Source organism: Phascolarctos cinereus, unplaced genomic scaffold, assembly GCF_003287225.1.
Source record: "Phascolarctos cinereus isolate Bilbo 61053 unplaced genomic scaffold, phaCin_HiC Scaffold_4;HRSCAF=312, whole genome shotgun sequence".
Lineage (NCBI taxonomy): Eukaryota > Metazoa > Chordata > Mammalia > Diprotodontia > Phascolarctidae > Phascolarctos > Phascolarctos cinereus.
The window spans coordinates 342729965-342802053 of NW_027555847.1; the positions used below are offsets into that span (position 1 = coordinate 342729965).

General features: G+C 36.0%; 1 pseudogene; it reads left to right on the forward strand.

Annotated features, from left to right (window-relative positions):
* Window positions 1–33979: 33979 nt before the first annotated feature.
* LOC110213543 (small ribosomal subunit protein eS1 pseudogene) lies at window positions 33980–34788 on the forward strand (annotated as a pseudogene).
* Window positions 34789–72089: the final 37301 nt, after the last annotated feature.

The following is a 72089-nucleotide window of genomic DNA, read 5'->3' on the forward strand; positions in this document are numbered from 1 at the left end:
TACAGATGAGGAAACTGAGGCTAAGTAAAGATAAATAATATGCCTGGAGTCATGTAGTCAGTACATTTCTGAGGCAGGATTCAAAACTTAGGTCTTCCTAACTCCAAGTCCAACATTCTATCCACTCTAACATTAAGCTACATCAGAGTTAAGGACTATGGGAATTACTATATATCAGACCTTTACAAGCAGTAGATATGGGCCAAAATTAAGTAGGCTAAAGTTCTTTGGGCCACAGATAGGTTTTTAGCAGCCCACTTCCAAGTAAAAGTATAATTAATAATTAAGCTATTTCACAAATAAACCATTTTAAAAGGGAAATTTCAACTAATATAAATTAATTAAATTTATTACTTTTTTGCCAAAGATTTTTATTTATCATGAAATCACATTAACGTTAAAAAATTACTTTGCTAAGCAGTACAAGTTTTAATACATTTTTCAGGTTTTCTTACTGTTTATATTTAGTCAATGGGATGTATTACACTTCCTGTCAGCAATCAGTTTATCAAGCTCCAGAATTATGTTTGGAATTGATTTCTTTAGAAATCTGAAAACTAACCTGAATAGCTGTCTCATTTTCTGAGTTTACTTTCTTGAAAATTCACTGTTCCCCACTGAGATTTTTCAACAATTTGGATGCTTTAATTTATTTTTCATTGGTGTCCAATTTGCTTAGGTCAGGATGTTTTGATTAGAAATGGCAACAAAGATTGTATTCCTTCAGAACGACTATTACTTCTTGGCAAATAAGGCACAATATTTTGTCTCTCATATAAATAAGCAAGTATTTGTCCACTCTGGATTAAACAATCTATAATCTGATTCAATCATCTGTTTCTTTTTATCACCTGTTTTACAAAGTCACCCCAAAAACTTCACTATTAGGACCAAAAAATCTCCACAGCAACTGCTTACAAAAGACTGCTTACAAAGAGATACTGAACTGAGTGTCTGACCTCGGGGAGAGCACCAGACACTCATAACTTGGAGGGCAGCTGCATAGCAAGAGAGGGGAAGAAGTCCTTGAGTTGTTGCCACTCATCGCAAAGCAGGCATTAGCTGTATTAGTGTGTGCCTACACTCTCTTTGTCCATGTTCAACACCACTCACGACTGAGAACGCAGGGCAAAGATATGACTAGCTCCTCTCAGACTAGAGACAGACTGATGATGGTTGGTTGCCATGGGTCAGGTGACAAACAGAAGAGAGTGCCCAGTGGCAACCCACCCACCAAGTTATATGACAGGCACTAATGACTAGTGGAAGGCAGGTTAAGTGGGGCATGCACAAGGCACTTGTTACATCTTTGCTTTTTTTTGTAACATCTACATTTTTCGCATGATGCCCAAAATCCTTTGGCAAGCCATATATTGTTCAGGCCTGTTATATATCTACAGATTCACTAAATCAATCCACTAGCTAGCTAATCAAATCTTATAGTCTAGACCAAGGGTGGGGAACCTGTGGCCTCGAGGCCACACGTGACTTTCTAGGGTCATTGGGTGAAGCCTTTTGACTGAGTCCAAGTTTTACAGAACAAATCTTTTTATTAAGGAGATTTGTTCTGTGAAGTTTGGATTCAGTCAAAGGGCTGCACTTGAGGTCATAGATGGCCATGAGTGGCCTTAAGGCCACAGGTTTACTACCCCTGCTCTAGGCAACACATTTTTCTTCCATTTAACTTTTTCTTTACTTATTTTCATTGATTATTGGAACTTGAATAACTGTAGCCAAAAATGTCTTCACCTAATGACCAACATTTCAGGGATGAATCTCTTGAAACTTAGGCTAGTCTTTGGCTAAAATGTCCTTTCCAGCTTGGAGACTTCCAAAAGCCTTCTAGAATATAAAGAATTAAGACAATAATTAGATAGGTTAGCATCTTTAAGTTGGTCTAAAATTACTTTTTGGTTAAGTTGAGGCAGCTAGATGGGTCAATGGATAAAACAGCAAACCTGGAGTTAGGAAGACCTGAGTTGGGCAAATGTTGGCAAATCACTTAACTTCTGCTTGCCTTAATCCACTGGAGAAAGAAATGGTGAACCATTCCAGTATTTCTGTAAAGAAAACCTCATGGACAGTATGGTCTGTGTGGGGTCATGATGAGTTGAACTGAACAAATGAACTGAACAACAACAAAGTTGATATCACCACTCACCCTAATGGCCTATTGTGTAGCTCTCTATTTTTAAATACTGATTTCCCAGGATAATTTCAATTGTGGCTATTCAAATATTGGGCAAGTATTCTATTTTCCCAAAGAACATAGTGTGCTCAGAAGCTGTTTAAATTAGTACCATAACATATGATTCGGGTTATTGAAATAGCAGTTTTTGGATTTTAGCCCACTGTCTATTTTGACAAGCAGAACAGAATTGGTGACTCTGATACCACAGAATGACAAACTGTGAAAAATTGGCAAAACATAAATGATACTAAGCTAAGATTTCTTGATCTTGGAATAGGTCTGGGTGAGGGCTAGTTGGAAACCAATAATTTTATAATCATGTAATTGAAACAGAATGACTATTATCTGAGGACTTGTATAAACCCCAATCACATTTGGGATGAAATCAGGTTTGTTTTCTTTGAATTTGATAGAGTCAACTAGCACATAAAGTATGTTTAACTTTGAAACTTAATGTAAAAAATTTCTTTTCTGACACCATTATTTAAAAAAAAATAAATGACACATTATGAGAGTACTACATTACAGTAGCCAAGGGAGAAAAAAAAAAGATATTCCTAATCTTTGAAGACAGCATTGTAGTGAGAATGATTTTGCATTTGTGCAAAGCATCCTTGTTGCCAATGTCATGTGCTGCCACTCCTCATCTCTTACCTGGCTGCATTGCTTTGTGACTTCTCTGACATTTCCATCTTGCTTAGATTCTGTCTCCATGGCTCACTCTGACAATCATTCAATCATTCACTCAATAAACATTTATTAAGTGTCAAATATGTCACAGGCACTGTGCTAAGAACTGGGAATACAAATAAGAAGTCCCTGCCTTCAAGAATCTTGCAATCTAAACAGAGATGACAACACAGTAAAGAAGCTGAAAAGCAAGGTGGGCAAAACAGGGTTGGCCATGGAAAAAGCAGATGTTCCAAAGTAGTAGAGCAGGGCAGCTAGGTTGCACAGTGGATAGAGCACAGGTCCTGAAGTCAGGAAGACCTGAGTTCAAATCTGACCTCAGAGGAAACACTTGACACTTACCAGCTGTGTGACCCTGGGCAAATCACTTTTTTGCCTAAAAAAAAAAATCCAAAGTAGTAGAGCATGTGAGCTCTGGGCTGGGTTCTTTCCATACATGGAGGTTTTGGAGTTTGTGGCTTCACTACCCAATCAGAGTGACAAAGCATTATAATAAGGTAGAGTACCAAGGCTGATGGGATCTTCCACCATTGCCCCCATGTGATATTTGTCTTTGGTCCTTTTCAGAATGAAGAAGTTCTCCTGACAACAATCTGCCTGAGACAAGGCATATAAAAGTCACAGAAGTCCCAGAGTAGTGCAACCAGGTAAATCATGATGAGTGGTAACACATGACATTGGCAACAAGGATGCTTTGCACAAATGCAAAATCATTCTCACTATGATGCTGTCTTCAGAGATTAGTGATATAGTTCCCTCCACTCCTGCCTTGGATGCTGTAACTAAACTAAATTTGTAACATAAACTAAGAGAATTCCTAAATGTAGACTTATTTCATTTGTTATTTGTAGATAATAAACTAATAACTAAAATACCCTAAATAGCTCTTCTATTAATTCATGGCTATCTATCTTATGTGGCATGTATCCTTCTCCCCCCCCACCAAAAAAAAAAAGGCCACCTGATGTTTTAAAGGATTTCCTTAGCTTTCTCTTGATATCATAATGGTCCTGGTGGAACATTTTGGTGAACTGCCAGTCTAGTCCATATTTTCTTCTATTCATACATTTCTGTGATGACATCCTGACTGCTGTTCTTTGAAGTTCCTTTTTGGTTATATGTTGTGACTGTCTAATAGCCCTCATGTACTTTTTAATCATCCCTATGTAATATTTGCTATTGGTTCTTTGAATGCAATAATGTTTCATGCCTCTCTGCTGAGTAGGAACACTGGTAAATATTAGTGTTGAAAAAATGTTAGATTGAAACGACTTTGATGAGAAGCTTGCAGTGAATAAAAGAGCTTTGCAATCTACACAAAGAAATCCAATCTACTTTCTTCCTCTACAATTCTAGAGCCAGATCATTGTCTGTCTGTATTATCTGTTTCATATACATACACACACAGGTGTGTAAATACATTTGCGTACATACACACCATTAGACAATGTCTCTGGGATGTCCATGCAAATGTGTGGTAAAATCTGGGTGATTAACATTCTCCATTCACTTGATTTTTCCTTTGTGGACAGAGAGGCCAAATAATTTTGAATGTTTATAATTTTCCCCCAGAAGTCTCTGCAATTATTATTTAAACTTTGTAAGGAAAAGGATTCTCTTTGTCCTTTTACTTTCTTGGCACACCTTCACAATTAGGACAGTGCCGAGTAAGCACTTAATTAGTGCTTATGTGGTAGACTTATTTAAATTTATTTCTATACAAATAGATTATTTTAAGTCTCCTAATTGGTCTTCCTGCTTGCAGTCCAAGGTACAGGTTTGATGGTGTTATTTTCTTGATTTAAAAATAAAACAAACAAAGAAAATATGTTCACTGGTGTCCTAAAATCTATAGCAAAAAATACAATTTCTTCAGTCTAGCATTTAAGCCATCTGTGATCTGTCTCCAAACCACTTTTCCAAACTTATTTCAAATTGCTTTCTTTGTCTAGCTAAACTGGACAACTACTTGTTTCTTAACTTGGCATTCTATTTCCTGTCTCTCTTAATTTATACAGGTTATCCTCTTTTCCTAGGATATACTTCAGAATCCTTTCACTTCATCTTGTTCAGAACCAACTTTCTGGTCATTTCCAAACCATGTTGCTGATCCCTTACCTATCACCCTTCTTTCCAGCTCCTTTTCATATTTTATCTTTCCCCCTAAGAATGCCAGCTTGTTGAGGTAAGGATCATCTTGCTTTCTTATCTTTGTATTACCAACCATTGTACAATGTCAGAAAAATAAGTGGTTAGTAAATTAGTTTTCATTCATTCCTTAGTGGTTGAGATCAGATATCAATTCTTCAATTGATTATATTCACTGATTTCCCCTACTTGCAAAAGCTCTCTCCTCAAATTATTGTTGTTCAGTCTTTTCAGTCATGTCCAACTCTTCATGACCCCATTTTTTTTTTGGCAAAGATACTGGAGAGGTTTGCCATTTCCTTCTCTAGTAAATACAGTGGACCCATTTTGTCAGGTAATCAGAGGTTAAATGACTTTCCAAAGGTCACACAGTTAAGAAGAATCTAAGGCTGGATTTGAACTCAGTTCTTCCTGACACCAGGCCCAATGCCCTATCCAAAGAGTCACCAGCTACCTCTTGTTCAAATTACTTTCCTGAATATTTCTTCCTTCAGCAAAATGTAAACACCTTAAAGAGAGGTACAATTTCCCCCCCCCCCCCCGTAGTATCCCTACACAGAGTATGGATGTTTTGCAAGTAATAAGTGATTAATAAAGATTTGTTGAGTTGAACTGATGTAATATTATTTAAATTTTTGGTTGTAGTCATGTCTATCAATTACTAAATGGAATTCACTAAAACAAGTTGATATGAAGGATAATATCTCTTTGAAAACTGACATTTGTGAGCTGCTATTTCTTCCACAAAGAGAAAAAAAAGAAGAGAAAAGAATAGTGGTTCAGTTTACAGGATGAAGTTTGTGAGTGTTTTTTCTGATTCTATTCTTTATTAGTTCAACCATCTGAGAAAATTCCTTAAATTCCAATAGACAACTCTTTTTTTGTAAACAATATATACATCAATGCCAGATTTAAATTAATATCATTATGTAAACACAAATTCAGATATAAATTATTCTTCTCCAATATGAAAGCTAGCTCCAATTAAACATTCATCTATGACTGAAATAGAAGAATGTTAATTTTGATCTGCATGAAAACATGTAACAACTTGATGAAGTAATGTTTAAAGACTTGACTGAAAGGAACACATATGTCTTTTTCCAATATGCTTTCAACAATGAAAATTGTCCAACAAACACATGTGAGATGAAGGAACTTTTTATTTGTTTCTTCTTTCTTTTGTTGTGTTTATTGTGAGAGTGGAGATAGGATTAGAGAGGATACAAACAGGACAAAAATTGACATGTAGAATATTAGAGTCACTCAGTCACTCTCAATTCAGAATTTGTGGATTCTTGGAAATCTATTTTTTGTTTGTTATTAAATTTTATTTTCCAATGAAAAATCTATTTTCTCTCCTTACCAAATCCCACCCTTGAGGAAAAAACCTTTTATAAAGATATGCATGGTTAAGCAAAACAATTTCCAAATCTATGTATATGGACACATATGTATACACATATATATTCCATATATTTTCCCATACATATGTATATACATATGTGATTTTCAGGTCATTCTGCTTTGTACTGGATGCCCTGCCTGCTTTCAACTCCATGGAACAAGATGCCTCACTTTTCTGCCTCCTTTTGTGTATTGTCTCCACTTTAGATTGCAAACACCTTGAGAGGGGAAGGATTTAATGTTTAATTAAATTAATTTTAATTTAATAAATTCAATTTAATTATATATTTAATTGAATGAGATAAAATTAATTATTTAGTAAATTTAAATATTAATTGAATTAATTTTCATTACCTGCATACATATGCATAAGCACACACATATTTGTATATGGATGTATAAATTTCCTGACAAAGCACTGATAAAACACACACACACACATGCATACATACACACACACAAACACACACACATGCACGCACACACACACAAATACATAACACCTGCTGTCACCTTTCTGTCAGGAAGTAGATAACATGTTTCTTAATTAGACTTCTGGAATCACGTTAGGACATTGCATTGATCAGCATTCTTAAGGCTTTCAAAATCTTTTTTTTTTTTAATAATGCCATTACTATAGTAAAGATCTTTCTTGTTTTGCTAACCTGGCTCTGAATCAGTTCATACAAGCCTTCGTTGGGAGTAAGTTTTAAATAATTAGGTTTTAATTGATTAATATTTTCATTATAGAATGTTGAACAGTTGAACTGAGAATAAGTTTAAAAGGTAGTCATGTCAAGCTTGGAATTTCCTTCTTATTTCTAACTTCTGTTATCTTTGCAAAAATCATAAACACCTGCCTAGAAGTTTTTAGCACATAGAATGTCTATAACATCATTCACCTCCAGAAGATGTAGTGAAGAATGCTTAATTCATATCTGCAAATTATTTTCAACATATTTAATTGTCTGAAGATTTAGTTATTTCATGCATTTTTTTTCCCAAATGGGCTAAAAATTTTAAATATTTCATTTTGTTAACTGCATTGATACTATTGAAATAGAAGGTAAATTTAAAAAGTGAAATACAAAATAGGAAAGCCTATGAGAATGAGTTCATTCTCCAAAATGATAAGGTCACCCATTTTTCAGTAAGCTGCTCAGAACAGTGCAAACTGTTCAGTGTTGCTAATAAGCATCAAAATTCCCTTTGAGTACATTGATCTTGGAGGATATCCCAAGCAAGTTTTGCCAGTGGCAGTGAAATGAGCAATCTAATTAGCCAACAGCTGACTCAGCTGAGATAACATATAAAAAAGACTCCCTTCTCTTCTTTGTCTCCCCTTAGTTGTCATACACATGAATCTCAGGGCCAGCCTTCTGTTCTGGTTTCCAGCACTGGTGCCCTTGCTATCTACCTCCAACAGTACCCCAGGCATTCACTTCTAATTTGGTATCTATACTGACTTCTCTTTTATTTAAGGTTTTCTCCAATGTCCTGCTGAGCCTACATCTCGACTTCTGACACCAGCTGCCACTTAGCTGTGAGCAAAGCCACCCTGAGCTAGCCTTTTAGTACTGTGCATAAAGAGGCCAAGACATCTGTCTACCAACAAAGCTCTGCAAAATCCTTGCCGTGTTGGCTAAGTTTAGAGACTGCCAAGTGTCAGCCTTGCCAGCAGATGGAAAATTTGTATCTTTTGCTTTGGGAACAATTTCTATGGGAATGGCCAAGCTAAAGTCTGCCAGACTCCAAACTAAATTCCCTAGTTCCCTCTTCTATAGCCAGAGAGACTCCACTGACCCAGTAAAGTTCTATGAAGATGTCCCCTGTGGTTAATTGCAGAGCAGAGAGCATAAATTCCTAAGCCAGCAGCTCTCCCAGCACTGAAAAAGGGCATTTGTCTGCTTACTTGCAACATTATCATTATTATTTATTAGGACTTTGCAAGGCATTGACCTTGATCTGGTAAGAGTGGTTCACTACATTGTATTGATCAATGTAAATGCTTAGCTATGTCATGGATGATAGAGGGCATCTCTCACCCACTTTTTTTCTCCCCAGGATGTGATGTAATTCAATGTCAGATTAAGTGTAAAATGCAAGGTACCTTTACACACAATTATTTAACTTGCCATCACTAATTGCCTTGGAGAGGTTATTGTCATTATAGGTAAAGATATATTGCTTTAGTAATCCACTCAGAAGAAATCAGAATTTACCTTTGTGGGGAACATTCATCATTAGTTTTTTTTTTTATGCAATCTTTTTTTTTAATTTTAAAGATAGTTTCCTTCAAAGTTGAAAGCTTCTTGGCATTCCAGGTGTGTTTTTTTTTTCCTTTGATCCTTCCTCTTAGGTTTTCACCTTGATTAAATACAAACATATAGGAAAATGATTTTCTAAATCAAGTGACAAAATCCAGAGAAACCTGCCTTGAATGCTTTGCTAACTAAGAAATATGTTTCTATTACAATGTGAGCAAAGAACTTAGTTCTAGGGTTTCACATAGTTCATGTGGGGTCTTCTGGGCCAGAGAGGATTGCTGAAAAGTGAGAAAGAACAGGTGGTTGTAGAAGTAATATTGAGGTCCTATAAGGAATATTCTTAGGGGACAGGAATGGGGTCAAAGAATTAATTGGTTTGAGAGCAGAAGTGAAAGAATGTTGCCTTTGAGATATTAAAGAAATAAAGACACATTAGCTTAATGATTGGGAGAACTGTATTGAAGAATGACTGAAACTCCAGCCAGGCTTATAGCTTACAGATTCTGATATTTAATGGGGAAAAATGAGTGACTTCCATCTACAAAGCTCTGTGCTAGGCAGTGCGGGAAATACTAGGGCGGCTAATAGGCTCTACATTCTCAAGGATCTTGAAGTCTGAAAAGAAAGGTAAGGCACATACATAAATTAATGTGTTAGGTGGGAAAGCATCAGACAATTACACAGTAATGGAAAAAATTCAGAAGAGAAAGGTATCAGTTTCAACTTTAAAAGATTTGAGATATCTGGAAATGGAAAAGGTGACATGTTAGCTGGTTTGGGTAGAAGGTGAATATTTTGTAGAGGACATTTTATTTATTAGTGACTGTTTGGCCTTGGTGGTCTCTTCCCACTCTAAGATTCCAGGTTTTCAATTAGCAGGGAAGTGGGGCAGACATTTAAGGCACAGGGACTGATGTGAGCAAAGATGCATAAACTGGGAAGTAAAGTATTTGTTTGGATTTATATTGAGCAGTCTGATTTGGCTGATATAAGGAAGACATGAAAGGACATTGTACAAAATGCTACAGGAGTTCAAGGCTCATGTCTGATTGTAGAAGGGCTTGAATGCCATGATAGGTTGTTTATTACATTTTTAGTATGTTATGGGGAACCACTGCAGTTTTACGAGCAGGGAGATGGTGTGATTAAGCATAGTAGGATTTGTGGAAGCAGTTTTGTGGAGGATATTAAGATTCTAGAAGAGACTGGTTAGAAAGCTATGATCTAGGGGCAGCTAGGTGGCACAATGAATACAGCACTGGTCCTGGAATCAGGAGGATGTGAGTTCAAATCTGGCCTCAGACACTTGACACTTACTAGTTGTGTGATCCTGGATAAATCACTTAACCACAATTACCTCAACACCTCCCCCCAAATCTGGTCTATTCTATCTCCACAATATTTCTTAAATCTGTGCACTCATCCATCTACCACTTTAGATCAGGTTCTCTTCATGTGTTACAGGGATTATTATACTACTACTACCATTACTACTACTACTACTACTACTACTACTATTACTACAACAATAATAATAATAATAATAATTAGGAGGCCCTAATTCATCTTTTGGCCTCAAGCCTCTTCCATCTCTAATTTATAATATAACCAGCTGTTAAACTGATTTTTCCTAACATCAAAGCTGGCCACATCACTGTCTTACTCAATAAATTCTGATGGCTACTTATACATTTTGAGATTAATATGTTTGCCATTTAAAACCTTGTACAACCTGGCCCCACTCTATTCTTTGTGTCTAATTATACATATTTCTCCCCTTCAGGGACACTGTGATGCAGTCAAATTGTCCTTCATAGTCTTCCTCATACATGACATTTTTTCAGCACCATGATGCAGTGGTAAGAGCACCAAACTCAAAGTCACGAGACCAGAGTTCAAATACCAACTCTACCATTCAGTTCATGTGATCCTCACTTTCCTCATATATAAAATAAAGGGATTGGACTAACAAACTTCTAAGGTCCCTTGAAGCTCTAATCTATCGTATTATACTTATGCCTTTGCATTGGCGTCCCCTTCTCACTTAAATTCCTCAAAATTCTTAGTTTCTTTCAGGACTTACCCCCAAGGTTTACTTTCTAAATGAGACTTTTCATAATCATTTGTAACCAATAAACATTTATTAAAAACTCACTGTGTGCCAGGAACTGTAGATTAGAGTTGATAATTGAATCCATGGGACCTGATGAAATCATAAATTGAAATAGTATGGTGCACTTGAACTGGTTCACCAAGGGGTCAGAATGGGGAACAGAGTGTAGGAGTGATGGTCTCTGAAAGAACTTAAGAGGCAAGGGATTAGCAGTCATAATGAAGTTGAAGGCTCTATACCCCAGGTAATACTGTCTTCTCAAAATTACCTTGTATCTATATTATCTTTGCCTATATATGAACACAAAACTTGTCTAACTAAACTTTAAATTCCTTGAGGACAGACCCTGCTTTCAATTGTGTCTTTGTAACCTAAGTACCTAGCACAATGCTTAAACAATTTAATGAAAAATGCACAGGACAGATATTAGTGGATATCACTTGGATGAAGATTTAGCAAAAGAGATAGAGAAGGATAAGTCAGATAAGTAGTAGGAAAACCAGAAGAAAGCAATGCAACAAAAATTGAAGAGATTAACAAGGAGAGGAGAGTGATTGACATTGTCAAAAGCTAAAGAGAGTTCAAAAAGGATAATGACTGAGAAAAGGCCACTAGATTTAGAAATCAATAGATCATTATTCACTTTGGAGATTGTAGTTTTGATTGAATAATGACATCAGAGTATTTTGAGAATGAGAGAGACAGACAGACAGACAGACAGACAGAGACAGAGATAGAGATGGAGAGAGAAGTGGAAGTACCTATGTAGATGGATGAATCAGGTCAGATTATATGTGTGTGTGTGTGTGTGTGTGTGTGTGTATGAGAGAGGGTGGGGGAGAGAAACAGAGAGACAGAGACAGAGAGAGATACAGAGAGACAGAGAGATAATGTGGGCATGTTTGTAGACAGTTGAGTGGCATCCAATAGACAAAGAAAGATAAAAGATAATTGAGAGAGTGGGAATGACAGAGGTGGTATTCTGCTGGATCACTTGTTCATATGGAGGTGGTTGGCTTAGCACAATAGAGACATCTCATCAGGTGAGAGACACGTGAAGGTAGATACAGTGGCAGAAGGCATCTGGGAGATGTGAGCTAAGGAGGAGAGGAGGAGAAAATGACCTTTTAGAAAATGCTCTCTTTTTTCAGTGAAGTATAGGGAGGAGAGGAAGGGAGGCCACAGGAAGTTTGAGGAGTAATAAAAAAGATTTGGAAAAGCCATTGTGGTAAGAGATAGTGAATCAATTAAGGAGGTGTAAAAGGATTACCTTGTTCCAGTAGAGGTTCAGCTGAGATTACATAACATAAACTTTAGTATATACAGTCAGGATGATTTCATGATTTTTCTCTAGCTTTGTTTAGCAGCATATGAATAAGAGTGAAGATAGTGGATTATAGATGACTGATATTGGCAAAACGATGAAAGAGTGATGGTTTCAAGAAAAGAGGACAGTGCAGTTAAACTGGTTCACCAAGGGGTCAGAATGGGAAACAGAGTGTAGGAGTGATGGTCCCTGAAAGAACTAAAGAGGCAAGGGATTAGCAGTCATAATGAAGTTGAAGGCCCCACATCCCAGGTAATACTGTCTTCTCAAAATTACCTTGTATCTATATTATCTTTGCCTATACATGAACACAAAACTTGTCTAACTAAACTTTAAGTTCCTTGAGGACAGACCCTGCTTTCAATTGTGTCTTTGTAACCTAAGTACCTAGCACAATGCTTAAAAATATAAAATGAATGATCATCATCATCATCATCATCATCATCATCATCATCATCATCATCTAGCATTTAAAGGTTTGTAAAATGCTTTACATATCTTGTCTCATTTAAGTCTAAAAGAAAAACTCTCAGAGACAGCTGTTATTATTGGACTTTTCACTATATCTCTCAAACAGAGAATTAGGTATCTTAGGAAAATGAAAAGGCCTTTAGGAAAATACGTTAGGCAATAGTGCTGGTGTCGTAACAATAATATTAAAAATACTAATTATGATAGATACTATTTGCTGATTACTTTGGCAGTTCAGTGAATCTGCAATTTCGTGAGTGGATACTCTCTTCATTGATGCAACATGGCTATGCTCTCCAAAATTTTCACTCAGTAGAACACATTCATAATTTCCCATGAATCTTCCATTAAAAAAATTATCTAATGGAGTAGGTAGATTTCACTATTTGGATGTCTTATGAGTAGCCAGACTCTATATGGGCTATTTTTCTATTGTCTTTCATTCTCCCTAGATGACTACTCCAAAATCTTTTGTTCATACAATCCCTTCATTACGTCTTTTATGCTGCTTTTCATATATAATTAGATATTGGTAATATCTAGTAATGCTGCTTTTATCCATCATATACCTTTCCATTTACATTTGGGATGATTTTGAATTTTAATTTTTTCTGAATCTATTTTTAAAAATAATTTGCAGAATATGTCTCTAAGAAAACCTTGGTTTTAAAGAAATGTGCTTTTGTAGTGGTTTGAAGTCTGGGATCAGTGAAAACATTGCAGTTTGCCATATAGCTAGATTTTCTGCTATTAATAGCATTTTATTTGTGGTCCAGATCTATATTTAGCATTTAGCCAAGATAGATGTATTGATGCATTATTTTGCTGCTGTGTCCATACATGCTCATATCATAATTTTAACCATATGAATTTTCCATGCACTTTATTTTTCCAGTGTGAATGAAAATCTTTTGCATTACCAAGAAGTTCATTCAGGTGCATTCATAGTTTTCTGGGGCTCACATCTAAGCTAACATTAAACATCTTGAGTCCCTTTTTATCCCCCAAACCCTAAAACTCTTCAGTTTACAATCAATGGAAAAAGTTATCAGATGGATCCTCATCTCTGAAAGGGGATAGGATATCAGAAAGCTGCAAAAATAAATTATCAGCTACTGAGCTTCTATTAATGCCTTAATGAGCATGCATCAGTAAAATAACAGAATGAACTTTCCAGTTTCTCTGTACGCCAGGGCAGGGATTTCCTATACTTATTTCATTTGGTATTAACAAAGTATTTTATTAGCTACAACAAGTTACACAGAGTTTATTTCAGGTAGCAAGCTCTTCAGCATTGCTTTATCTGTCTCATTTAGGTAGAAGGTCACACATTTCCCCTTTGTATTATATTAGGTGTTAGATTAAATGAAATTAGATGGGATTTTACTGTAAAAATATTGATAGATGATGATGATAATGATAGTGTCTATAATGCATGTATATGTGTTTATGTATATATTTATATGTATTATATATATGTGCACACACATATATGTATAAATATATACTTATGTATGTTGTGTATAGACATATACACATTATGCACTAAGTGGAGAGGACAGCTATATGGTAGCATACAGATTCATAATATTGTAAATTGTATTTACCATGAGATTATATGAATATTGTATAGTTAAATGTTAGAAGATGAAATACTCAAAATCGGTAGTTTATCATAAAATACAATCACAGAAAAATGGCTCATGAAGCAGAAAGTAGAGATGTATTCTTTCAAGCCCTCCAAGCATAGATTTTGAAAAACTTAAAATCTATACTTTATTCTACAATAAAACATTATCAAGATGGAGTCTGCCTACCTTCATAATAATAGAATCATGTAAATGATGAATAAATATGTAGAAATGAAGTCCTATCTACTGGTTAAGATGAATACTGTTTGCCTTTGATAGTATTTTGCTATTTTCCACCTGACATTTCTATCTGTAAGTAGCCAATCTGCCACACTTTGTCACATTTTTCTATGCATGTTTTCTTTTTATTACCATGTCTTCTCTATGGTTTTACTGGCACACCAACTTCTTTATTTTGCTTTATTTTCTCCACAAATTGTTCTCATGTATATGTATTGATTCTCCTACCCTGTGCCTACCCACATATACTACATCTACAAATGCAAGAAAAATAGTTTTAAATATGACATTTTTGTTTCTTTCTTTCAAATAAGTCTTTAGAAATGAGGCCTACATGTATGCCAAAGGAACATAGGCAGATGCAGCTGAAGTGATTTCCATAAAGATTGCTCATATAAAATCCAGGAGTTGAGACTTATGCATTTGCATAACATTATTCATGCTCAAAGAACTCTGTCAACACAAGCTAGAAAATGAGTTTGACAAGAATAAATAGATGAACAAAAAGAGTATGAGCATACCATATACTGAAATTTATAAAGAAAAGAATCATATATAGATTATTCCAAAACACAGAAAAAAATATGGTTTATGTGACACTTTCTATATCAAATACCTTTCAATATTCCTACTAATCATACTAAAAAAAAAAAAACACATCCCAACATGAAAGGACTTCCTTCCCCTATAACATAATGAACAACTAGTCATTCAGTCTCTCCTTAAAGATCTATGATGTGGGGGGAAGCCAGATCCCCCATCTAAGGCAGCCTGTATCTCTTTGGAATCTAATTATTTGGAAATTTGTTTTCTTGATATCAAGCCTTGATTTATATCTTTGAAATTTTCACCCATTTCTCTTGATTGTTTCATCTAGGGCCTGAAAGAAGAAGAAGAATCATTCCAACTCATGGTTCTTCAAATATTTGAAGACAGCTCTCATGTACCTCATGAGACTTCTCTTCTCCAAGCAAACAGTGCCTAGCTATTTCTATTGATCCTCATATTTTTGGACTTAAGGCTCTTTACCACAATGCTTGCCCTCCTGTTGGCTCTCTCCAGCTAATCCATGTTCTTAAACAATGACATTTAGGAACAGACCTGATTTTCCAGATTCAGTTTGACAAGGGCAATTTACAATGTAATTATTTCTTTCCTGTTGCAGGAAACTATGCCTCCTCCAATGTAGCCCAACATCCTAGCATTGTGGGCTGCCCCATCATAATGTTGCTTCATATTTAGTTTTTGGTCCTCTAAAACTCCTAAAGTTTTCAGGCAAATAAACCATATCTCCCCAATAATGTACTTGTGAAATCAATTTGCAAATAAGTCCAAGAATTTGCATTGATACCTCCTACTGAGGTAATTTACATGGATACTTCCTATTAAATTCGGTAAAATGTTCTAGCCTGGCAAGATTTATTTGGATTCTAGCTCTAATACCCTGGGTATTGGATGTTCATTTGCTTTATTCTTAGAAATTAAATGAAGGTTTACTTTGGGTTAAAAAAATCAAATACAAATAATGACCTAGAAACTAAAAGACATTGTAATGACCAAGATTAACTCTTAGGATCCAATTGGAAACAGAGCCAAGATAACAGGGTACAGGCAGCAACACAGATGAACTCCCTCAACATTCCCCTCCAAACAACTTTACAGTAACTCCTCATATCAAGTTTTGGAGCAGCAGAGCCAATAAAAGTCAGAGTGAGAAAATTTTCCAGCTTAAGACAATTTAGGAGATTGGCAGGAGTGGTCTATAATAAGAGGGTTGGGCCCAGGCCTGGAACATGGCAGTAGCACAAGCCATGGGTCTTGAAGGCAGCTACTGAAGAAGAAGAATCAGGAGAAGTAGCAGCTTTGAGAGCTCTCAGCCCAGAAATAGTGAGAGGGTCAGACAATTAGTCAAAAGGGATTACAGACAACTATTTGTTGGCACTGTGTTTAGCTGGAACTGATTGGCAATTCCCAGTTTTGGGTCACAGTTCCAGGGTGGAAGAGATCACTTGTGGCTAGTCAAAAGGGAGCAGGGGCCCTGGTCACAGGTCCAAGATAGAAAGAAGCACCAGAGCTTGCAGCTGCAAAGAAGCAGTTGCTTTTCCTGGGTAAAGATCACAGTGCAGTTCTGGAGAACATTGACCATACCTTTTCCTATGTCACACCAGTGTGGAAGCACTGAAAACTTGGAACTTTCCATAATTAGTTCTGAAAATAGCAACACAAAAAGCCTGGAGCTTGGGACAATGCTTCCCACCCCAAGGTGAGCAGAGATCAACTTTATCATAACATTAAAAGTCAAGAAATAAGCAGGAAAAATGAGCAAAGGACAACATCAACAACAACAACAAAAAGAAACAACTTGACCATAAAAAGCTATTACAGTGACAGCAAAGAACAAGACTTACAAATTCAGAAGACTAGAATGCAAAAAAAAAATATATATATATATATACATACACATATATGTGTGTGTGTATACACATACATATATATACATACATACATACATACATATACATACACATATATACGTATATATATATATACATACATACATACATACATATACATACACATATATACATATATGTATATATATATGTATATATATATATATATATATATATATATATGTATATATATATATATATATATATATATATATATGCAACCAAAGCCTCAAATATGATTATTTGGAGATGATAAAAGGGAGACTGTATTAAGGGAAGCAGTATTCAGAAGCAAAACAGACTTTTTAAGGAGGGATAGGACAAAGAGAGAGAGAGAGAGAGAGAGAGAGAGAGATAAATAGAAGAAAATAAGATGGAGGGAAATGCATAGTTAGTGATAAAAGTGAATGTGGATGGGATGAGCTTATTCATTAAATGGAAGTAGAGAGCAGAATGGATTAGAAACCAGTAACTAACAGTATGCTATGTATAAGCGACACACTTGAAAAACAAATAGTTTGGAGCAGAAACTATTATGCTTTACCTAAAATAAAAAGGCAGGAGTAGCAATCATGAAATGAGACAAAGCAAAAGCAAAGTAGATCTAATTAAAAGTGGCATTCAGAAAAACTACATTTTGCTGAAAGTTACCATAGAAAAGTAACTTCAAGAAAATTACAACATCTTTCTCTGATAAAGGTCTTATTTCTCAAACATATAGGTAACTGAGTCAAATTTATAAACAATAGGAGCCATCCCTTAATTAATAGTTTAAAGATATGAACAGTCAGTTTCAAAAGAAGAAATCAAATCTATTTATAATCATATGAAAATAAAAATGCTCTAAATCATTATTGATTATAGAAATGCAAATTAAACATCTTTATGGTACTACTTTACACCTATTAGAAACAAAAAATGCTGCAGGGGATGACGGAAAATACATACACTAATAATGTGTTGGTGGAGCTGTGAACTGTTCCAACCATTCTGTTTAACAATTTGGAAATATACCAAAGGACTTTAAAACTGTGCTTACTCTTTGATCCAGCAATTCCAGTAGTAGCTCTATATCCCCAAAGATATAAAAGAAAAAGGAAAATGACTTATATGTGTGGAAATGTTTATAGTAATTCTTTTGTAGTGGCAAAGAATTAGAAATTGAGGAAATGTCCATCAACTGGTGAATGTTGAACAAGTTGTAGCATATTAATATGATGGAGGGCTGATGTTCTGTAAGAAATGATGAAGGGTTTTTTTCAGAAAACAAAAACATGACAAGACCTCTATGAATTGATGTAAAGTGAAGGGAGAAGAACCAGGAGATCATTGTGTATACTAAGAGAAATATTTTAATGATGAACAACTGTTAAAGACTTGGCTACTCTTATCAATATGATGATCCAAAACAATTTTAAGGGATTCACAATGAAAAGTACTTATTTAAGTATAGGGGTTTTTTTCTTTTTTTTTTCTTTTTTGGATATGGCTAATATGGAAATATGTTTTGCATGATTTCACATGTGTAACTGATATTATTTTGTTTGCCTTCTCAAGGGGTGAGGGAGGGGTGAGATGAAGGGAAAAATTTGGATCTCAATTTAAACATAAAGAATAAGAAAAGTAGATAAGTTTTTAAAAGAATACATAAATTTCTTTTTAAAAAGTTCAAGTTGCAAGGCTTGAATGGAACACAGAATTACAGTAAAGAAACAAAGATTTGGGGTGGCTAGGTGGCACAATGCATAGAGTACTGGCCCTGGAGTCAGGAGAACTTGAGTTTAAATCTGACCTCAGACAATTGGCACTTCCTAGCCGTGTGACCCTGGGCAAGTACTTAACCCTGATTGCCTCAGAAAAAAAAAATGAAGATTTGATTGCCTCTGGAGGAGGTAGAGAAGGAGGGGTGACTTTCCTGTTTCCTGGAGTTAGGAGATGTAGCCTGTGGGCAGCTCCAGGTCCCCCTGTCCATCTCCTCCCCACATCTTCTCCCCTCCTTCCCTTACCCCTTCCTTCAACCTACCCCTCCTTTCCCTTTCTTTTCTCCCCTCCCCTCACTGATCTCTGAAGGACCCCACTTTATTGATTGATGCATTTGGAAAACATGTGCAGTGTAAAAGACCTGTGAATCTCTCACCTCCAAGAAGGAGGGGGAAAATGTCAACATAATTATATAAGACTTGGAGGGCAAGATATTTTTGACACAACCTCTGAGAACATTTTGGTTACTACAGGCTTGCTCAATGTAGAAACATATCCTCTCTGTGAATGTTCTGGTTACTACAACCTTGTTTTCTGTGGAAACAGCTAGTCTTAGGATACTGAGAAGACAGGATATTTGTAATATGACCCACAGTATTTGATAACATTTTAGCGGCCTCAAGCGTGGTCTCTGTAAAAGCCAATCTTCTTTGAGAAAACTCAGGCCTCTTATCTTGGTCATATTCTGTGAGAAATAGAGGCAAACTAAGGCACACACACACACACACACACCACACACACACACAGAAATGAAGCTGCTATCATAAAATTTTGTTAATTAGAAGTTATTGTAAATTATGTCTGAAATCTGAATTAAAGAATATTTTAATTCAATTTCATTGCTTTTACTCTATGACATTACAAGTTCTTTGCATATTTGTTTCAATAAATAACAAATATATTTGAAAGAAATATACATTTTATATGCTTGGATGTCCAGATAAAAAGAAGAGAATGAACTAAGCAATCTTGGTAACTTTGAAGAAGGGAATTTTAGTTGACTGATGAGATTGGAAGCCAGATTATAAAAGAATGAGAGAAGAGGAAGTAGAAGCAATGAATATATTTTTAAGAGTATGACAGAGAAGGAGGGGAGATATGAGATGATAGCTTGATGTAAGTAGGTCTAATAAAGTTGTTCAAGAACATATGCCTAGAAGTAGAGGAGAAATAAGATGAGATCAATTTATGGCTGAGGTTTGACAAGGGATAGGGGCAAAAGAAGAAGGGTAAAGGTTAGAAGAGTTGGTGACACCTTATAGCTGAACTGTTTAAATATAGGGTCAAGATTAGGAAGGTGAAGTCAGAACAAGAGTAATAGCTTTAGAAAGTAATGAGGAATAGAGAAATTGAAGGTTTTGATGAGGAAAAAAAGTGGGATATGACATCATTTGGAAAAGCTAGGTCTTACAGTAACTAAATGGAAGGATTATGAGAGAATGATGTAAAAGATAAGGGGTAGTTTGTTCACTTTGAAAAACAAAATCCGGAAGGTACATTTGAAAAAATTAGTGATTGGGAGCAATAGAGTGTGGTTAAGAGGGATTGGAATGAGATACTTTGTTCCTAGGGAAAAAAAGAAACAAGCAATATGAATTTACTAGCCATAAGATTATTAGATGGTGGAAGATGAATAATAATAGTCACAGTCTTAGACATATCTGCCTAGATATGTTAATTAAATACAGAGAAGTCAATGAAATTACCAAGTGAGAAAGCAAAAACAGAAAAACAAACAAAGGGAAGGGAAGGGAAGGAATTAGAGGGCAGGGGAAGGGAAAAGAGAAAAGGTTTGAGGATCAAATGTATTAATGGGTGTGATATGGATGATGAACCAGGAAAGGAGATAGATAAAAAAACCTGACAAGTAGGAGAAGAAACAAGAGAGAATAGTGTCACCAAAACCCAGAGAAAAGAGAATATCCAGGTGGAGAAGATGGATAAAAATGATGGTAGCTGAGAAAAGACCATATAATTTGTCAGCAAAGAGGTCACTGGTAGCAGTAGAGAGATGAATTTTACTTGAATGATGAGTTTGAAAGCCAGATTGCAAATAGCTGAGAAGTGAGAAGACAGCAAGTAGAACAGTGGGAATAAACCACTTCTTCCCTAATTGTTTGACTGAGAAGGAAGGAGAAAGACCAGCTATCTGGAGGGGATTTATAGAGGCAAAAGATTTTTTTTAAGGATGGGGAGACATGGATTTGTATTTAAGTAAGACTGAAAGAATCAGTAATTTGGCCAAAAGTGTCTGAGCTAACCCCTATGAGGAAATTAAACTCTTGCCTTGTCCTTTATGTGCATTCATAAAGGTAAAAGAAAAATTTCATGCTATGTAAAAGTTATGTTTTATAAGCAATTTAATAAAAAAGTAGAAAAACTAAATCAGAAAAACTCTGATGTATTTGCTGAATTACATATAGAAAACTCTCTAGAAGAGAAAAAGAATGCCAAGACCAGCATATACGTCAGAATGATTATCCTGGTTATTCATCTGATAACAGCCTATGCATTTGTGCATTAAGGTGTTTGGGTAATGTTTCTAAATAAAATATGAATGCTTGGGCCTGAGACATCATCTGTTGTTACCTCCAAGTCCTGCCATCCTGTCCGTGATGGAAATCAATGATAAATATGTGCATCTAAGAGAAAAAAAGAATCAAAGATTTTAGCAATAATGTTCAAGCTTAGTATCCAGATGTCAAATTGTCACTGATAGCTTAAAGATTAAGAAAAGTGCAAAGTAAAAAAAAAAGAGTACAGAACAAATAACAATTCCAATTTAATTAAATGCATTATTTTGCCTTCCTGTATCTTGGATTTGAGGATAATTGGATTTATAAGGGTTAAAAAGTAATGATTAAGGCACATGGCCTGCTCTTTGAATCCAGTTTCATGATTTTGTTGGCAGTAGTTACTCTACCTTACTGAGGATAGTTGGTCTCTAGAATTGTCTATTATTTTAATAGGCATGTTATTCTCTCAGGGTAGATCTCCTTTGACTACTCCTATATAAATCACTCCACATCAGAAGGAAAGAAAGAAGGGAGTAAGTATTTATATTGTAACTGCTCTTTGCCAAGCAGTGTGCTAAGAACTTGCTTAATTTTATCTCATTTGAGATAGGTATTGTTATTATCACCATTTTACATTTTTAGAAACTGAGGCAAACAGAGGGTAAGTGAATTACACAGGATCACACAACTAGAGGAGGCCAGATATGAACAGCTGATCTTCCTGACTCAAGACCTCCGAGTAAATTAGTCCTAGACCTTTAGTATATATTGATTTTCAAACAGAAAAATTGACCTCTTTTTCAGAATTGTTTTTCCTTACATTATTGTTTTTATAATATAAATTGCTCTTATTTGCTCACTTCAATGAGGATCAGTTTGTGTAAGTCTTCCCATGTTTCTTAAAATTCAATATTTTATTGCACAATTGTATTTTACCAAAGTATATAATACAAAAATTTCCTGAATGATGATCCATAGAGATACAGAGAATAATTAATCAAAGGAGTTCTTTCATCAACTTGATAAGCAACAGGTGGTGACACTTTGGTATTGTGACTGTATCTTCTTATCAAGATCAAAGAAATATTCTTTAACACCTCCAAAGAATGAGCTTCACTAATGCTGGCTAAATTGGTTGGTACCATTATTGTGGGATGAACTATCATGAAAGGACCCAGATTCACTTTATGTTGACCTATAAAAGGGAACAGCCCAAAATGCTGCCTCTCTTTAATTTTTTTTTTCACCCTTCTTCTGAAGAACAAGATCATTGAACTTGGAGTCAGAAAGACCTGAGTCTAAATTCTGTCTCTCTTGTTACTAGCTGCATGACCCTGGGCGAGTAATTTATTTTCTCTCAGGTTCAGTTTCTTCAACTGTTAAATGAGACTAACAACACATATTTCACAGGATTATTATAAGGATAAAATGATATATGCAAATCATTGTATGATTGCTGCTATTATCCTGAGAACACCACAGAGTGAGACTAGAGCTAGGTGAAGGTTGTGGGAGGGCGAAGACAAATGGCACAGGTGGATGGCAAAAAAGGACAATTCCTAGACAATGTTAGGTTTGTGGTTCAGGCCTTAGAGAGGCAGTAAAGTAAACTGTCAACCCACTGGCACCTTTGAAAAAAGAAACCAGGTAGAAAATGGCAAGTTCATGAGAATTTCATCTCTAAGACTTCCAAGATAGACAACCTTAAAATCTTACCTAACCAGAAAAGGCAGATTTTTTAGGCAAGGCGAACTTGAAATTTAGCCACCTACAAAGAAAAGATTTTCTTGAGGAGCATCATAAGTAGAAGAATTTGGAGACTGTACTTTCTATCTAGAAAAGGAAAATTTTCTAGGTAATACCTCTCTTGGTGAAAGAATGAATTTCTAATGTGGGTCACATGGTGCTAGGAAATTTAGTGGCAAAGAACTAAAAGTTATAAGATAAGGAATTAACATATGTTGTCTTTGTAAATCACTGTCTCTATGATTTTTCTAGGTGGTGTGCATCCACTGTGGCAAGGGGTGGGGTAGGAGAATAATAATTCAAAGTGTATTTGCCTTCTGAAGAGAGTGTAAATTACAGGGTGATGCTGAACTTTGGAGGACTTCAGTGTGATTCTAAAACTCACCTATTTTTCATATTTTTCTTGGAGGCTTTGGATGTAGAAGCTTTGACTTTGTTTTTTCTGATTATATATTTTGATCTTTGTTACCAAAAAATGATTCTATGGTCTGACACTTCTTATGAGGTTTGCTCATGATCCCAGCCAATTACTTGAGTTATAAACTCTTGATTAAGGTAGAGGTCTGCTTCCAATGTGGAGAATGTACTTCCCAAACTTTGGGGGTTTGTACAGCTCTTTTCAGAGATATTTCTAGGGACCTGTAAATTTTAAGTTTTTCCGGGGTGGTATGATAAGGGGCAAAGTGTTTACTGCTTTCTTGGCCTGTGCTGTGGTCTATGGGTGACCAAAGCACTCTTTTCTGTCTTGGAACTGTGAGGAAGATTTGTTCTTCACGGCCACTACAAGCTCCACCATGCCCGTGCTCCTCCTCACCCTAGGACTGCCCCTCAGAACTGTGACACAGATCCAAGCACAGTCAAAGCAAGAGATTCCTGCCTCAGCACTGGCAAAGAGATCCCTGCAATCCTCCTCTGATCAGCCACTGGATTCCCCCTCAGTCTGTGGGCCAGAAGCTCGGGAGGTAGCCACCTCCCTGAGGCCATACTAGTTTGGGAACTGAGGATGAGATCTAGCTTCTCTCTCACCACAGAAACAAACTTTTCCCATTGACCTTCTAAGTTGTCTTTGGCTTTCGTGGGTTGAGAGGTCTGGAAACTGCCACAGCTGCCTGTGATTCAGTCCTCTGAGGCCTGCTCCAGGTTCACTGCAGCCTGCACATCCAGGCTGCACTGTGCTCCTCTCTCTGCCTGGCACGATATACCTTTCTGATCAACCATCCACGGTTATCTTGGGCTGGAAATTTGTTTCACTCTGTCTTTTTGGGGGTTCTGCTGCTTTAGAATTTGTTTAGAGCCATTTTTATAGGTATTTGGAGGGGTTTGGGGGAGAGCTCAAGCAAGTCACTGCTTTCACCCCACCGTCTTAGCCCTTTTAAAACCTCCCCTGCAATGGCTTAGAACACATGCCAAACCAAATTCTGATCAGGAAAACCAAGAAAAAGTAACAGTGAGTGATATTTTTTTTTCCAGCCCAGGACAGCTTAAGAAAATAGACAGAGGGGTCTATGGAAACTGGTGTGGGGACTGACCAGGTGTAAATGCAATAGCTGCATGGCCACAAATAGCAGTGAGCTGTGATGACAACAGTCTCCTGACAGCAATGGAGAGCATCTTAGAGCCTAGACATGGCAAAGGGAGGGAACACCTGGGCAGAAAGACAATCTAGGGGATGATTTTATTAGCACTGGGAGCAGGAACAAGTGCCATCTGGCAGCTCTGTTGTGTATTACCCATACCATAGTCACAATTCCAGGGCAGAAAGGAATATTCATGGTTGTGGAAGAGCAAGACCTACCTGTGTAAGGATAGAGGGAAAAAGTTCCAGAAACATAACTGTGTGGCTCTGAGCCCAAGAGTAGAGAAGCAAAATCTATCATAATCTTTAGTCACAAAAACATGTAAAAACGCTAATTTTTTTTGTTTACATATAAACGAGAAAGAATGAAAATATAAATTAAATGTTAATTTTTTTAAACTAAAAAGTAAATGAACAGGTTGGTGGTAAAAAGATATAGAAAAAGTACTAATGAGAATGACTTCTTAAAATCAGAATTGGTCAAATGGTAAAAGAGATACAAAGCTCACTGAACAAAATAATTCCTTGAAAATGAGAATTGGCCAAGTAGAACCTAATAACTCCATCAGACATCAAGACGCAGTAAAATCAAATCAAAAGGTTGGGAAAATGTGAAATATCTCAAAGAAAAAATTGACTTGGAAAAAAGATTTAAGAGATAAATTAAGACTCATTGGACTAATTGAAGGTCAAGAGCAGGAAAAAAAAATACCCTAGAAATCATATTTCAAGACAGTGGTGATAAAAAACTGACTAGATAACCTAGAGCCAGATGGAAAAATCAAAAACTAAAAGAATTCACAGTCACCTCCTGAAAGAAATCCCAAATTAATGAATATTATAGCCAAAATCTAGAACTCCAAGGTGAAGAAGAAAATATTACTGGCAGCCAAAAAGAAAGAATTCACACATGAAGGAACCACACTAAGGGTCACACAAGATTTAATAGCTACAGCTCAAAGAAACAAAAGGATTGGAATGTAAAATTCTACTAAGAACAGAAACTATAGCTAAAACCAAGAGTAGCCTACCCTACAAAATTCTGTATAATCATAAGAATAAATGCATAAAATAAAGAACAATAAATGGATTTTTTCTTAAAATTGTTATTTTTCAGTCATTTCTGACTCTTTGTGACCCTATTTTTGTTTTCCTTGACAAAGATATTAAAGTGGTTTGTAATTTCCTTCTTCAGTTTATTTTACAGATAGGGAAACTGAAGAAACAGGGCTAGGTAACCTGCCCATCCAGCTAGTAAGTATCTGAAGCTGGATTTGAACTCACAAAGATAAGTCTATCTGACTCCAGATCTAACACTCTATTAACTGTGCCACTTAGCTGCCCAAAATGATAAGTGGTATCTATCTAAATCCAAAAGTAAGCATTGTCTATGTTGGGGACAAGCTAGAATTTTTTTTTCCATTAAGATCAGGAGTGAAGCAGGAATGTCCATTATCACCATAATTATGTAATATTGTTTAAGAGCTGTCAGCTATAACAATAAGAATATAAATAGAAGGTATAGACATAGGCCCTGAGAGGGGCGGGGAACATCGCTTTTTGCATATGACATAATTATTTAATTAGAGAGGCCTAGAGAGCAAACAAAAGAACTAGTCAAAATAATTAAGAACTTCAGCAAAGCCACAGGATCTAAAATAAACCAACGTAAATAATTAGCATTTTTGCATGTTAACAACAAATCACAGCAAGAAGAGATAAGAAAAAAAAATTCTACTGAAAATAACTACAGATAGCATAAAATACTTGCTAATACACCTATGGGAACTACATGAAGACAATTACAAAACATAAATGAAGACAGCTATAAATAATTGGAAAATATTATTTGCTAATGAATAAGCAGAAACAATGCAAAATGACAGTATTACCTAAACTAATTTAATTGTTTAGTGCCATGTTGATTAAACTGCATATGAGTTGCCTTACAGATCTAGGAAAAAAATAATTATAAAATGAACTAGAAGAACTAATGATTGGGGCAGCTGGGTGGCACAGTGAATAGAGCACTGGCCCTGAAGTCAGGAGGACCTGAGTTCAAATCTGGCCTCAGATCAAACTCTTGACACTAGCCATGTGACTCTGGGCAAGTCATTTAACACCAATTGCCTAAAAAAAAAAAAAAGAACTAATGATCAGAAATATCAAGGGAATAAAGAGAAAAAAATGCAGAGTTAAGAGGTCTAGAAGTATCAAATCTCAAAGTATACTACAAAGCTGTAATCATGAAAACAATTTGGTAGTGGATAAGAAACAGTGGTTTGTCAATGAAACAAATTAGGTGTGAATGAAGAAATCTAGAATAAATTCAATGAAACAGAAACAAATGAGCAGATTAACCTACTGTTTGATAAACACAATATCCCAGCTATTTGGGAATGAACTCACTATTTGAATTAAACTACTAAGAAAACTAGAAGTCAGTCTCTCAGAAATTGGGCATAAACCAACATCTCATACCGTATAACAAGATGAACTCACAATAGGTATATGATTTATCATAAGCAAATTAGTGAAACATAAAAGAAGAAATTGCTATGTAGATTCATGAATAGGGGAAGAGTTAATGACCAGACAAAAGACAGACAGTCTCATAAGAGATAAAATGGATAATTCTGATTACTTAAAAGTAAAAAGAAAAAAAGGTTTTGCACAAATAAAACCAATACAACTAAAATTAAAGGGGGAAAAAAGGAAATTTGGAGGAAAATCTTTGCATCAAGTTTCTCTAACAAAAATCTCATTTCACAAATACAAAGGGGACTGAGAGAAATTCATATGAATAAGAGCCATCTTCAACCAATTAAAAGTGAAGGACATGAACCAGCATTTTTCAGAGGAAGAAATCAAAACTATCAATAGTCACAAAAAGCTCTAAATAACTGATTAGAGAAATACAAATTAAAACAACTCTGAGGTACCACATCAAACTCATTTTATGGGCTAAGATGACAGAAAAGTAAAATTGCAAATGCTGGAAAAGATATGGGAAAACAAGTATACTAATACAATAATCCATTGTTAGTGTATCTATGAAGTTGTCCAACAATTCTGGAAAGCAATTTGGAACTATGCTCAAAAATTATTTAACTATGCATGCCTTTGAGCTCACAGTACTGCTATTAGGTTTATATTCCAAATATATTAGAAAAAAAAGAAAAAGATCCATATTTTAGCAACTCTTTTTGTTTTGGCAAGGAATTCAAAACTGAGGGGATGACCATCAGTTGGGGAATAGCTCAACAAGTTAATGTATTTGAATATGATTGTGTTGCAAGAAATGATGAAGGGGATGGATTCATAGAAACCTAAAAAGAAATTTATAAACAGAAGCAAAGTAAAGTGAGCAGAACCAGGAAAACAATTTACACGGTAACAGCAATAGTTGAAAGATAATCTCCTGTGAAAAACTTAGTAACTCTGATCAACATGATTCACCACAGCTCCAAAGGACTCATGTTGAAAAATGTTGTTCACCTATCCACCTACAGATAGTGAACTGATTGACAAATTAAAGCATTTTTTTCTCTTTCTTTTTTCTCTCTTTTTCTTTTTTAACATGGATAATGTGGAAATACAAACTTCATATGTGAAATTGTTTTTGTACATATTTGTTTGATTTTTGTCTACCTCATTAGATTGTGAGCTCCTTGAAGGCAGGGGCTGTCTTTGTACTGTTTGTATCTGCAGCATGTAGCACAGTTTCTGACAGATTGTAGATACTTAATAAGTGTTGATTGAGTGATTGGCAGTCTCGGTTTCCTTTCAGCTTGAAACTTTTGATCCTGTGTCTTTACTACCCTTTCAATCATGGGATGCACTAGAAAAACAGGAAAATTATTTGTACTTTTATGAGTTACTGCGAATCCTTTATCTGTTTTGATCTATGATTTTATATTGGTTTTTTCCCCTTTCCCTATAGAAATCCTGTAACCAATTAATGAATTGTTGCCTTACTCACTTCTATGGTAACTGTAGGGTATTTTTAAAAAATATCTGTGGAAGCCTAAATATGAGCTATATCCTGAGCCTTCCGAAAGTAGTCTCTGGATAGGGACATTATGAGTTAAAGAGGCAGTAGTGTTTAGTGGGAAGCCTCCAAAACCATATCCAAATAAACTTAGAGCAATGGAGTACAGTTTCAAGAGTTATTGAATCATTGATGAGTTCATTATTCCTTCACTTTTAAATCTCCCAAGAAGTCAGGGTTTGGTGTTGAAAGCAGACATGGGTCCCACTTACTTGTCATTCCCTTGAAAAGGGGGAATGAACCTTAGTAAAATAGTATATCACCATTGGACTCCAAAACCCTGCATTCTATTGCATTCCATGCAACTCTCACAACTTATAATTGAATACATCATGCAGCATTTTCTATTTGCTACCCTCCTCCCATTAACTGTACACAAAATAAGATTACTTGCACATCCCTGAAGCTATTTCTTTGAATTTTGAGTGTCATCCTCCAATGATATTTAAAATGGAGGTTTAAGCCTTGGGCAAGGTTTTCTAGTATTAAATTCTATGTGAATTACATTCTTTAGAAACTGCTTAGTGTCAAAAGAAGGTGGCAGCAGATTAACATCAAAGATTACCAAATGCCACCAATGATTCTAGCAGTGCAATAAATAAGAAAAGCCCCCAATTCCACAGAATATTTTGAGGAAAACTTTAGAATCATCATCTGCAGCCTGCCACCCCCAGATTTATGACCAAAATAGCAAGTAGTACCTTCTCCTCTTAAATAAGAACAAAGCTGTAAGAGTGGGTACAGGAAGAAAGATATAGATAGCTGCATGGGGGCAAATACTGCAATTTTCCTTCTCAAGCACAAAATAAATTTGCCTTGGGAATTCAAAACTACATCTACCACTACTCTCTCTACTTTTTATTAGCTATTTAAGTCTTATTTGTTCAAGAAGGTGACTGAATATTATTTAGTTTTATATAGCTCCTAATATTATACTTTCTAAATGATCAGTAAAAACTGATTTGATGCTGAACATCCTAGGACATAGTAGAACATGACTTTATAGGCATAGCAAACCCACCCTGCTCATATTACAGATGAGGAAATTAAGTGCTAGAGAAGCTAAGTCATTTGCCCAGTTACACTTCATCAGTAAGTGTGACCCTAAGTCCTTTGACTCCAATGTCACTGGCATTGCTATCCTGCTTCCTTCTTTGGGCCATCCTCATTTTACTCAAATCAAATATGGAGTTGCTTGCTGGGTTGATGGTATTGATGAATTGCATAAGGCTCTCCCAGGGGTTTTTTAAGGGTCCTTCTACCAGTATTTTCTATTCCTTGTATTAGTTCAATAGATGGTTCCAAAGTGCTTGCTTGGAGAGAACTTTGGGGTTACCAAGAATAATTACTCCATACCTAAAAAACATAGTAAAAAAATCCACCATTTAGGGCAGAAAATTGGGACACAAAAAGATTTTTAAAAACCACATGCTCTCTTATCAATATAGGAATACCCACAAGATAAAGTTACAGTGCACAGATTAAAATTCAAATCAATAGGAGAATAATTTTACAGAAATATATTAAAACTATTCCATTTCTTCTCTGGGAAGCCTAGCCAAGCATATTTCTATCAACATGTTAATTTGCAGTAATCTCAACTTACTAATTTTTCCTTTCCTTTTCAAGCTCTACCTTCAGTTTTCATAGGATTTAGACCCAGCTAGGTTCACACTGTCACATATATTTAGGAAGGATTGGACTTTAGAAATACTCTAATCTAAGGTCCTCACATTATAAATGAAAAAACTGAGGCACAGAGAAATAATACCGCAAAATAAAAAAGCATTTAGAATTAGGAGATATGGGTTTGAATAATGGCCAAGTCACCCAACCACTCTGACCCTCAGTTTCTTCATTTGCAGAGTGAAGATAATTATATGTGAATATCTAACTACCTCACAAAGCTTTTGTGAGGAAGGCACATTGGAAATCTTATAATGTAAAAGAAATATGACTTCTTTCAATGTATTGTTTGAGGTCACACAGATTCTTTTAAAATATTATAATTCAGGAGCAAATTAATTTTCAAAATATATTTGTTCTTGGAAAGTTCTAAATCAAATCCAATTTCTTCTTTTGTTTATGTTCTCATCTCATAGAGGCTTATTTTCCTCTTTTTATTTCTTTTCCACTACAATGGTTCCTTATATTGTACACAACACATCTTCTGCTGCACTTCCCATCTACCCACCGAGCTGTCCTGGTAGCTTATTCTCTTTTATCTCATCTGTCCCTTTAATTCACTTTAGGCTGATTGTATCACCTACCAACAGCAGTAGATGAGCCATCCTTCCCAATCCAGACCCCTCACATGCCTTGACACTATTGATCTCTGGATCAACATCAGTTTAAGAAAGGTAATTTTAGTAAGGGATGTCAAATCAATAATGGAATGATCTCACCTTTGTTGATTCACACTCTTATCTTACATCATCTAAGAAGTGTTTCTCAGTCACAACTTGTAATGTGAATGTTTGAATATGAAGGATTTAGGTAGAACATCTATTAAAGTGATAAATGACTATTAGTTCATATATCCACATTAAGTGATCTTGATAAGTCTGTTCTCCAAAGGGATTCGGCAACATCATTTAACATTACACATTTGAGTGCATTATTTCAGCACAGTTAGTGGTATTTTAACTGAGATTCCAGATAAATTTGCATTATACATTCCTAAAAAAAACATTTTGGGAGAATTTTTTCTTCTTCTTTAAAAATCAGGAATGCCACAAGGTTTTGTTGCCGTAGATATGGTTTGATTTTGATTGTGTCAGGTATAACTGCTTTACAAAACTGATAACCTCTCACAAAATCCTCAATTAAATACTTTTCCCCGTTAGCATATGTTGTCATTTCAGAGATTTTTATTATCATTTCTGATTTATTTTCAATTGGCAGTAGTTCTGAATTTTCAAATTTAAGTTTCTTTTCCAAAATCTATTCTATCCAAATTAAGATGTTTAAAAAAAGAAACTATATGCATGGGGCCGGGGACTTACTTTACTTATTTTTAGTTCTCCACATTCACTTCCATAAGATTTTGAGTTCCAAATTTTTACCCTTCCCTTCCCTACCCTCACCTCAAGATGGCATGTAATTTCATATAGGCTCTCTATATACATTCATAATAAACATATTTTCTCATTAGTCATGATGTAAAGAAGAGTTAGAACCAATGGGAGAAACCACAAGAAAGAAGAAATGAACCAAAACAAAACAAAAAAAAGAGAGAGAGAGCAAATAGTTTGCTTCGATCTGCACTCATACTCCATAGTTCTTTTATTCTGGATGTGGACAGAAGTCATTTATTGTGGACAATGTTCTCCTGGTTCAGCTCACTTCACTCAGCATCAGTTCATGTGAGTCTTTCCTGGTTTTTTTCTGAAGTCCACCTGCTCATCATTTCTCACGGAACAATAGTATTCCATTACATTCATATACCACAACTTGTTCAGCCATTCCCCAATTGTTGGGCATCCTCTTAATTTCCAATTCTTTGCCACTACAAAAAGAAAAGCTAAAAATATTTTGTACATGTGGATCCTGTACCTCAGAGTTGTTTTGATTTGCATTTCTCTCATCAATAGTGATTTAGAGTACTTTTTCATATAACTATAGATAGTATTAATTTCTTCCTCTGAAAACTAGCTGTTCATATCATTTGACCATTTATCAATTGGGAAATGGCTTGTATTCTTATAAATTTGACTTAGTTTCTTATATATTTTTGGAAATGAGACCTTTATCACAGACACTGGCAGCAACAATTTTTTTTCCAGCTTTCTGCTTTCCTTCTAATCTTGGTTGCATTAGCTTTGTTTATGCAAAAACTTTTCAATTTTTATGTAATCAAAATTATCCATGCTGCTTTTCACAATGTTCTCTGTCTGTTGTTTGGTCATAAATTCTTCAATTCTCCATAAATCTGACAGCTAAATTATTCCTTGCTCACCTAGTTTGCTTATAATATCAGCCCTTATACCTAAATTGTGTACTCATTTAGACTTTATCTTGGTATAGGGTGTAAGATGTTAGTCTATGCCTAGTTTTTGCCATGCTGTTTTCCAGTTTTCCTTCCAATTTTTCTTAAATAGTGAGTTCTTATCCCAGAAGCTAGAGGCTTTGAGTTGATTAAACAGTAGATTTCTGTAGCCAAATTTTGTATTCAGCTCTGGACTTTTCACCAGGAATATTTGAAAATCATCAATTTCATTGAATATTCATTTTTCTCCTGAAGAATTATACTCAGTGGGAGGTTAGGGGGCAGAGACAAGATGGCAGAGTAAAAGCAGTGACTTGCTTGAGCTCTCTCCCAAACCCCTCCAAATACCTATAAAAATGGCTCTAAACAAATTCTAAAGCAGCAGAACCCACAAAAAGACAGAGTGAAACACATTTCCAGCCCAAGACAACCTGGATAGTTAATCAGAAAGGTATATCTCACCAGGTTGGAAGAGGAGCGCAGTTCGGTGTGGTCACACAGGCCACTGCAAACCTGAAGCAGGCCTCAGAGGACTGAATCTCAGGCAGAGGTGGCTGTTTCCAGACTTCTCAACTCAAGAAAGCCAAAGACAACTTAGAAGATCATTGGGAAAAGTCTGTGTCTGTGTTGAGAGAGAGAGAAGAGAAGTGGTCTCAGCTCCAGTTCCCAAGCTTGGCCCTGGGGCAGTGGATGCCTCCTGAGCTTCAGACCCATAGACTTAGGGGAAATCAAGTGGCTGATCAGAGAGGGATTGCAGGGATCTCTCTGCTTTGCCTATGCTTGCATCTTGGTCACAGTTATAGGTGGTGGTCTTGGGCGAGGAGGAGTGCTGGCCTGGTAGAGCTTGTAGTGGCTGTACAGAGAATATCCTCAGAGTTGCAAGACAGATAAGAGTGCTTGTGGTCACTCATAGACCTGAGCATGGACCAGGAATGAAGTAAATACCTCACCCTTGATCATAGCACCTTGGAAGAATTGGAAATTTACAGGTCCCTGGAAGTATCTCTGAAAACAGCTGCTCAAAACCCCTGAAGCTTGGGACAGTACATTCTCCACACTGGAAACAGACTTCTACCTTAACAAAGAGTTTATAACTCAAGTAATTGGCTGGGAACATGAGAAAGTAGCACAAAAAGAGTCAGACTATATTATCTTACTTTGGTGACAAAGAAGATCAAAACATACAAACAGAACAAGACAACAAAGCCAAAGCTCCTACATCCAAAGCCTCCAAGAAAAAAATGAATTCGTCCCAGGCCATGGAAGAGCTCAAAAATGATTTTGAGAAGCAAGTAAGAGAAGTAGAGGAAAAACTTAGAGTGATACTAACGGAGGCCCAAAAAAATACTGAAGAAAATAACATCTTAAAAAATGGTCTAGCTGTTTGCTTTCAGAGTGGGATCATGGCAGTGGGCAAGGACAAGCGCCTCACCAAAGGCAGCAAAAAAGAAGTCAAGAAGAAAGTGGTTGATCCATTTTCAAAGAAGGACTGGTGTAATGTAAAAGCACCAGCTATGTTCAACATTTGCAATATTGGCAAGACACTGTTTACAAAAACCCAAGGAACAAAAATTGTCTCTGATGGTGTCAAGGGTTGAGTTTTTGAAGTGAGTCTTGCTGATATGCAGAATGATGAGGTTGCTTTCTGCAAATTCAAGTTAATTACTGAAGATGTTTAGGGTAAAAACTGTTTGACTAATTTCCATCGAATAAATGTTACCCAGGACAAGATGTGCTTCATGGTCAAAAAGTGTCAGACTGTGATTGAAGCCATGATGTCAAAAATGACCATGATGTCAAAACTACCGATGGGTACTTGCTCCACCTCTTTTGTGTTGATTTTACCAAAAAGCTCAATGACCAGATCCATAAGATCTCTTATGCCCAGCACCAACAGTCCCATCAAATTCATAAGAAAATGATGGAAATCATGACCCAAGGGGTGCAGGCAAATGACTTGAAAGGAGTTGCTAATAAACTAATTCCAGACAGCATTGGAAAAGACATAGAAAAGTCTTGCCAGTCCATTTACCCTCTCCATGATGCATTTGTCCAAAAAGTAAAGATGCTCAAGAACCACAAATTTGAATTGAGAAAGCTAATGGAACTGCATGGTGTAGTTGGTGGCTCTGGTAAACCTTCAGGAGATGAAACAGGCATAAAAATAGAAAGGGCTGATGGCTATGAACCACCAGTTCAAGAATCTGTCTAAGAACTTTCAGAGATTGAAAAACAAAAAAATTATCATTGTGAAAAAAAAAGCCTAACCCAAATGGCAAAAGAGGTCCAAAAAGCCAATGAGGAGAAGAATGCCCTAAAAAGAAAAATTGGCTAACTGGAAAAAGAAATCCAAAAGCTTACTGAAGAAAATACTTCCTTAAAAATTAGAAGAGAGAACTTGGAAGCTAGTGACAATTTGAGAAATCAAAGCACTGTAACACTAATCCAAAAGAATGAAAAAAATAGAAGAGAATGTGAAATATCTCATTGGAAAAACAACTGACCTGGAAAATAGATCCAGGAGAGAGAACTTAAAAATTATTTGACTATCTTAAAGCCATGATCAAAAAAAGAGCCCAGACATCATCTTTTAAGAAATTATAAAGGAAAACTGCCCTGATATTTTAGAACCAGAGGGCAAAATAGAAATTGAAAGAATCCACCAATCACCTCCTGAAAGAGATCCCCAAAGGAAAACTCCTAGGAATATTGTAGCCAAATTTCAGAGTTCCAAGTTCAAGGAGAAAATATTGCAAGCAGCCAGAAAGAAATAATTCAAGTATTGTGGAAACACAGTCAGGATAACACAAGATTTAGCAGCTTCTACATTAAGGGGCCAAAGGGCATGGAGTATGATATTCCAGAGGGCAAAGGAGACAGGATTACAACCAAGAATCACCTACCCAGCAAAACTGTGTATAATCCTTCAGGGCAAAAAAATGGTCTTTCAATGAAATAGGGGACATTCAAGCATTCCTGAGGAAAAGACTAGAGTTGAATATATAAAATTTGACTTTCAAATAGAAGACTCAAGTGAAACATGGAAGAGGTAAACAAAAAAGAGAAATCATAAGAGACTTGTTAAGGTTGAACTGTTTACATTCCTGCCCGGAAAGATGGTATTTGTAACTCATGAGTCCTTTGCCAGTACTAGGGTAGTGGGAAGGGGAAAAAAAATTATATGTATGTATAGATAGATAGATAGATAGATAGATAGATAGATAGAAGGCACAGGGTGAGTTGAAGAAGAAGGGTGATATCTGGAAAATAAAATTAAGGGGTGAGAGAGGATTATACTGGGAGAAGGAGAAAGGTAGAGATAGATTGTGGTAAATTATATCACATGAAACAGACAAGAAAAGGCTTTTATAGTGAAGGGGAAATGGGGGAAGGTGAGAGGGAATGACAGAATCTTATCCTCACAGGATTTGGCTTAAGGAGGGAATAACATACACAATGGGGTATGGAAATCTATCTTACCCTACAGTAAAATAATGTCTCATAGTCATTAGCTTCCACATGACCAACACTAATTTTTAAGGAATTATTTTCTTCATTGAGCTTTTGTACCCTTTGTTCATTTGCCTAATTCTACCTTTTAAGGAGCTGTTTTGTTCAGTGAATTTTTGCACCCCTTTTTCCTTTTGACCAATTCTGCTTTTTAAGGAGTTCTACTCTTTAGTGATTTTTTTATGTCTTTTCCCATTTGGCCAATTCCACTTTTCAAGGCATTCTTCTCTTCATTAGATTTTTGTGTTTGCTTCTTTTGCCATTTGGCACATTCTGGTTTTCAAGTTGTCATTTTCTTCAGTGTTTTTACACCTCTTTTACCAAGCTGCTGATTCATTTTCATGATTTTCTTCCATCACTCTCATTTTGTTCCCATTTTTTTCTTTTATTTATTTCAGTCTTTTGACTTTATTTTACTTTTTCTTGATGTTTCATGGAGTCAATAGTTTGCACTTAACCAATTCTAATTTTTAAGGAGTGATTTTCTTCAGTGAGTTTTTATACCTCTTTTACCATTTTACTAAAATTTTAAGGAGTTATTTTCTGCAGTATTTTTATGCCTGTTTTGCCAATTTGTTAATTTTCTTTTCATAATTCTCTTACATTACTGTCATTTATTTTCTCATTTCCCCCTCTACTTCTCTTATTTGACTTTCAAAATCACTTTTTGCTATTTTAAAAATCTTTTTTTAGCTCTTCTAGGAATTCTTGTTTGGACTTGTGTCCAATCTTAATTTTTTATGGCTTTGTTCATAAATGTTTGAGTTTGTGTCTTGAGCTTCCCTTTCACCATAATGTATTTTTTGTGGCCAGGCTTTTTTTTTTTATTTGCTCATTTTTTCTAGCCTATTTCATTATATTGGAGTTTATATTAGAGTTGCTCTCCATTCATCTTTGCAGTTTTAGTTACAGGAGGATGTCTGGGCTGTTCTAATTGTCATTAACTGCTGATTTCAAAACCAGGTCTTAGAGCCCATAAGTTTCCAGAGCTTCTAAAGTAGTGTGTTTTGAGAATAATTCTGTTGACTGCTTCTGGTTTGCATGCTGGCCCTTAACCACCTCCTTTTAACCATGGAACTGTGGCTCAGAATTGGGTAATAGGAAAGGTTACTACAAAATTCCCTTTCTATCCTTGGATATTGGGCACTTTCAGTGTGATTATTACTGCTTCTCCAGCCACCATCCCAAAGCCTAAAGCTAAGGATATTTCTTCTGTGTCACTCTTCTGGCCAGCTCCAGTCTCAGTGTTCTGTTTTCCTAAGCTTTCTTGGGCTAGAAAAATCACACATCCTGATTTTTTGTGTCATTTTTTTCCATTGAAAATTCATTTTTGGTGTTCTTTTAAAAGTTGTTTAAAGGGATATATTAGAGAGCTCAGGGAAAAAAAGTGCATTTCAGTCTACCATCTTGGCTTTGCCCCTTGCTCCTGGCATTTTGAGGGTTGTCATTCATGCCTATTATTCTCTCCCTTCTTGTACCCATCTCCTGGACTCAAAATTCTGACTAAAATGAAAAGCGATCATTTTTCTTCTGGTATTATCTCTATTTATTATTTAGAAATAACCTACAGATATGAAATAACATAGATCTGAAATGCAATTTCTTTCTTTCTCTTCTAATTCATTTACTATGTCATTCTATTATGTCTAAGTCACATACCTACTTGGAGCTTATACTGGTATATGTTGTCAGTCAATACCTAGTTTCTTACAGACTACTTTCCCTTTTTCTCATAAGATTTTTTCAAATGACAAATTCATAAACCATTATCCAAGCTTTTTGAGTTTGCCAACTAAGAGGCATCTTGCATAGGACATTGGACTTAAAGTTGAAAAGAACTGAGTTTGAATTCTGCCTCAGGCCCTGCAGTGGTATATCCCCAGGCAAGTTACTTATTCTCTCTGTGTCTCAATTTTCTCATCTGTAAAATGAGGATGTTAATTGTACTTTTCTCACAGTATTAGTACATCAAATAAGAAAATATGAAAAGCAAAATTTAAAAGAATTGCAAAATTTAAAGTACCATATAAATGATGTGGCTGCTGCTGGCATTGCTACTACTACCACCACCACCACCACCACTACTACTGCTACTACAACAACTTCTTCTTCTTCTTCTTCTTCTTCTTCTTCTTCTTCTTCTTCTTCTTCTTCTTCTTCTTCTTCTTCTTCTTCTTCTTCTACTACCATTAATTGTTTCAGCTAGTTTTTAGTTGATTTCTTAGAGTTCTCTAAATATACCATTACATCTATGAAGAGTGATATTTTCCCCTCATTGCCTATTTTTATTTCTTCAATTTCTTTTCTTTTTTTATTGCTATACTAGATTTCCCATATAATATTAAATAATAGCGGCAATAATGGACACGCTTGTTTCACTACTGATCATATTGGCTTCAAATTTATCCCTATTACAGATAATGCTTTTTCTTGATTTTAGATAGCTACAATTTATCATTTAAGGAAAAAGCTCCACTAATTCATTTGCTTTCTAATATTTTAAAAGGAAAAGGTGCTTTACTATGTGAAAGCCTTTTCTGCACCTATTGATATCATCATATGATTTTTTTTTGCTATTAGTATCATTAATTATGTTGAGAATTTCCCTAATAGTAAACCAGCCCTGCATCTCTGCTATAAATCCCACTTGGTCATAGTGTATAATCTTTGTGATATATTGCTGTACTTTCTTTGCTAGTATTTTATTTAAAATTTTGCTTCAGTATTTATTAAGGGTATTGGTTTATAGTTTTCTTTCTCTATTTTCACTTTCCCTGGTTTAGGTATCATAACCATATTTGTATCATAAAAGGAATTTGGTAGGAGTCCTTTACTTTTTTTTTTCTCAAATAGGTTACATAATATTGGGATTAATTGTTCTTTAAATATTTGTTAGAATTCAATTGTGAATCCATCTTGTCCTGGAAATTTTTTTTTTTAGGCAACTCATTGATGGCTTTTTAAATTTCTTTTTCTAAGATAGGATTATTTAATTATTGTATTTCCTTTTCTATTAATCTAGGCAGCTTATATTTTTGTAAATATTCATCCCTTATACTTAGATTGCCAGTTTTACTGGCATATGATTGGGCTAAATATCCCCTAATAGTTGCTTTAATTTCATCTTCATTTGGAGGTGTATTTACCTTTTTAATTTTTGACAATGGTGATTTCATTTTCTTCTTGTTTAAATCAAATTTACCAAGATTTCATCTATTTTACTAGTTTTATCATACAACTAGATCCTACGTTTTATCTATTTTTTTCAATGATTTTTTACTTTCAATTTTCTTAATTTCTGCTTTAATTTTTAAGATTTCTCTGACTTCTAAAAATATTTTTTTTGAGCTTTCCTAGGGCCTGGGACTAAACCACGTTTTTATTTGGGACTTTGTCTGTAGCTTCTTTAATTTCATTGTCTTCTTCTGAGTTTCTGTTTTGATCTTCTGTGTAACCCTATTAATTTGTGATAGTCAGGTTCTTTTACTTATTTATTTATTTATTTTATTCTTGAGTTTTGCTCATTTCCCCAGCTTATTTCTTGATTTTTCACTTCATATTAAAGTTGGGCTCTGATTCTGGAGTGGAAAGGAAGCTGTCAGTCCCTTTAGATTTTTCATGCTGCTGTTTCCAGAGCTAGTTCTTGACATCAGTAAGTTTTCAATTCTTCCAAGGTCGTGTGATCTAAGGATAGGTGTAGTCATTGCTCTCTCTGGTCTGTGAGTGACTACAAGCACTCTTTTCCATCTTGACTGTTACCAGCATCCCTGTTCCCCCGATTGCTCCTTCTTGCCCTTGGATAGTGACCCAGAACCAAGTAAGAGCATGCAAAATCCTGGTCTCAGTGCTAGTAAATGGTTTACCCCTTACAGTCTATGGTCTGACAGTCATGGAAGCAACTCATTCAGTAACTCCTAAGGCCTGATGCTGGCTTGCTGTGGCATGGCCTGTGCTGTGTTGAACTCCACTATCACCTCAGTGAGATAAACCTTTCCTGCCAACCTTCTAAGTTGTTTTGCTCTATTTTTTTTTTTTGCATGATCCATTTGTTGGTTCTGCTACTCTGGAATTGGTTTTGAGTTGTTATTTTAATGTGTTTTGGAGGGAAATTTGGGAGACCTCATGGGAGTATTTACCTTATTCCACCACCTTCCAGAGAAATTTTAAATAGATTCACACCTTCCTTGGGTGAGCATGGTAGCCATTTGTTATCTTGCTCTGAATGTAGACAAAACCATACTTTGAAAAAACAATTTCTGAGTTCCTCTGTAAGACTATACCTATACAGAAAAGAACAAAGGACCTAGAATAGAATCTCCAATAGTAGGTACAACTAAAGGAAATTAGCAAAAAATATAGAAGAGCAAAAGATGAGCTAGGAGAAATCTATGTCACAAAAAAAAATCAAAGGCAAAAAGGACTTTCATGAAGAAAGTAAGGGAATGCCTATGTGAAATACTGTAGACTCATCATGGATAGTGAGGATTGAGTAAAGATAAATTGATCTGGCAATAATGTTGACTTCTGAGAGTGCAGTTTCAGTGGAATGATGGGACAGAAGCCAGAGTCCATGTGGTTTATAAAGAAGTTGTGTGAAAACAAAAATAAAGGGGAAAAAAAGGAAAAAAATAGACCACTCATTAGAGGTTTGGCACTAAGTGGAAAGAGAGATGGCAGAAGTAACTAGTAAAGCCTAAAGGCAAATGTAAATACTGTAACATCCTTTCACATATTGGGTTAATCTTTTAATTCATTTATTTTTCTCATACACACATATATTGAGTGACATGTCTATATTTATCAATCATATATTTATAGATATCTATAAACATAGACCCATATATGAATTTATATATAAATAAATATATGGGTATATTTATATACAAATATAGATCTATAAATATAGCTATAAATCTCACATACCTATGTTTATAATTTTACCATAATAGGTGAGGAAGATCAATCCATTGTATGGATTGTATGTATCAAAAGAGAACAGGGTCCTATCTTATTGACAAAAAAAAAAAAGAAAAGAAAAAGAGAAACCACTTACCATGTTTCATTGCTGTAGAGATGTCAACATTTTTGGTAGGAAAATACAAATAGGTTCCCACTATGAAACCCTATAGATGAACAAAAGAGGTTGCTGTGGCCTGTCTAATTTGGTCATTCTCATAAATCATTTGGTCAATCTCAAATCACGAGATGACAAAGGTGATAAAACTAATGAGACATGTATCAGAGGAGAGAGCCTTGAGTTTAGAAACATAAGAATTGTTTTTTAGTTCTCTAGTATCAAACTACATTTAGAAGTGGTGTAACACAGAGGATAGAATATTTGCCTTTTAATCAGGTTGATTTGAAATTAGACACTAGCTTTGTGACCCTATTTTTCACATAACTTCATGTAACCTTAATAAAGGTTATTCACATAACTTTTCTGATCCTCTCTCATTTTTGTTATAGCAATAATAATATCTCACACTGTTTTGAGGATCAAAAGCAATTACATAGATAAAAAGTACTTCATAAAACTTAAAGAACTATAGAAATGTGATTATACAAATAAATGCTTTATGAATCTTAAAGCACTATATTATATATAATATTAATAAAAATGAGAACAGAAATGGGGTCAGAAGAAGGATGAGATTTTAATAAATATATGTTTTGGACACATGTCTGAGATGTCTAAAGGACAGTCAGGTAAAGATGTCTAATAATATAAAGTATTAAATTTGAGCATTAATTTTCAGAGCTAGGTGGAATCTTGAGGTAAAAATTTCCAAGTCAATCACATAGAGATGTTGTTCTATGCTCTATGACCTTGAAAAATCATTTTGCTTCTATGTCTCCATTTCCCCATTTGAAAAAGAAAAGAGGTTGGAGGAAAACACAGGCACACAGAAAGAGCTAGGATGGACCTCAGAGCCATCTAGTCTACATCTCATTTTATAGATGGGGAAATTGAGCACCACTGAGGTTTGATTTTCCCAAGAATAGTAATAGGAAAGATTGGAAGTTGCACTACCTCCTTTCCCTCCCAAACTAGGGCTCTTTTCACTCTACCTCACAACTCCCCTAGGGACTATTAACATTCCATTCAGTTCCAAAATTCTATGATCTTAACCATTTCCATCTTTCCATGCCCAGTCTTCTGGTTTGTTCATTTGATCTGGCTGTCTATCTGAGTAACTAAAAAAATATTCCTGGCTAAATATGATATATGAAAATCACAGACACATCCTGTTCCTTGCTTTGTGGAGTCCCCCTCCCCCCTCCTCAGCTTTGCTTACTGTACATATCAGAACAGGAGAACTGAGTTTAATCTACTCTGCCTACACACCACATTCTTGCAATGACTAACCTTTATCAGTCACCAAAGTTTGTTTTACTGACTTTGAAATAGCTGTTGATAGTGCAGTTATTTCATTCTGCTGTGACAAAAAGAATTTAATGTGAGCTTTTGAAGCAGGTGTGATTATATTATTTGAAAATTATACCTTTTTCTAGATAAGACTTAAATGAGAATCAGGAGAAGTCAACATGGCATTCTGAATGGGAGTGATTACATGTTATCTGCAAACTTTGAAGCTTTCTGTGCTGGCCCTGGGAATAATCAGCTCTGTTGTTTCCTCATTATCAGTGGAGCTGCCCCTTGCGGCTGCCCAAACTGCCTGCTGTTTGCAGACTAGGAGCAGGCCAAGTTTGTTTTCCCACTAACATTGCCTTGATTGTTTGCTTTTCATGGAGAGTTAGTGACACTTTGCTCCCTGTCAGCTGGACTTTTCTCTGCCTTCTGCGAATTTCTTTATATGCTCATTGATTTCTCAACTGATGAACCTGGGTGTGAAACGAGTGTCTGTGTTAAGCTCTCTCTCCTAAGCACATGTGATAATTGGTCTAATACTTAAAGAACAACAAAAACAACAAGAATTCAGAATTCAGAATTAAGGTTTTATTCTGTCGGGGCTTGCCCTTTGATTAGTTTCAAGGTGAAACCTGAAGCATGTACAAGATTCATTTTTGAAAATGTTTTATTAAATGGTGGTCAATATCACAGATGAGGTGGATTTTATGTATACAAAGAGTGTCCCAAAAGTCTTTTTGAGCTAAGGCTATGTATACTTATATGTCTATGTGTATGCATTTATGAAAACACGTATATACGCCCATATAAAACATGTGTGTGGATATACACATATGTGTATGTGTAGACTATACATGTGAATACCTGTTTCCTTCTGTTAACTTGAGTTTGGCTTTTTCTTTAATTTTCCTTTTTTTTCTAGCTTTTTCCTTAATGTGAACTACAAGTTTTCTTTTTTTCTCCAACATAATCATTAATCTTTAAAAATAAACTATTTTCTTGTTTTCTATCTCTTACCTATCCCTTTTCCCTGTTGTACCTCTCTTCCTTTGCTGTGGCCTTTTACATAGTCACTTTCCACCTCTTAGACAATATCCCAGGCCCTTTTCTTTAGGACAAAAATTGTTTTAAAAAATCAAAATTGCATCTTGATGTTTGTGAAAGTTGCTTTATCCAACCAAGTAGACCTATTGCCCATTGTAAGAAAAATACAGCCTGTTTGACTTTACATAAGAAAACCCCAAGACTTAATAAGCCAATGAAAGTCCTAAGTGAAATCCCTGGGTCTATTATTTTGTTGTCCATAGGACTTAATAACCATGTAGAAACCATTGTTCAGCATACTAGAAGGTGGCCCCTTCAGGTGAAAACTAAAATGCCTAGCAAAGCAAGATAGGGAAGCCTCTTCTCTATTCATTCTTAATCCATTCTTTTCAAGAGTACTAAAAGTCATAGCTCCCAGTTGATTAAATTTAAAATGCAATCAAATATATTAAAATATGTTGAAAGTAGACACATATTGCTTTGAATGGAGTCTTTTGCTCAACATTTTTTCTGAATTTATAATTAATGAGTTCAGTATGTCCCCAGTTCCCACAATAAGTTACTTAGCATTCAAAAAAGAATAATTAAATTTGCAGCCAAAAGATTAAAGCAGTAATATTATGGATTTAAACAAAGACATTTACATGGAATTTTCTAAGTTCCTATTTCCTTCTGGGCATAACAGATTTCAGTCCAACATATCCTAAGGAACACCTTTATGTTCTTGCTCCACTGTTAATCTTTTCCCTATTCACTTGGCACTTGATATTTATTTTAATTCAAAACAAGTGATAAGTAATTTTCTCACAAAAGTGCTCCGGATAGGAGCCCACATCTAAATCTTCCACAAAACAAGTTAGGTGTTATCTTTGCTTGTGCTTATCATGGCATCTGGAGTAAATATACTTGAAGATGAAGGGGGTAAAAACAACTTGGTAACCTTCAAAGCCCCTTAAATGTACCTGTCAGCACCTCCCTAAATAATTGAATTTCTTAGAGAGAAGCAAAAAATTCCAGTCAAGAAAGTGATTGCTTGCCACAGAAATTAATACTTATATAGATTCAAGACTTTATACCACCTTTTGTTTTGAAAATATGTAGTCTTTGATATGATTTTTTTTAAGGAAAGGTATTGACATTTTAAAGGAAAAGTATTTACATATTGAGGATACAATTCTACTGTTCCAATTATCAAAAATACAACTAACAAGTATAGGAACTAGGTTACCATCTGAATGATTTCCATCCTCATCCTAATTTTGTAAGGCATTACAACTTGATTAGCACCAAACTCAGTTAATTTGTAAAATAGCCTTAAACAGTAGCAACGGTATGATTTTGCTTTTGATGATCCTTAGAGTTAAAAAAAAATAGAAAAAAATCCAGCCTAATCTTGTTTTCATAAAGATGATAAAATGATGCCCACAGAGGTAAAGTGACTTGCCCATAGTTATCTGGTAGCAGAGAACCAGAACCTGGTCTTCATTTAGTTACAATTCCAGTGTTCTTTCAACTCTACTGAATAGCCAGCCTCTACCAGCATACTGGTGCTCATATCACCAGTCTGAAAGCATGTGTAAGTATGCCAACTGAGTAGTTAGCTTCTCCTCAACCAAAACCAAAACACAAAAACAAAAAAGAAACAAACAAAACAAAACTTTAAAAGTAGAAAATAACAGTAGAGAACAAAGTATCTTTCCAACCCTGCTGCCTTTTTTTTTCCAAAGTAATTTAATTTATAGGCAGTATGGTATTGTGGAAAGAGGAATGGAAGTTGGAGGCAGAAGACTGAGGCTTGAGTCCCTTCTCTACTACTTACTAATCATGTGACATTTGTCAAATCACTTCAGAATTTCTCTCAACTTCGGTTTCCTTATCTTTAATATAATCAATATGTATTAGACAACATAAATAATAAGGATATTTCTATTTCAAATATTCTACAGATGACTCTAGAAGAGAAAGTGAGGCTGGTGACCTTGCACTGCCCTCTTTCACTTAAATCCAATTCACTAGTAAGTCATGGCATCATGTTCCTGATGATGTCATGGTCCTTTTTGAGAATGAAGGACAAACAACAACAACAACAACAACAACAACAACACAACTGAGACTCAGAAGAGATTAAGTGACTCCACATGGTAACAAGCCTAGTACATATAAGAGTTTAGGTTGAATCCAATCATGCTGACTTGAAGTCCATAGCATCTTCCACATTAGAGTTCTACTGTGTGTTGTTTCAATGCTATCTCACGAATGTGTTTTCATTGATGCTGAAGGAAAAGATGGAATGGTGTAATAGAAAGCATCTGGGAAATCAGTAGATTATTATATCCACCTTTAATTCACCTAACTTAGTCTGTGCTTCTCTTTCCCAACTTAGCAACTATGGATATTGATGCTATTTTCTTCCAATCTCAAGATGTTAAGGAGATTGGTGAAGTAAAGCCCTTAAAACCATCCTTGAAGTTAAAAAAAAAAAGTACTGAAACAGCATGAGACATAGTCAGGAGACCATGTGCAATAGCCTCATGAGTAATTTTTTTTTTCTCGTATGGGACAGTGGCTAACATGACAACTTATCTTCTTAGCTACTCATCACACCACAAAGTAACTGGATACCTAGACAGGAACAATTCTGTCTCAGTGAATTTTGAGCATCATCTATGAATATTATTTGCACCCCATGAATTCACTTCCTTTTGTGTCTCTTCTCTACAAATAGAAAGTCCTCAACATATCCAGAGGCATTGTTTTATTCTGTTGGAAGTATCTGTATTGAAAATAATAGTGGCTCCAACCATTCTGAAGAACTATTTGGGGCTACTCCCAAAGGTTTGTAAAAACTGTACATACCTCTTGACCCAGCAATACCACTCATATCACTACTAGGTCTGCATACCAAGGAGATCAAAGAAAAGGCAAAGCGATCTATTTGTCAAAAATATTTATAGTAGCTCTTTTTGTGATTGTAAAAATTTGAATTTGAGAAGATACTCATCAATAGGGGAATGGCTGAACAAGTTGTGGTATGTGATTGTAATAGAATACTATCGTACTGTAGGAAATGGCCAGCAGGATGGTTTCAGAAAAACCTGGGAAGTCTTATGCAAACTGATGCAAGGTGAAGTCAGTGGAGAAGCAGGAGAGCATTTTACACAGTAATAGCAATATTGTAAGGATGATGGATTATGAAGGCTTAGCTACTCTGATCAAGACAATTCCAAAAGACACAGGGCAAAAAAATGCCATCCTTCTCTATGGGGTAAGAACTGATGAACTCTGAGTGCAAATTGAAATGTACTTTTTCTTTTATCTTTTTTTTTGGGGGGGGAGTGTATTTTCTTTTGCTACATGACTAATATGGGAACTGTTTTACATAACTTCACATGTATAAACAATATCATATTACTTGCCTTCTCTAGAAGTAGGGGAGGGAAAGAAGGAAGGACAGAATTTGGAACTCAAAATTTTCAAAATGTAATGTTAAATTTTGTATATGTGACTGGGATAGATGTATAATATATGCATATATTTATGTATGCATGTATAATACAAACATATGTATGCATGAAAATCACAGGCAGCTAGGTGGTACAGTGGATAGAAGTCTGGGGTCTGGAGTGAGAAATAAAGCCCCGTATTCAAACCCAGCCTCAGACTATTGTTAGCTCTGTGAGCCTGGACAAATCATTTGTCTCTTTGCCTTAGTTTCCTTATCTGTAAAATGAGGATACTAACAACACCTACCTGACAGTATTGTTGTACAGATAAAATTAGCCAATATTTGTGAAGAGCTCACCACATTGCCTAGCACCTAGTAGGCACTTTATAAATGCTTATTTCTTTCCTTCCTTGCTTCCTTCTTTCCTTCCCTTCCTTCCTTCCTTCCTTCCTTCCTTCTTTTCTTGTATCTTAACTCTTAGGAAAAATATTACTATAAAAGTATCTATGGTTCTATAATGAATAGCCAGTTCATTTGACAACTATTTAATACAATATTTTTAATGTGATAAATGAAGGCATTGGCTTTCATAAGTTTAGGACTTTTTTGAAGGAAGCAGAAAAGGCCTTTTTTTAAATTTAATTTTTTTTTTCAGAAAAGGCCCTTTTAAGCTGAATCTTGAAGAAAGCCAGGGAAATTAGCATGCTGAACTGAGGAGACAGGGCATTCCAGACATGAGGGACAACCAGTACAAATGTTTGAAAATGGAAGATGAAGTACTTTAAGTGAGGAACAGCAAGTAGGCAAGTACAGCTGGATTATAAAGTATGTCAAGGAGAGTAAAGGGTAACAATATTTTAAAGGAACAAATGGAGTCAGATGGCAAAGAGGGATATAATTTGGAGCTCAAAACAAAATAAAAGTTTTAAAAAGTTTTAAAATGTAATTGGGGGTAAATTAAAAATAAATATATATTTGTATATAATATGTACTTATATATTATATACATTATATATTTGCATATAATATAATTTGTATGTAATACTTTATATATTTCTCTATATTATTATATGTGAAATATAAAAAAAAGTTGCTACTATATCTACAAAAAAGATACTGAAGTAGTTTACCATTTCCTTCTCAAAATGATTTTAAAGAAGGGGAAAGTGAGGCAAACATTTATGTGACTTGTCCAGAATCTGGGGCCAGATGTGAACTCTACCCACTGTGCCTTCTAGCTGCTATTAAAAGCTTAAAACTGCACTGACTTTCAAGACACCCTGTATGTATGTCTTGGGGTTTCATGAGTATAGAAAACTCCTTAGAATGGAAATACCCTCTACTGATGTAGGTCACTAACTGACTTTAACTCATCTGTAAGGACAGAGTTGCCTGATACACTGAGGGGTCAAATGATCTTCTACTGGTCACATTTATTATGTGTCAGATGCAGGGCTTGAACACAATTCTATTAACACCAAGGACAAGTTATTAGAGAGAGACCCTGCAGGTGGATGAAGTCTACTCTGCATGGACCTCTTCACCTTGCAGTCCTGTGACTTAAAGAACAGGCTCTTCTTAGCCAGAGAAAAGATGGAAGAAATACTGTGATTTGGCCTGGGCAGCATTCTATAACCTTGGAGAAAGCTCAGAGATGCTTTGTGAAGGAGAAGCAGCAGGGACAGTGGCCAATGAAAGAGCAGGTATTTACACTGTAGTATATATTTTGTACATATAAAATAAATTCAAGATGAGTTGAGGGTGGAGTAAGGGAAGGCACTAGTAGCCATGGGTATCAGGGAAAGCATCATATTGAGGATGATGGTTGAGCTGAGCTTTGAAGGAAACCAACAACTAAGAGGCAAAGGTGAGGAGGGAGTATATTCCAACAAGTCTTCAACTTCATTTCCTCTTTACTGAACTCATTACTTAGCTGAAACCACTCTCTTCAACGTTTCCAATGATTTCCTAATTTTCAAATCTAATGGCCTTTGAGATGAAACATTCAACTACCCTCTCCTTCTGGATTCACTCTCCACTCTAGGTTTTTGTGACAGTGCCCTCTCTTAATTCTTATCCTACCTCTCTGACCAGTCTTTCTCCATCCCATTTGCTGGATCATTATCGTTAATTTGACTTATAATTGTGGATATATCGCAAGGCAGTGTCCTGGTCTCTCTCTGTACAAATATTTTTTTTTCTCTTGACAATCTCATCAAGACTCATAGGCTCAATGACCATCTCTGTGCAGCTGATTCACATATCTATATATCTAGCCCTAGTCTCTCTTTTGAGCTCTAGGCACAATCCTCATCTGCCTATTTCACATTTTGAAATTTATGTCCCATACACACTTTAAATTCATGATCTCAAAAACATAACATTATCTTTTTTCCCTAATTGACTCTCCTTTGAAATTTTCTCATTTTTTTTAGGCAATTGGGGTTGTAACTTGTCCAGGGTCACAGTGTTCAGTCTGAGACAGATTTGAACTCAGATCCTCATGATTTCAGGGCCAGTGCTCTATCCACTGTGTCATCTAGCTGCCCCTGAAACTTCCTCATTTCTCTCAAGGACAATACCAACTTTCCAGTCAGTAAGGTTCATTACTTCATTGTCACTGTTGACTTCTCCCTCACTCCACACAGCTAATCAACCAACAAATCTCATCCTTTTCTCAATACTCCATAATTTCTTTCAAAGTGGTCCTCTTCTCTTACTCACATGGTCAGCACAAACTTTAATAAGGATCCTTATCATCTTTTGTGAAAAGTTATATAAAAATCCAACTTTATTATCCAAAGCTTATGCCAGGCAGGAAAAAAAATAAATTCAAAAGATGCTAATCACATTAGGCCCAAAAAGATAAGAAGTAAAAATAATTTAAATGAACTGTATCTGTAACAAAATTATCCCAAATAGAGAATCAAATGAATCATATCTGTATGCCAGTACTGTTTGTGACATGAGCCTTCCACTTTCATATTCAACTAGTGATTTCAGAACATGCAGATGAATGAAAGTAATGATCAAAGGGAAAAAGGTAATATATCTGTCAAAAAATGAAAGATGATCAGCATTCTTTCATTGACGGGAAAAATATTTTATTTATTTCTTCTTTGACTTGCTTATTAAGATGAAAAGTTCACATTATAACATCTTAAGAAAATAAATTAGATAAGAAGGACAAACAAATATTGGCATGTTTTCATATAATTCTAAACTATTTCCAAAAAAAAATATTGAGGGAGGTAGGCAAATAGGACAAAATATCTATTCTTTTTTTTGCACAGAAATACAAATAGACTGGGTAATAATTAAACATAGAAAGTAAGGAAAATCTAAGAGACTTCTACCTCCAGACTTTCTTGTTGTTTAGATTGTTTCTTATAGTGTGATGAGGGAAGGAATATGTGACTTTTCAAAATGAGAAATATCTCATTTATCATGAATATCTAGTGAATCTACATTTTGGGCAGGAAAATCATAATAAGTTAGAGTTGAGGAAAATTAAGAAAATTGAGGGGATTAGGGCAGGAAGTGATTAACTATGGAGTTGAGTGAACCACAGTGACTCTATCTTGTGACTCAATTCTATAGCTAGCTCAGTTCCATTTCTATTTGGTTATGAGGTCTAGTTCAACTTCTGTCTTGTGAGAAAATTTTATTCAGTGGTGAGAATTAGGGGGAAACTTTATTGCATTGCTTGAACCTAGCATTGCATGGATGAGAAATTGGACCAACTCTATCTAACCAAGGAACTAGATCATGCTGACCAGAAACCTGGTACAATGGAAGGAGTTTTCTCACAGTTGTATATCTCAAGCAACCCACTTGTCTTATCTGAAAATTGGGCTCATACTTATCAATCAGTTGTTATTTCCAAGCTGCCTTGATTGTTTGCAGATACTTGGAGAGTGGGACCCCTCCTTTTCTGAATCAGGGAACTGCACCTGTTTGCTCTCCTCCCAAATGGAAAGTCATTAATCTTTCCTCCGTTTAGAAATCAAATTACTTAATGTTGTATTGTTTCCTTTTAATTAATTGAGCTTATTTGATTAATTATTTGTGATATATAAAAGTCTGTCTCCATGTAAATTTGGGGCCCAACCCTAAGCTAAGGAATGGGTCTGGTCCTGATTCGTTAGGCAATTGACATCATGCCTTAATAATTCCATGTGCTTGGGAGATCAAATCTTATTTTCCCTAAGTTACTTCATCTTCCACCCTCCACAGAGTGTTACAACAAAAGTATTTTAGGTGTTAGGATAAAAAGATAGAGGATATGTAGATTTTTTAAGCACTCACTGATCTCAACAGGAAACTGAAGGGGAGATTTTAAAGTACTTACTACAGATGTTGGCTGTTATATGTGGAACTTATATAATTGTGAAGTACCTTTATCTTGATATGTATGCATTTCCCTTTGCTTTACTGGGTAACGTATAAGAGACTAATTCATTTCATAGACCAAGTTCTTAAAGATTTTGATGAGAATTAAGATATTTTGCAAAGAGAGCTGCTTAGTATTCAGAATCATTCCCATTTCAACAGGGTGAAATGATCCTTGTGGGATACCTCTTGGGTAATTCACACTTGCTGGTAACCATTGTTCATCACCTTAGTATTCCTTTGACGCTAATGACTGATATCAATTACAAAGGGAGAAAAATTGTTATGAAATCTAAACTTAAGATTGTTTTGGCAGTCTTAACAGAAGTTGCTGAAATGCAGGGAGTTGAATGAATTCTCTTGGAAACAAACCCTTCAAATTACAACAAAAAGGACAAAAATCTGTTATTTCTTACCACCAACAGTGCTTGTCTTTGTTCACTCTTGCCTGTATGTCATGTTGGTTTAACACCCATAATGGCATGAATAGATTTCTCTTTGGTAATATTGGCTAAAGATTCTGATTCATTCAAGTGAAAAATGAAAAAAGAAATTACTTTTGGGACCACTTTGTCCAAAGTACATTCTGGTAGCACGGAACCTTAAATCAATAGTAGCAAGTTAACCTTTAATATTTGGATAGTCAGTGTTGATTTTATGAATCAGAACAATTATTATAAGGCTATAACTAATGATCTGGTCATTCAATATTCATTCAAATTTATATTTCTCAATACCTTAAGTCTTAAAATGTGGAAAAAAGATTTCTAAAAAATCAGAACAGTGTTGTGACTCTGATAGAACAAAGAAAAAACTAAAACATTCCCACAAAGAGACTTTAGATACTTTAAAGATATAAAATGTCAGTCTTCTGTAACATATGCTTCAATTCCTTAAAAATCTAAGATTTCCTCATAAAGCTCTGATGAGTCACTTAACAAATATTTTGTTAGCACTTACTATGTGTCAAAAAGAAACAGTTCCTGTTCCCAAGGAGTCTACATTCTATCAAGGGAAATATATACATACACGCATATATACATATGTGTGTTAATATGTATGTGTTTATATACACATGCATGTATTTACACATAGACACATGTATGTAACCATTGGCTCAAATGGTTGATTGCATAGAATTATGCTTATTGGTAGAAATTGATGTGTGTGTGTGTGTGTGTGTGTGTGTGTGTGTGTGTGTGTGTGTGTGTGTGTGTATTTTATGTCTGCATGATGGACAAAGTTGGTGAGAGCTAGAGCAAAGAAAGAGTCTGGTCTTTTGGCTTCCAGTTTCTGGAGAGAAGTCATGCCATTCCAGACTTCCTTTATGTCCATGAATAAAAAAAGACCCTGGGAGGAAGCAACACATAGAATAGTTGGCACTTCTATAATGCCCTTATTATTCGCTTACTACATTAGAGGTATCAAGGAAATGTCATTTGGATGAGATCTGGAGCACTCTTTTGGTTTAGCTGAGTTATCCTCCTTCCAAAGGCAGAGATCATTCACTCTATGTATTAACTGTAATATAGTCTCATATGTGTACTCTCTCTAACTTCCATTTGCTATCTGTTTACATAAATTGGTTTATTTGTTATTTGCTATGTGTGTTCATTGTGGAACTGTCAACTTCATTGTGGGAAGGGGGTCAACCCTTGGATGCATAACTTGGGACAGTACTTCCCCATTTAAGAGATAGTAATCAGAAGTGCAGCTTGGACCTAAAAATTACTTCTCCTAGACTTAACACTATTTAAGGGAGCAGATAGGTATAACTTAGAAAGACAGCAGGAAAGGTATGTCTCACTCAGGTAAAAGAGGAGCATATCCTAGCACAGGTGGTAACTGGGCAAGCCAGGAGATGGGTAAATCATAGGTACATGATTTAGACATAAAGGGTGAATACCATAAGCAAATTTGGAGAGCAAGGAATAGTGTATGGATAAGCAAAATGGATGATTTTGATTATATTAAATTTAAAAGTTTTCACAGAAGTAAAACCAATGCAACCAATATTAGAAGGAAAGCAGAATGCTGGGAAGCAATCTTTACAGCAAGTCTCTCTGATAAAAGCCTTATTTCTCAAATACACAGAGAATGGAGTCAAATTTATAAAAAAAATCATTCCACAGTTGATAAATGGTCAACAAATATGAACATGCCATTTTCAGATGAAGAAATCAAAGTTACCTAAAGGTATATGAAAAAATACACCAAATCATTATTAATTAGAGAAATACAAATTAAAATAAGTCTGAGGTACCATCTTACACTTATCAGATTGACTAACATGACAGAAAAGGAAAATGATAAATGTTGGAGAGGACGTGGAAAAACTGGGACACTAATGCACTGTTGGTGGAGTTGAAAACTGGTCCAACCATTCTGTAGAGTAGTTTGGAACTATGACCAAAGGGCAATCAGACTGTGTATACCCTTTGATCTAACAATATCACTATTAAGCCTATATGCCAAAGACATAACAAAAAGAGGGGGTGGGCAAAGGACCTGCATGAACAAAAATATTTATAGCAGCTCTTTTTGTGGTGTCGAAGAGTTAGCTATTGAGGGGACACTCAATAATTGGGAGATGGCTCAACAAGTTGTGGTATATGAACGTAATAGAATATAATTGTGCTATGAGAAATGAATAGCAGGATGATTTCAGAAAACAAAAAAAAGCTGAAGTCTTACATGAACTGATGCTGAGTGAAGTGAGCAGAAACAAGGGAACATTGTCCACAATAACAATATTATACAATGATCAGCTATGATTGACTTAGTTACTTTGATCTATAAATTGATCCATGACGATTCCAAAGGACTCATGCCACCACAAAAAGAGCTACTATAAGTATTTGTACATGTGGGTCCTTTTCCATTTTTTATAATCTCTTTAGAATACAGACCTAGTAATGGTATTGCTGGATCAAAGGTTTTACACAATTTTATAGCCCTTTGGGCATAGTTTCAAATTGCTTGCTAGATATATTTATGTATGTACTTGCTATCTCCCTCATTTAAATATTATCTCCTTGTGAGTAGTGATCACTTCAGTCTTTGTACTTATAATCCCACTGCATATCGCAATGCCAGGCAATTAGTGGGTGCTTAATAAATATTTATTGATTGATCTGTAGAAAATAAATCCTAAGCAAATATGAGGTACTTCAGTGGTAAGGTACTAACAGTTAGGGGGATCAGGAAAGGTCTCTTGTAGGAAGTTGTGAATAAGACTTTCAAAGGAACCTAGGGATACTAAGATGAAGATTGTTACTTCTTCACATTAAGCCAAGAACATTTATTATTTAATGATCTAGCCTCTGGTGATTCTTCTCTGCGCTAAGCACAAGTCCACAAGTGACAAATTTTGTCAAGTATTGGGCTACTGCTATAAGCCTCCTCAATTTGAATGTTCCTGAAATAGTTTTTGTGTAGTTGAAATAGCCTTTATGATCCGAAAGTCACCATGAAATAGCAAAGTTAGATTATACTTAATGATATTTAAATCTAAAAAGAAAAGTCTGTATTTCCTTCAAACACTTATATTAATTCAGTCTCCTGGTATAAGTTCACAAATCTTTAGATAACTTTCCATTTCTTCCAGGTGCCTGATAGTATCATTCTTTAATTTTTTGACACGTATCTGTAATTCTATTGGTATAGGAAACTTCTGGTGATGAACTTCCTCTAATTATGAGGCCCATAATTTTGCTGCAACTTAATTGCATTAAAGAAAACCTAGAATACTGGGAGCCTGTGATTTGTCAAAAACCAGATTGTCAGTTTGTGTCAAGAGACAGCATTTGAATCCAGGTCTTCTTGACACTGAGGACAGATCTATACCCATTATGATACACATTACCATTCAAATATTAGGAGTGAAAGAAAATGTTATAAATAAGTAGATGAAATAATTTTTGAGCCCAATAATTTTATATACTACTGCTATTCTTTCAACAATATTTCTCTTATTCTAAAGTTTATTATATTTTCCAATATATTTTGTTAGATTATCATTCTATGTGCATACCCTTTCCACTGGTGTCATTGCAATCCATCTGGACCTTGTTATCGTGTACAATTCTTATTAAATTTGTAGTTCATCCAAAGGACAATGAAGAGTTTTTTGGTGACCAAGTAGAATTAAGTATATCACAAATGAAAGATTGAACAGGAAACATACACCCCCATTTAGCTTAGTTTTTTTTTTTCTTAATGATGAAAGAAAAACAAAAGACTGGAATAAATATGCATAGTCAAGTGAAGCAAATCTCACTCAATCTACCTTTTCAGAAATGCATGCATATAATACATATCACTTCTCTATCAGAAGGTGAGTAGCATACGTTATCATGTTGTCCTATGGAACTGTTGCAGGTTATGACATCTATTGTATAAATTGTTTTCTGGCTTAAGTCAGAACTTTTTAATCTACATTGGTTTGTATAAATCTCAGGTTTCTTTGAAACTTCCTCTTTCTTTTTCTTTCTTTTATAAATATAAATTTATTTGTTTTTGGTTTTCAACATTTGCTTCCACAAGATTTTGAGTTCCAAATTTTCACCCCATCTCGCCTCTCCCCACAGCCCAAGATGACGTGCATTCTGAATATCCCTTCCCCTAGTCTGCCCTCTCTTCTACCTCCCCCCTCACTTCTGTTATCCGTTTCCCCTTCTACTTTCCATAGGACAGGATACACTTCTGTACCCCATTTCCTATATTTCTTATTTCCCATTTGCATGTGAAAATATTTTTTTTAAACATAAGTTTTATAAACTTTGAGTTCCAAATTTTTTCCGTTCCTCCCTCCCCACCCACCCTCACTGAAAAGGCAGGCATCTCAATATAGGTTGTATATGTGTAGTTATGCAAAACACTTCCATAGTAGACATGTAAAAAATTATCACTATTTCCCTTAATCCTATCCTGCCTTCCCATTTATTCTATTCTTTCTTTTGACCCTGTCCCTCCTCAGAAGTATTTGCTTCTGATTACCCCCTTTCCCAATCTGCCCTCCTCTCTATCATCCCCCTGCTCTTTTGTCCCCTTCTCCCCTATTTTCCTGTAGGGTAAGACAGATTTCCATACCCAATTGAATGTTTAGGTTATTCCCTCCATAACCAAATCTGATGAGAATAAGATTCACTCATTCCCTCTCACCTTCCCCCATTTCCCCTCCACTGTAAAAGCCTTTTATGTGAGATAATTTACCCCATACTACCTCTCCCTTTATTCTTCTTCTAGTATAATCCTCTCTCATTCCTTAATTTTATTCTCCAGATATGACCCCTTAATCTTCAACTCACCCTGTGCCATCTATCTATCTATCTATCTATCTATCTATCTATCTATCTATCTATCTACATACATATAATTTTTTCCCTCCAACTACCCTAATACCGACAAAGGTCTCATGAGTTACAAGTATCTTTCCATGCACGAATGGAAACAGTTCAACCTTAATAAGTCTCTTATGATTTCTCTTTCCTGTTTACCTCTTCATGTTCCACTTGCGTATTGCATTTGAAAGTCAAATTTTCTATTCAACTCTGGTCCTTTCATCAAGAATGCTTGAAAGTCCTCTATTTCACTGAATTAACATTTTTCCCCCTGAAGGATTATACTCAGTTTTGCTAGGTAGGTGATTCTTGGTTGTAATCCTATTTCCTTTGCCCTCTGGAATATTATATTCCATGCCCTGAGGTCCATTAATGTAGAAGCTGTTAAATCCTGTGTTATCCTGATTGTGTTTCCACAATACTTGAATTGTTTCTTTCTGGCAGCTTGTAGTATTTTCTCCTTGAGCTGGGAACTCTGGAATTTGAGTACAATATTCCTAGGAGTTTTCCTTTGGGGATCTCTTTCAGGAGGAGATCTGTGGATTCTTTCCATTTCTATTTTGCCCTCTGGTTCTAACATATCAGGGCAATTTTCCTTGATAATTTTTTGAAAGATGAAGTCTAGGCTCTTTTTTAGATCATGGCTTTCAGATAGTCCAATAATTTTTAAATTCTGTCTCCTGGATCTATTTTCCAGATCAGTTGTTTTTCCAATGAGATATTTCACATTCTCTTCTTTCTTTTCATTCTTTTGAAATTGTTTTACACTGTCTTGATTTCTCATAAAGTCACTGTCTTCCACTTGCTCTATTCTAATTTTTAAGGAAGTATTTTCTTCAGTAATCTTTTGGACTTCCTTTTCCATTTGGCCAATTTTTCTTTTTAGGACATTCTTCTCCTCATTGGCTTTTTGGACTTCTTTTGCCATTTGGGTTAGGCTATTTTTTAAGATGTTATTTTCTTCAGTATTTTTTTGGATCTTCTTTAGCAAGCTGTTGACTTGTTTTTCATGATTTTCTTGTATCACTCTCATTTCTCTTTCCAGTTTTTCCTCTGCTTCCCTTAATTGCTTCTCAACATCCCTTTTGAGCTCTGCCAAAGTCTGGGACTGATTCATATTTTTCTTGGAGGCTTTGGATGTAGGAGCTTTGATTTTGTTGTCTTCTTCTGGTTGTATATTTTGATCTTCTTTTTCACCAAAATAAGATAATATAGTCTGACTCTTTTTGTGCTGCTTGCTCATGATGCCAGGCTATTACTTGAGTTTTAAACTCTTTGTTAAGGTAAGAGTCTGCTTCCAATGTGGAGAATGTATTGTCCCAAGTTTCGGGGGTTTGTATAGCTGTTTTAAGAGATACTTGTAGGGAACTGAAAATTTTCATTTCTTGCAAGGTGGTATGATAAGGGGTGAGGTGTTTACTCCTTTCCTGGCCTGTTCTCTGGTGTATAAGTGACCACAAGCTCTCCTTTTTGTCTTGAAACTGTGAGGAGAATTTCTTCTTCCCAGCCACTACAAGCTTCACCATGCCAGTGCTCCTCTTCACCCCAGGACCACTGCTTAGAACTGTGACCCAGATCCAAGCTCGGCCAAAGCAAGAGATTCCTGCCTTAACACTGGCAAAGAGATCCCTGCAATTCCTGTCTGATCAGCCACTGGATTCCCCCTCAGTCTGTGGGCCGGGAGCTCAGGAGGCAGCTGTACCCCCCCCCCCAGGGCTGGGTGTTTGGGGAATGGAGCTGAGACCCCGCAATCCTCTTTCAGCACCTCAGAAACAGAGTTTTCCCACTGACCTTCTAAGTTGTCTGTGGTATTCATGGGTTGAGAAGTCTGGAAACTGTGACAGCTGCCTGTGATTCAGTCCTTTGAGGGCTAATCCAGGTTCAGTGCGGCCTGCGTGCCTAAGCTGCTCTGTGCTCTGCTATCAGACCGGTGCAATATACCTTTCTGATCAATCATCCAGTTTTTCTTGGCCTGGGAATTTGTTTCACTGTGTCTTTTTGTGGCTTCTGCTGCTTTAGAATTTATTTAGAGCTATTTTTATAAGTATTTGGAGGGGTTTGGGGGAGAGCTCAAGCAAGTCACCACTTTCGCTCCACCATCTTGGCTCCACCCCAGGAAGTCTTAAAACTTTCTCTTTCAACATTCTTTTTAGTCCAATAATATTCAATTAAATTTATAAAACAATTTATTATATTCTATTATTATTATTATCATTATTATTAATAATATTATCTATTATTATTCCTCAGTTGTTGGGCACTTTCATCATCAGCACAAAATGAGCTGCTATAAATATTCAAATATACACATATATATGCACACACATTTTATACATATATACACACAGAATATGCGTAGACCAATATATGTATATATGTCATCTATCTCTACATGATCTATTTCTATATATTTATTTATTTATGTACATATAGATGATTTTTATCCTTTCTTTGATCTATTCAAGGTATAGGTCTAATGGTAATATGTCTGGGCAAAAGAGCAAGTCAAAGGGGCACTGAGTTAAGTAAATTATAGCATGATGATTTTTATTATATTGCCATGCCCAACCCATAAGCAATCAACATTTCTCTAGTTTCATAGGTCTGTTGTTCTTTGTGCAAAGAATGTTACATACTTGTAGTCATATGTATCTTGGGTATATAATATCAGACCCATGTAATATATAATCTCTGGTTATCTTGAATGAGGCTTTTCTTTAAACTTTTCCTGTTGGGTTTTGCTGCTATCATATAAGAAAGCTTTTGATTTGTGTGGTTTTATTTTATATGCTGCAACATTATTGAGGTTAACAAATGTTCTGTTAATTTTTACTTGCTGGTGCTAGGATATGCAAACAATAAGACATCAGACTAGGCATTTTCTCTGATCGCCACGACTTTCAAGACTTCTCCAAACAGAAATTATATGCCAAAGATAAAACAATTTCATTTGTTTCTATGGTCTAGGTTGCCCAGAATTCAAATGAAGCTTAAAAGCAAAGAAAACAAGAACTGAAATTCACTGACCCTAAGCTCACTCAGAATCTTTTCTCTACCTCCCATGCTACTGTCACCTAAACTTCATTAGAAGGCCCAAGGATGGAACACTGGCTTACATCAAAACCCACTCAAGTCCTTCCTCCCTTTTTCCAGTGCTGTGGAAGCACCAGTTCCAGGCTGCAGAAGTTTGCTTGGGCCTTGGCAGCCATCTTTTCCACAGCTTTTCAGGAGTATAAACCTGTCAGGGACTGCAACTTGGCAGCACTAGCACTTTAAAGAACTGAACTGCCAGTGTCTGGCCAGAGAACTGAAGAACTCAGAGGGAATGAGATAGGTCACCAGAAAAGGACACCATGCACATAGGGTGCTGTTCAGTACTCTATGAAGTTTGAAGGAAAGAGGACAGCATACAACTAGGGCTAGTTCCAATCAACCAAATGTTAGTTGGGGCAGAGACCAAGATTGGTAAAGTGTGAACTAGTGTAAGAAGAGATGGAGATGCTGTGAGATCATGCCCCCAAGGAAGCCAAAATCAAAGAAGAAGAAGTTAGGAAGTGAATGATAAGGAAATAAAGGGGAAAATAAAAAGAGTGAAAGTACCAAAGATTTCAGGAAGACTAGATTTCAGGGATCATAAGGATAAATAGGAAATCAATAGGATAAACAGCAACAACATAAGAAAATATGACCTCCAGATCTAGTAAATGAGTTCAGGTATCTATGAATAAATACTCATAATGAAGGAAAATGATCAAACACGTAATGAGACAGAGGACTCTGTGGAATTTGAGGAGAACATGGAATGAAAAAAGGCTATTCCAAAAGAGAAATGAGAACTATGAAAGCGGAATTTATGTCCTGCATAGTAAAAATGAGCAAAATAGAAAAACTTGGTTCTACAATGGTAAGCCTCACTGAAGAAGCAAAATAGAATAGATTGGGAATGAAAACATACAAAAGTGAAGAACAACGTAGAAGAGAAGCAAAAAGCATTAAAAGAAAACATGCATACTATGCAAGCAAAACATAAGGATCTCAAAAACAAGATGCATGGGGACAACTTTAAAGTCAAATTCCCAGAAAAAAAATATAAGAGAGAAAACCTTAACATCACAAGGAAGGAAATCATAGAAGAGAACTGTCCAGAACTTCTGAACCTAGAAAATAAAATTCCAATTGAAAGAATTCATAGATTGCCACCAGGAAAAAACAATGGCTTTTCACCTCTTCCTCTGTCTTCCCTTTTAAAAAACCTACTCTTCATATGTGTAATGACCTTCAATACTTTGACGCCTCCATTTGCTCCCAGACTATGTCCCCTTTATTAGCCACTTTCTCCTCTTTCCCCAGTCTTTAACCCTTGATGAAGCCATTCAACTCTGTACTATCCACATCTCTTGACTCTCTAGCCCCCTTAACTTATAACCAGTTTATATCCTTGACAAGTGTTAGCCTTGCATCATGGTCACTATTTTCTCTCTTTGCTCCTATACACATGTTTCTGAATGAAGGTGGAGAAAAATTCTAACTGAATTTTCCACAAACTTAAATTGCACATTCTTAACTGGACACTCACTGCTGCTAAGAAATCCTACCATATATCCCTTATCAACTCACTATCTCACTCTCCACAGCAGCTTGTCCAAAACTTTTCACCCCTCTTTTAAACCTCTAATGGCTCCACTTCAGGTTCTCATCTGAGAACCTTCCCTCATATTTTGCAGGAAAAAAAATGAGGTCATTTGCCATGAATGCCCTCTTTTCTACTCTTCCTTATTTTTTATCACTCAAGTATGGTCTGCCTCTATCTCTTCCTTTACTCCTCTCTCATATGAGGAAATGACCTTACTACTTACCAAGGCTAACACCTCTACTTGTTCAAGTGATCTTATTCCATTCCATTTCCTCTAACAGATTGTTCCCTCTGTCTTCCCACTCTATTGTATATTTTCAATATCCTCTTGTCTACTGGCTCATTCCCTGCTGCCTACAAACATGCCCATATCTCTCTTATCCTGAAAAAAAAAACAACAAAAACAAAACAAAGCAAAGCAAAAAATTTCTCAATCCTTCCATCCCAGCTAGCTATTAAAGTTGCTGTTTGTTCTTCATTCTCAAAGAGTACCAGGACATTAGGGAGGTGATGTCATGGCATGCAAATGAAGTGGATTTAAGTGAGTGAGGGCTGTGCAAAGGTCACCAGCCTCACTTATTTCCTTTGGAGCCATCTGGGTCCAGAGGCCAGATATGGATCAGGAAAACCTGAGATGGACCAGACCACACTGGGGGACCTTGGCCTTTTCAAGCTAAGGTCTTTTAACAAGTCTCAGTTTGGCTGAGGCAGCATTTGCTTAGTGATTAAGGCTCAATAAGAAATGAGTCAAAGAATGGTCTCTTTAAATAGATAGATAGATAGATAGATAGATAGATAGATAGATAGATAGATAGATAGATAGATCAGGAAGGGGAAGACCCTCAGGGTTTCTGGCTAAAATAGAAACAATTGTTATTTATATTCATTCTGAGCATCAGGGCCCAGACAAAGGCCAAGTAGGGCTTGGCCTAAGACCTATTGTTGACCAATCAAGGAGAGCCAGAATGACTTGGGGTTAAGGCTGGTCTTTAAGAAAAAAAAAATAAAAACAAAACAAAAAAGCTTCAGAGATTAAAAATTATATTTTCTTTGGGCCAAGCATCCGCAATTAAGAGTGTGATATACGAGAGAGAGAGAGAGAGAGAGAGAGGAGAGAGAGAGAGAGAGAGAGAGAAAGCAAGGAAGGAAGGTAGGAAGGAAGAAAGGAGGAAAGGAAGAAAGAAAGAAAGAAAGAAAGAAAGAAAGAAAGAAAGAAAGAAAGAAAGAAAGAAAGAAAGAAAGAAAGAAAGAAGAGAAAGAGAGAAAGAAAGAAAGAAAGAAAGAAAGAAAGAAAGAAAGAAAGAAAGAAAGAAAGAAAGAAAGAAAGAAAGAAAGAAAGAAAGAAAGAAAGAAAAAGAAAAAGCAAGAAAATCATGTTGCCCAACTGAAAGTTTGATCTTTTCCCCTAACAGAGGTTGTCCCTCATTCTCAAAGAGGACCTTGACAGGGATGTGATGACGTGACATGCAAATGAATTGAATTTAAATGAGGGAGGGCTATGTAAATGCCTCTTCTTTTAAAAAAAAAATCAAATTAACTAATAGCTTATCTATCTTATTGGTTTTTTTCCCTAAGACCTGCTCCTAGATTTTTTTTTATTAGCTCAAATTTTTTTAAACTTTCATTCTTATTAATCTCACCTTTTGTTTTCAGGATTTCCAATTTGGTGCTCAACTGGGGATTTTTAATTTGTTTTGGGGGGCAGCTAGGTGGTACATAGGATAGAGCTCTGGCCTCGGAGTCAGGAGGACCTGAGTTCAAATCTGGCCTCAGACACTTACAGTTACTAGCTGTGTGACCCTAGGAAAGTCACTTAATCCCCATTTCCTCACCAAAAAGTAAAAACCAAAAAAAAATAACCCCATAATTTGTTCTCTTTTTTTTTAATTGTATACACAATTCATTCATCATTTTGTTTTTCTATTTTGTTGATATAAGAGTTATTGAGCTCTTCCATGAGTTCTTTCTGGGCTTGAGACTATTTCCTGTTTTTCTTTAGGGTTTGGACCATAGTTGTTTTGACATCATTGTCCTCTTCTGAGTTTATGTCTCGATCTTCCCTGTCACCATAATAACTTTCTGTTGTCAGATTCTTTTTTGTTGTTTTTTGCTCATCATTTTTTGCCTTTTTTAAAAAAATTGAGCTCTGCTCCTAGGGTAGAAGGAGTACTATCTCAGGCTTCTTGCTTCATGGATTACAGACCCTGGCTGTTTGCCTGGAGCTGCACTGATGTTGCCCTGTAGCCCAGGGTGGTGGTATAGGGAGTGGCTGCTGCTGTTGAAAGGTATAGGGTCTGGCAGCATATCTGGGGTTGAGGCAGCATCCTAGAGTGGTATCTGGCATATGCTGAGGCCAGTGGGGAGTTTCTGCATCTTCCCAGGAATAATCAGTGGTCTGACTGCTGGTGGCTGCCTATTTATCCAAGGTTACACTGAAACATGTGGCAGTTCTCAGAGTTGGAGGCTGCCCCTTCCCCTGATTATGCTGAGGCAGGTGGAGGGTCTTGGTGTTGTTGTTTGCCTGCTCAGGATCTACTGCTGACTTGCTGAGGTGGATCTTGCTGCTGGCTTGCTGGGGCACTTCCTGTCCTGGACTGCACCCCCTCCTTTTACCCAAGTGAGACAACTTTTCCTGCTTATCTTCCAAGTTTCTTGGGCTCAAAAATTATTTCACCCCATCTTTTTGCTGATTCTGCTGTTCTAGGATTTGTTTTGGGCCACTATTTTATGGTTGTTTGGAGGTGAATATGGGACAATTTTGGTAATTTACTGTTATCTCTGCCATCTTGGCTCCCAGAAGTACCTGTACAGTCACTTTAATGCAGATTCTCATCACCTTACACTTAGACATTTGCAACAGCCTGCTGATGGGTCTGCTTGTCTCAAGTCTCTCCCCACTCCAGTCCATCTTCCATTCAGTGGCTGAAGTGATTTTCCTAAAGCACAGTTCCAACCATGTCACATACCCCTAATCAATAATTGCCAATGCTTCCTATCTCCTCCAGGATTAAATATAAAATGCTTTGCTTGGTATTCAAAGCCCTTCATATCCTTCTACTTTTCTACCTTTCCAAACTTCTAACACTTTATATTCCTTATCAAGTACTCCTCAATCCAATGACAATGGTTTCCTGTCTGTTTTACAAACAATATACTCCAATCTGTTAGCACTGGGAATTGTCTCTGGTTGACCTTCAGGTCTGGAATTTTCTACCTCCTCAACTCCCCTTATTGACTTCTGGGACTTCCTTTAAGTCCTAACCAAAATTCCATCTTTTACAGGAAGTTTTTTTCTAATCCTTTTAATTCTAGTGTCTTCACTCTGTTAATTATTTTGTATTTATCCTGCACATTACTTGTTTGTATATTTGTTTACAAGTTGTCTATTAAATTGTCAGATTGTCTTCCCCATCAAATTCTCACACACACCCCTTGAGGGCAGGGCCTGTCTTTTGCTTCTTTTTGAGTCCTCAGTGCTTAGCACTATGCCTGGAACATAGTATGAATTTAATAAATGTTTATTGATTGATAAATTGGAAAGAAGTCCTAGAGCAAAAACAAACAAACAAACAAACAAAAAGGTACTCACGGAAATTTTACTGTTTTGCAAAATTGTGATATATTCTCAATAGAACTTGGGGAAATGTGATTCCACTAGGAATACTTAAATAGTGAACCATCCAGCTAAAGATGTAGAGGTAAGAAATAGTAATGGGATGAGAATGTTAGTTTGCAATGTCTGAATGCATGTTTTTTTTTTATTCCTTGTCGGATTTGTTTGTCTGAAATTAAAGAATTTTAGTGGGTTAGAGATCTGAAAAAATAAGCTGTTTTCAACAAGGTGGAAGGATAAACAAAGATAAATGAAGAAATAAACTCAATAATTTAGGAATATGTCCTCTAATATAAATGTGGACATTTAAAACTACTAATATTATAAATACAAATATGAAAGGCAGTGTGGTATAGAGGATAGAAAGCTAGTTTTGGAGTCAAGAAGATCTGGGTTAAAGTCCTTTCTATAACACATTCTGACTGTGTGACCATGCACTAGTTGGTTAATCTTTCAGCATTCCTGAGGAACTCTCTAAGACAATAAGCTAATTTGCATTGGAAGAGTTTCCTAACTTAGAAATCTATATCAATAAAACCGTAGATCCAATTCAGCCAAAAAAGACAATAAATTTATAATTTTCAAAGAAATGTTTACTAATTTTGTTCATTACTTAAATTTCCAATGTTATATTTGTTCAAAATTTATGTAATATATGCACATATATGTGTGTGTATATGTCATTACATACATATGTATGTATGCATACACATGCATAAGAATTCTATTGCCCACCCTGAGTTTTCCTTAAGGAAAAGCCAAGAGTAAAAGCAGTGACATGCTTGAGTTCTCCCCCAAACTCCTGCAAATACCTGTACAAAATGGCTCTAAACAAATTCTAGAGCAGCAGAACCCACAAATTTCCAGCCCAAAACAACCTGGATGGTTGATCAGAAAAGTATATTGTGCCAGGCAGGGAGAGATATGCAGTTATTCATGGGCAGGTAGGCAAAACAGGCCTCAACAAAGCTGGAGCAGGCCTCAGATGATTGAATCACTGGCAGCTGTGGTGGTTTCCAGACTTCTCAACCCATGAACGCTAGACAACTTAGAAGGTCAGCAGGAAAAGTCTGTGACTGCGGTGAGAGAGAAGCACTGTCTCAGCGCCATCCCTGGCTGCAGCCCTGGGGCAGCAGCTGCTTCCTGAGCTTCCTGCCCACAAACTGAGGGGGAATCCAGTGGTTGATCAGAGGGGATTGCAGGGATATTTTGCTGGTGCTGAGGCAGGATTCTCTTGTTTTGCTTGTGTTTGGATCTGGGTCACAGTTCTGGGTGATGATCCTGGGGCAAGGAGGAGTGCTAGCATGGTGGAGTTTGTAGTGGGGTGTAGAGAGAATCCTCCTTCCAAGACAGAAAAGAGTGCTTGTGGTTACTCATAGAACAGAGCAAAGGCCAGAAAGGAGTAAACACCTCCCCCTTGATCATACCACCTTGGAAGAAATGAAAATAACAGGTTCCTAGAAGTATCTCTGAAAACAGTTGCACAAAACCCCCCAAGCTTGGGACAGTACCTTCTCCACATTGGAAGCAGACCCCTACCTTAACAAAAAGTTCATAATTCAAATAATTGGCTGGGATTATGAGAAAATTTCAAACACAAAAAAATATTGTACCATGGAATCTTTCTTTGACAACAAAGATGAAAACATACAACCAAAAGAAGACAATGAAGCCAAAGCTCCTACATCCAAAGCCTCCAAGAAAAATATGAATTGGTCCTAGGCCATGGAAGAGCTCAAAAATGATTTTGAGAAGAAAGTAGAAGTAGAGGAAAAATGGGAAGAGAAATAAAAGTGATGCAAGAAAATCATGAAAAACAAGTCAACAGCTTGCTAAAGGAGACTAAAAAAAAATACTGAAGAAAATAACACCTAAAAAAAATAGCCTAACCCAAATGGCAAAACAGGTCCAAAAATCCAATGAGGAGAAGAATGCCTTAAAAAGCAAAACTGGCCAAATAGAAAGGAAAGTCTAAAAGCTTATTGAAGAAAATACTTCCTTAAAAATTAGAATAGAGCAATTGGAAGCTAGTGACTTTATGAGAAATAAAGAAGCTGTAAAACAAATCCAAAAGAATGGAAAAAATAGAAAACAATGTGAAATATCTCCTTGGAAAAACACCTTGGAAAAATAGATCCAGGAGAGAGAATTTAATCTCAATCTGAAAGCCATGATCAAAAATAAAAAAGAGCCTAGACATCATCTTTTAAAAAATTATCAAGGAAAACTGCCTGATATTTTAGAACCAGAGGGCAAAATAGAAATTGAAAAAATCCACCCATCACCTCTGAAAGAGATTCTCAAAGGAAAACTGCTAGGAATATTGTAGCCAAATTCCAGAGTTCCCAGGTTAATGAGAAAATATTGTAAGCAACCAGAAAGAAACAATTCAAGTATTGTGGAAACAATCAGGATAACACAAGGTTTAAGGGACCACAGGGCTTAGAATACAATATTCCAGAGGGCAAAGGAGATTGGATTACAGCCAAGAATCACCTACCCAGCAAAACTGAGTATAATCCTTCAGGGGAAAAAATGGATTTTCAGTGAAATAGAGGACTTTCAAGCATTCTTGATGAAAAGACCAGAGCTGAATAGAAACTTTGACTTTCAGATACAAGGCTCAAGAGAAGCATGAAGAGGTAAACAGGAAAGAGAACTCATAAGAGACTTATTAAGGTTGAACTGTTTACATTCCTGCGTGGAAAGATGATACTTGTAACTCATGACACTTTTGTCGGTATTAGGGTAGTTAGAGGCAAAAATACTCTATAGATAGATAGATAGATAGATAGATAGATAGATAGATAGATAGATAGATAGATAGATGTCACAGAGTGAGTTAAAGATACAGGGGTGATATCTGGAGAATAATATTAAGGGATGAGAGAGGATTATACTGAGAGAAGGAGAAAGGGAGAGGTAGAATGGGATAAATTATCTCACATAAAAGGCTTTTACAGTGGAGGGGAAGTGGGGGAAGGTGAGAGGGAATGAGTGAATCTTATTCTCATGGGATTTGGCTGAAGGAGGGAATAATGTACACACTCATTGGGATATGGAAATCTATCTTACCCTCCAGGAAAGTAGGGGGAAAGGGGACAAGAGGGCAGGGGGATGATAGAAGGGAGGGAAGATTGGGGAAGGAGGTAATCAGCAGCAAACACTTCTAAGGAAAGACAGGGTCAAAAGAGAATAGAATACATAGGGGGGGTGGGATAGGATTAAGGGAAAAATTACTTAGTTTTTCACAACATGACTATTATGGAAGAGTTTTACATGACTACACATGTATAACCTGTATTGAGTTGCTTGCCTTCTCAATGAGGGTGGGGAAGGAGGAACAGAGAAAATTTGGAACCCAAAGTTTTAAAAACAAATGTTAGAAAAATTGTCTTCACATGCAACTGTCAAATAAGATATACAGGAAATGAGGTATAGAAATTTATTCTGCCCTACAGGAAAATTGAAGAGCAAGGGGATAAGAGGAGGAGGGGGTAGAGATAGAAGGGAGAGCAGATTAGGGGAAGGGGTATTCAGAATGCATGCCTTCTTGGGGTCAGAGGAAGGATAAGATGGAGAGAAAATTTGGAATTCAAAATCTTGTGGAAGTGATTGTTGAAAACTAAAAAATAAGTAAATTAATAAAAGAAAAAAATAAAAGGAAGAAAAAAAGATTAAGAATACACATCTTTTCTATTTACATCATACCTTTATTTTGAGAACACATTCTAAGAACACATTGAACACATTGTGATCTACAGTGATGTTTCCCTAAGCCTGTTTGTTTAAACTCTATTGTCTAGCCTCCTGAACTTTTTTCCCCTTCTTTGTCTTGTTTTAAGTAAGAAATTCAGAAAAGTAGGGACTATAGGTAGAATAACATAGCAGCTCACCAACTGACAACAAGGAGATATTTGTATAGCAATTGTCTTTTAATTTGCAAAATCTAATAATGTTCAGAAATAGGTTCAAGGAAACAGTTCATGGAACCTTTGAAAATTAAAGGTTCAAAGGTTTTTTGGTTAAAATTTAACTTGGTCCACTTTACAGTTAGAGAAAATCCATGCTATGCTCCTAATAAAGGCTCATTTGGCCTTTGCCTACTTGAACATTTCTATTTGATGGGTAATGCACCATTCTTTAAATGAATATGTCCTCTGGCTGGACAGTAAATATTAGGAGAATGTTTTTTTTTCACTTGCTGAGCTGTCATCAGTCTACCTGAAGTTTCTACATACTGTTACTACTTCTGCATTGTAATTTGATTCAATATACATTTATAAAGTGCCTATTTTGTGCTAGACTAGTTTGATCTGACCAAGACCTTTGATACCGTCAGTCATGAGGATTTATGGAAAATTATGTCAAAATGTGATTGCCCCCCCAAATTCATCACTGTTGTATGTCAATTTGTATGGTGGCATGCTTGCCCAAATTCTGGATAATTAATGATGTTCTCACACTTTCCCAGTGACCAATGGAATGAAACAAGGCTGTGTGCTTGTTCTCATGTATTTTAGCAAGATGGTCTCAGCAATGTTGTCAAATGTCTTCAATGAGGACTAACACGGCATCAAGGTCAGCTACTACGCTGATGATAAATTCTTCAACTTGAAAAGACCATAAGCCAAAATTAAAATGGAGGGAGTGTTAAGGCAAGATATTTATTTGCAGATGATTGTGTACTCAATGCAGCTTCTGAAGTTGAGATGCAACAAAATATAGATCAATAGTCAGTTGCTTGTGCTAATTTTGGTCTGACAACCACCATCAAGAAAATACAGGCTCTCCACCAGCCAGCACCACACCACCTACATGTGGAGCCATCGATTACAGCAAATGGAGAAGTTTGGAATATTATGGAGAAGTTTACTTACCTTGGCAGTATACTTTCTAAGACTGTACACATTGCTAATGAAGTTGATGCACGTATTGCCAGGGCCAGCTCAGTGTTTGTGAGACTCCAAAGGAAAGCGTGGGAGAGAAGAAGTATTAGACTAACTACCAAACCGAAGGTCTGCATCCAATGTGCTGACCTCATTGTTGTATGCCTGTGACACCTGGTTAGTATACCAGCACCATTCCAAGAAACTAAATCACTTCCATTTGAATAGTCTTAGGAAGATTCTGAAGATAACCTGGCAGGATAAGGTATCAGATACTGAAGTCCTTTCTTAAACTAAACTGCCATGCATTCAAACTGTTGCAGAGAGTGAAACTCTGATGGGTTGTCCATGTTGTCAGAATGCCAAATGTACACTTACTTAAAAAACTATCTTATGGATAACTCACACAAGGCAAAGTACTCACACGGTGGTCAGAAGAAGCAATACAAAGCAGACTCTTAAGGTCTCTCTGAAGAACTTCGGAATTGATTGCATGAGATGGGAGACACTGGCACAGGACTACCCAACATAGCATGCCTTCATCAAAGAAGGTGCTGTGTTCTATAAGCAAAGAGAATTGAAGTAGCTCAAAAGAAACATGACATGTTCAAATTTAGAGAATCTATCCCAAATGTTCACATGGACTGTTTGTGCTTGATCTGTGGCAGAGCATTCTGAGCTCTTACTGCTTTGATCAGCCCACACTGTAACTTGACTCTAATATAGTGATGTTACTTTGGTCCTATTGAGATTGAAGGACAACCATTCAACCAAGTTCTGGGCACTGAGGTAGGCATGAGTTTACAAAGACTAAACAAAATCATCTCTCCCCTAAAGGAACTTATACTCTAATGGAGATATGTTAGTGTAACAAGCCTAAAAGTGTTAGATGCATGTGTATTTAAAATCAGAGAGAAGAGGGGCAGCTAGGTGGTACAGTGGATAGAGCACCGGCCCTGAATTTAGGAGCACCTGAGTTCAAATCCGGTTTCAGACACATAACACTTACTAGCTATGTGACCTTGGACAAGTCACTTAACCCCACTGCCTAACCAAAAAAAAATTGGAGAGAAGATACAAATGACTCTATGTATAATAAGGTGATAAGATCTTGGTTCTGACCACACTCATTTGTAGGTCACCCAAACTTAGCCTGTCATTTGACCTGTTGATATATATTTACTTTATCCTCATGAGTTCTTTAGCAATCCACAATTATTTTTGTATAATTTATTTACAATTAATAAAATTACATTCTTTATTGGAAAGTTAATTCATTCCTTAGTTCCAAACCACACATTAGCTCATTAAATCTATTTAATCGACTAGAAAACATTTTCCCAGTATGTACTTAAATGAATGAGTATATGTAATTTATTTAACAAATGAAATCAATAAAAAATTACAAATCCGCATATATGTTTACTGTATTTTGGCCATGATCAATGTCATAATCACTTCAAGCTCTCAATATAAGTAATTGACTTCTATTTGCTTATCTAGAAACTCAGTCTCAAATCATTCATTTCATTTCAGATAATGATTGAATTATCAACAAATCAATTGAGGTTTATTTAGCACATTTGTCTAACTCCCATTTCTAGAAAAAATGTCTAGTGTTCTGGGGGTAAGGGGGTCTGCTGAAGCATTGTCCTTTTGAGTGCCTCCTCCAGTGCTATGCACGAAAGAGTTTGGAACATTACATATGGTAAAGTTTTTAAAGAATCTCCTTCAAATGAATAGTTTTTAGAGAGAATCTTGGATTGCCACAATTTGTGGGTCTGGAGATTAAAACTGCTTCAAATACATGGGCATGAAAATTCAATGCCTATATTTTATAAGGCTTCTTAGAGGTTATTGCCTCACCAGCACTTTAAAAGCGACCTATTCCCAACTCAGGCAAATGGAGAAAAAAAAATGAAGTCTTAAATAAAACAACTAATAAAAGTGAAATTTAGACTTCCATTTCCGGGAGCCAAGATGGCAGAGTGAAAAGGTAGTCAGTCTCACTCTCCCCTATCAACCTCTAAAAACCCAGAAAATATCACCCCAGAAAAAAAACCATGGAACACCTGAACTAGAAGAAAGACGAGGAGCAGCAGTGCAGCAGTCCAGCAAATTGGCCTCCCAGTGCCTCAGCAAAAATAAGGGAGGCAGAACTACAAGGGGCCCCAGGCGGACAAGTACCCTGTGGCATTCATCTGAAAGGAGGTGAAGAAAACAACCTAAAGGCTTCCTAAAGCCCGGCCTTGCTGATTCCAACCCAACACCAGGT